This window comes from Elgaria multicarinata, chromosome 9, assembly GCF_023053635.1.
Source record: "Elgaria multicarinata webbii isolate HBS135686 ecotype San Diego chromosome 9, rElgMul1.1.pri, whole genome shotgun sequence".
NCBI lineage: Eukaryota > Metazoa > Chordata > Lepidosauria > Squamata > Anguidae > Elgaria > Elgaria multicarinata.
The window spans coordinates 38,333,468-38,405,556 of record NC_086179.1 but is presented as its reverse complement, the minus strand read 5'-3'; the positions used below and the strand labels follow the sequence as shown (position 1 = coordinate 38,405,556).

At 43.7% G+C, this 72,089-nt stretch overlaps 1 protein-coding gene across 1 annotated transcript; it reads right to left on the bottom strand.

Annotated features, from left to right (window-relative positions):
- Window positions 1-19,030: 19,030 nt before the first annotated feature.
- On the bottom strand, window positions 19,031-69,588 carry LOC134403449 (cytochrome P450 2D14-like). The gene is made up of 9 exons (XM_063133632.1): window positions 69,244-69,588; window positions 38,013-38,184; window positions 36,722-36,874; window positions 34,656-34,816; window positions 31,429-31,602; window positions 30,618-30,759; window positions 24,222-24,409; window positions 20,106-20,247; window positions 19,031-19,541 (listed from the first exon to the last, which is right to left on the bottom strand). Exons 1-9 carry the CDS (start codon window positions 69,472-69,474, stop codon window positions 19,363-19,365), a joined length of 1,542 nt encoding a protein of 513 aa, XP_062989702.1. The 5' UTR covers window positions 69,475-69,588; the 3' UTR covers window positions 19,031-19,362.
- Between the last annotated feature and the right edge of the window lie 2,501 nt (window positions 69,589-72,089).

Here is a 72,089-nt window from a genome sequence, read left to right as displayed (position 1 = left end):
CCTATTCTGTCTTCCAAGGTATTAGCTATCCCACCCAATTTGGTGTCATCTGCAAATTTGATAAGCATTTCCTGCACCTCCTCATCCAAATCATTAATAAAAATGTTGAAGAGCACTGGGCCCAGGACTGAGCCCTGTAGTACCCCACTCATTACCTCCCCCCAGTTTGAGACAGTACCATTGATAAGCACTCTTTTAGTCCAATTCTGTAGCCAACTGTGAATCCACCTAATAGTTGTTCCATCTAGCCCACTTTTAGCTAGTTTGTTAATCAGAATATCCTAGTGCACTTTGTCAAAAGTTTTGCTGAAGTCAAGATATATTATGGCCACAGCATTCCCACAGTCCACAAAGGAGGTTAGCCGATCAAAAAATTAGATCAAATTAGTCTGACAGGATTTGTTCCTGACAAATCCATGTTGGCTTCTAGTAATCACTGTATTTTCAAGGTGCTTATAGATTGACTTCTTTATAATCTGCTCCAGAATTTTCCCAGGGATGGAAGTCAGACTGACTGGTCTGTAGTTCCCAGGTTCTTCCTTTTTGCCCTTTTTGAAGATAGGGACAACGTTAGCCCTCCTCCAGTCGTCCAGCACACCACCCTTCTTCCATGATTTTGCAAAGATAATAGACAAAGGTTCTGAGAGTTCTTCCGCTAGCTCCTTCATTACTCTAGGATGCAGTTCATCGGGCCCTGGAGATTTGAACTCATTCAAAGAAATTAGATGTTCCTTGACCATTTGTTTATCAATCTCAAACTGCAATCCTGCCCCCTCAACATCTGCTTCACTTTTTCCTGGGGGCTCATAGACCTGCTTTTGGGAGAAGACTGAGGCAAAGTAGGAATTGAGCACTTCAGCCTTTTCTTTGTCATCTGCTATCAATTTGCCATCCTCATTAAGCAGTTGAATCACCATTTCTTTCCTCTGTCTTTTACTACTCACATATCTGAAGAAAGCCTTTTTATTGATTTAGCATCCCTCGCTAATCTCAGCTCATTCTGAGCTTTAGCCTTCCTGACGCCATTTCGGTACTTCTGTGCCACCTGTCTGTACTCTTCTTTTGTAGCCTGGCCTTCCTTCCACTTCCTATATGTATCCCTTTTTGTTTTCAGGTGATCTCTAAGCTTTTTGTGGAGCCACATTGGTTTTGTCAGTTGTCTTCTATCTTTTTTCCTTGTTGGAATTGTTTGTAACTGTGCCTTTAAAAATTCCTTTTTTAAATACTTCCACCCATCCTGCACTCCTTTTCTCATTAGGCTCACTTGCCATGGGACCTTACTTATCATAGTTCTGAGTTTATTAAAATCAGCTTTCCTAAAATCCAGAGTACATGTATGTCTACACTCAGATTTTGCTTCTTTTATAATCAAGAATTCAAGTATGATGTGGTCCCCTCAGCCGCTCTATACTTCGGGCTCTATTATTTCTGCTTGTTAACTACATAGATGTGCCAGACAACACTTTTAGCCATGGTTAGTGCTGCTAATCATGTTGCAGAATGTGGTTTGGAAGCCTAACCACAATGTGGTTAATGGAGCAAAATGTTAGGGATAACGTGTGTCAGGCAACACTGTAAACCATGGGTAAGGATTCCATTAACCACTTTGTGGTTAAGGAGCATGGTTTAGCATGTCGTCTGAACTGGGACTCTCTGTCTCTCTTTCTTTCTCCTTTCAGTCCATTGAAATGAGCATGACAGCAACTAGAGCAATGTTAGAAGAAAAGTCTGAGCAAATCCAGCCAAACACAGACTACAGCACATTTGAAAGGCTATTCCAGAGAGGACAATTGGTAGACTTCCAGATGTTTTGAACTTTAACTGGGCTGGCTAGGGACGATGGGAGTTGTAGGCCAAAACATCTGGAAGGCCACAAGTTGCCCATCCCTGGCCTATTCCATGTTAGTGGTAGTACCAAAGAAATTGTTGTTCTCTGCCACCATTCTAAAGAGTAACCCAGTGAAGCTCTTTCAAGTGGTTAAATGTCTATAACATTCTGGCACATAAGAAAATATGGACCACTCAATAGCCTGTTGCAACCACTTTGCTCATATCCATGATGACTCAGATGCCACAGTTGATATAGGCCTAGTGGCTGTTAAAATTAAAATTATAGGCCAGTTAAAATTACATTTTCTCATTTATACAGCCCAAGCATATCAACAGGGTCCTTGGAGAGGTGAGAACTATCAGCTGTATGCCAGACCTTCACACTTATAAAAGTGGTCAGAGTGGGGGACTGTCTGAGTGGATAAGGTGAATGTTTCTTTATGACATCTTGCCTAAAGGAAGTAGTGGTGAGAACTTTAGTTGAAAAACACCACCACCACTATATGTAGCCCACCGTATTTGATCATTTTTGGCCAGTCTCCAGTCTCCCATTCTTGACCAAGGTGATGGAGCATGTGATGGCATTGCAACTGCAGAGGTTTCCCAATGAGCTGGATTACCTAGATCTTTTTCAATCTACCTTCAGGCCACCCTCATTGTGAGACAGAGACTGCTTTGGTCACCTTGGAAGATGAACTATGCTGGGAACTGGACAGAAGGAGTTCCTGTGATTTCTGCTGGACCTCTCACTGGTTTTCAGTACTATATATAGTATCCTTCTGAGACAGCCATCTGGGAATGGGACTTGGAAGCATTATCCTAAGGTGGCTCCAATCCAAGAGCAATCTGTGCAGGTCTGTACTGATGTGTGGGTGGCAAAAATAATTAATGGAATTGCATGGTTACTCTGTCCCCAATAAAGGCCACATTTATTTCATATAGTTTTTATTTCATATTGCTTTTATCTTCCACAAGGGAGAGGTTAAACTAGGTATCCTTTCCATTCAAGGAATTCTAAGTTGTATGTGGCCAGTGAACAATAGAGGTGAGTAAAGTATAGCACTAAAACGAAAGAGACAAACCTATAATCCTGTCTCGCACTTGGAATTCCATGTTAAGGACATTTATTTATTTATTTATTTATTTATTACATTTTTATACCGCCCAATAGCCGAAGGGTCATGCTGAATCAGATCACATGCCTATTTAGTCCAGTATTCTGTTCACACAGTAGCCAACTAGATACCTATGGGAAGCCTGCAAGCAGAACAGCAGTGCAATAGTACCATGCCGTTCATGTTCTCCAGCAACCAATATACATAGCTATATTGCCTCTGAAACTAGAGATAATAGTAAACTATTATGACTGGTGCTAGCTACCCAAAAGACCTGGGCCTCAGGTCGATAGGGCAAAAGAAAAAGAGCACTAATTTGCATATAGAAATTTACTTATGCAAATATATGTAAATAGTTAAATAATTACTATAATTTAAATTTTATAGAAGGCAAGCTAATTAACTCCTTACTTGCTTTCAGATCTGTGCAATGTCCCAAATTGTGCTTGCTTAAAACCTATCCTCCATGCATCCACACTTTTCCTTCATTTTTCAGACCCGAATCCGGATGGGGAGGATGTAGTGCTTAAGTTCAGCACTGCACGGCACCTTTGACGTTTACCAATTAATTGCAAACTGAACATGGCACCCTGACAAGGGAGCGTGTGGGAATGTATTATACACACTAAAACAATGCATGTTCTTAAGCTGCAAAAAGTTCACAACTACTAGTAAGTGACCCCATTAAACATGAATAAATCTTCCAGTGCTCTCCCCACTCCACCCCATCACCAATGAGCCCAACAGCACTGAACAGAGACCTCGGTTTCTCTCTAGATCCAGATTTTGGAAGTATTTTCAGGGTGTATAAGGCAGGTTGCAGCTCTGAGCACATTGACTAAGGCATAAGACTCCTACATATACTTACATGGGAAAAATCCCATTAAGCTCAGTTCAACTTCCTTCTCAGTAAACATATGCAGGATTACAAAGTAAGCTTGATATAATCCTGCACATGTTTCCTCATCCACAAATTTCTCTGTACTCCCAGCTATTTCCCTACTCCACCTAATTTCCTGTATTATCTCATCTACCTTTTCTCATCCCACAGGTCTCTCTAGCCAAGTCCAGGGCTGGATCCAAGACATTTTGCTTCCTGAGGCAGAGCGGCAAATGTTGTCTCCACCACCACCCACACCCCCAGTCTAGGGCAGGAGCTGCACTACAGGTTTATAATGGTTTAAAATTCCCTCCCTCTCTACCCACCCGTGGATCAAGTTGCAAAATGAGAGAATACAAAATCCCTTTGGAGGCATATTCAACTTCCAAAAATCAACAATATCAAAACATTTATAACAACCATAATGATTTATAACATATAGGTACCATCCAACCATGTTCTCCCATATTAGTATATTCAATGAATGATAACCATACAACCACAAAGGAATCACGCTTCCGTTGACCTCTCATGACCTGTAATTTATATGACAATTTTTCCATTATTGCTTCCACACCACTTTGTACCACTCATTCAAGTCTATAAATTTGAGATCCTTCCAATGCAACACTATTACTTTCCTAGCAGCAAACAAAAGAAATGAAATTAACTCCTTATATTTCAAATTGATATTTGCTTCAATAAATAAGTTCAATAAAGCTAGTTTCGGATCCATGTGTACTTCAGTTTTTACAATCTAGGTAATCTCAGAAAACACTGCGGTCCAGAATTTTTGAATCTCAACACATTCCCACCACATGTGCTGGTATGTGCCAACCGCTTGGCATCCCCTCCAGCACATGGGAGAGGAACCGGATTTAATGTATGCCAATTTTCTGGGAGTCAGATACCAACCATGTAATAGCTTCAGAGAGGTTTCTCTTGTGTTAGCAGATATAGATTTAAACTGTGGTCTCATTCACATGTTAGTCCAAACTGTGTCATCAATAGAGATACCTAGGTTCACTTCCCACCAGCACTTAAGACCATCTCTGTTGCTTTCATCAGAGACCAATAATATTTTATATATGGTGGACACCATCCCTTTAATGTTAAGTATATGAAAAGAAATACTTGCTTAGTCATTAAAATTGTGTGTGTATGGCTATCTCAGGGTTAAACAGAGAAAGTCTATCTGTGGGCAATTACCTTGAGATAGAGGCTGTTCTGGGAACCTTGCCAAGATTCTAAGTTAGCCTCATCACAGCTGTATGTAATGTAGATAAGAATTGTGTAGATCTGTATATAGTTTCTCACTTGTGTAAAATGGAACTGATCACTGCTCTATGATCACTGCTCTCTGTGTATGCCTCAGTGTGCTGATCTGAACTGATCTGAATTGAACTGCACAGAAGCCTGAAGGAAATAAACCAGCTCTGCTGTGTAAGACCTGCGTGATGTGTGTTTGTTTCTGAGCACAAACAGAGTTCCAGAGAGAGAAAAGTTCTGGCACAATAACCCAACAAAGGTTATGGGCCCAGTCCAGTCCAGGCAGCCTACGCCAGCCTAGACCAGTCTACGCCAGCCTAACCCAGGCAGAAGAACCAGAACTTGGTGGGAACGGTGCAGTATCAGAACCAGGAGTCTGCTAAAACAGAAAACTGTTGATGGAGGAAGACATCAAGCTAAAGCCAGTGCTGCAAAGTGAGGAATAATCTCAGTCGGCTGACTCTGAGGAGGACTCTGAGCAGAAGGACGGTGAGATACCAATTCCTAAAGCAGAGGAAATGGCAGGAGCTAATATGTCTGGTTTGCATCAATTGTTAGAAAAGCTGAATGACTCTAACTATGCATTATGGTCTTACAAAATGCAAATGTATCTGATTCAGGCTGAACTGTGGTATGTAGTCACAGAGGATCCACCAGATAGAGCAGATCCACAGAATGCTAAATGGTTTAAGGACGATGCAAAAGCAATGGCAGTTATTGCATTAGCTGTAGAAGACTCTCAAATTTCCTTCATTCAGTTTTTGAATACATCAAAAGAGTGCTGGAATGCGCTACAAGCTGTATATCAAAGAGAAACAGCGGGCAGTAAAGTAATTCTAACCCGGAAGCTGTATGGAATGAAGCTGAAACCAGGGGAGTCTATGTCAAACCATTTGAAAAGCATGAGAGAAATCTTCAATCAACTCAGGGCACGAGGGATGGAGTTTACAACTATACACCAAGTCTATGTGATTTTGTCAAGTCTTGATTCATCGTACGACGCGGTTGTCACCATGATGGAAAGTCAAGAGGAGAAAAATTTAACCCTTGAGTATGTAGCTGGAAAACTACTGGAAACCTATGGAAGAAGACAAGCTTCAAAACAACAGAGCCTTAAACATCCTGTGGCTGAATTTCAACAAAGCCATAAATCTTCTGATGTGGTGGCTGCATTAAAGGCAAGGAAATGCTTTAATTGTGGTTCCGCAGGACACTTAAGGCGGGATTGCAACAAGAAGAAGAAAAAGCAGTCGACAGCAAAGTGGAGAGAAGAAAACAACATGAATGAAGCTGAATCAACAAAGAAGTGTCTTCTAGCAAGAGTCAAAGAAACAATGAATCCTTGGTTTTTGGACTCTGGGGCTTCAATAAGTATGGCAAAAGACAAACTTTCATTTGTAACCTTGGAAACTTCTACTTCAAAGCAAAAGTGTGTTACCCTTGCAAATGGAACAAAAATCCAGATTTGTGGTGTGGGTAATGTATATTTTGATTGTCTGGGAGTTGAACTACAAAGTGTTTTATATGTACCAGAATTAGAAACAAACCTTCTAAGTGTGTTTCAGTTAACAGAAATGGGGTATGAGGTTTGTTTTACTGAAGAAAATTGTACTATAAAACAGGGAAACAAGGTGTGTGTGCAGGGAATAATGAAAGAATCTTTGTATGTGATTAATACTTGTACAGAAAATGAAGTTGTAGCCAGCAAAGTCACAACAAAAACAATAGCCAATTGCAAACCACACCAAGAGTGTATCCATTTAACTCATAAAAGGTTTGGTCATGCTAACTATAAAACAATTTCTAAGATTCCAGAATTGTGTGAAGGGGTGAAAATCAAACCATGTTCTAACTATGTAGAATGTAATGTATGCAGTGAAACCAAGTGTCATAAGTCAAACATTCCAAAACATAGTGAGAGAACAACAAAAAGAATTTTTGAATTAATTCATGCAGATCTTGCAGGTCCTTTTGAGACAAGTCAAGGAGGAAACAGATTTTTCTTGTCTATTGTTGATGATTACAGTAGATTTGGATTTGTGTATGTGTTAAAACAGAAGAGTGAAACTTTTGGAAAGTTCAAAGCCTTTGTTAAGTGGAGTAAAAATAGATTTAAAGAACCTATAGCTAATCTAAGAACGGACCGGGGAGGTGAATTTCTTAGCAACCAATTTAAAAAATTCCTCAGTGATGAGGGTATACAACATGACCTTACTGCTCCATATTCACCATTTCAAAATGGAGTTGCAGAAAGGAAAAACAGAACCTTGCAGAACATGTTAAGAGCTCTATTGAAAGAGTCAGGATTGTCTAACCTGTTCTGGGCAGAAGCTTTGTCCACCTCAAATTATTTGTTAAACAGGCTTTACCACTCTGTACATGAAAAAACTCCATATGAAATGATTTACAAAAGAAAACCTAGAGTGTCACATATAAGGGTTTTTGGAAGTAAATGTTTTGCTCATGTTCAGAAAGAAAACAGACCAGGAAAACTAGCTCAAAGAGGTTTGGAATGTAAACTGTTGGGATATGATACACAAACAAAAGGCTATCGTTTGTGGTCTCCATATCACAAAAGTGTAATTGTGAACAGAGATGTAGTTTTTCATGAACAAATGCAGGAAACAAAACAGTATGTAAGTTTGCCTGTAGAACAGAAAGCTGTAGAAACAGAAGAAATTCCTGAACAATCTCAGCAAGAGAGGGAGGGGGAAGAAACTGTAGAGGAGGAAACTATGCCTGTAACTATGCCAAGACGATCAGAAAGGGAACGCAAAGCTCCAATTCGTTACTCAGATGAATACCAAAGCAAACAGGTTTCTCATAGAGCTTTACTAATAGCCTATGAACCTACTTCATTTGAGGAAATTCAGGAAATGGAACCTACAGAAGCTCAGGGCTGGCATGAAGCAATGTCAGAAGAAATCAGAGCAATGGAAAAAAATGAAACGTGGGAGCTAGTACCTTTACCTGAAGGTCGAAAAGCCATTACCTGTAAATGGGTATTCAAAGTAAAACAAAATGAGAAAGGACAGGTGGAACGTTACAGAGCAAGATTGGTAGCAAGAGGATTTGCTCAAAAATATCTAATAGATTTTGAAGAAGTTTATGCACCTACAACAAAATACTCAAGTGTAAAACTTTTGTTAAAAATTGCAGCAGAAAAACAATTGAATGTATTTCATTTTGACATCAAAACAGCTTTCTTATATGGAGATTTAACAGAGGAAATTTACATGACTCAACCAAAAGGTTTTGTTAAAAATCCAGGGTTAGTTTGTAAATTGAAAAAATCCATATATGGTTTGAGGCAAGCAGCAAGGTGTTGGAATAAGAAACTGGACAATGTATTGATCAAAATGGGTTTTAAACAAAGCAAAGCTGATCATTGTTTGTACACAAAACAGGATGGTTCAAATGTAGTGTATTTGCTGATTTATGTAGATGATTTGTTACTGGTTTTTAATGAAGAAGAACAGAAAAACACATTTGTAAACCAGCTGCAAAGACATTTTGAGTTAAAAGACCTTGGTTCAGTGAAAAGTTATTTAGGAATGCAAATTTCAAAAGATTCTAACACAGGGTCATTTCTGATTGAACAAAGTGGCAAAATTAAAAAATTGCTGGAAGAACACAGCATGGAGAATTGTAAAATTGTTGCCACTCCTATGGTCACTGATTTTCAAAATCAGACAGACAGTACTGAAATGGAAGACATACAGAAATATCAGAGTGTGATTGGAAGTTTACTTTATCTAGCAAACCTAAGTAGACCAGATATTACATTTGCTGTAAATCTTTTAAGCAGAAAAATGACAAAACCTTCTGTAACTGATTGGACAGCTGTAAAACGTGTATTGAGATATCTAAAAGGTACAATCAATCACAAATTGGAAATATCTACACACAAAGATGGAAATTTCTGTGTTTATGCAGATGCTGACTGGGCTAACGCAATTGATAGAAAGTCTACCAGTGGAGCAGCATTCTTTTACAATCAATCCTTGATTGATTGGTATACAAGAAAACAAAATTGTGTAGCAACCTCTAGTGCAGAAGCAGAATATATCAGCTTATCTCTGGCTTGTAATGAGATTGAGTGGTATAAACAATTATTTGCTGATCTAAGGTTGGAAATTGAGACACCAGTAACCATATTTGAGGATAATCAGGCATGTATTAGTATGGCTACATCTGAAAAGTGTAAACCAAGAACTAAACATGTGGATGTTCGTTATTCTCATGTGAAAGATATAATTCAGAAGGGCTGGATTAAGCTTGAATATTGTCCATCTGAAATGATGTTGGCTGATTTATTCACAAAACCAGTATCAATGGTAAAACACAAAGAGATGCTTTTAAAGCTGGGTCTCAGATTGTAACACAATTTAAACAACATGCGCAAGAGGAGGACTGTTAAGTATATGAAAAGAAATACTTGCTTAGTCATTAAAATTGTGTGTGTATGGCTATCTCAGGGTTAAACAGAGAAAGTCTATCTGTGGGCAATTACCTTGAGATAGAGGCTGTTCTGGGAACCTTGCCAAGATTCTAAGTTAGCCTCATCACAGCTGTATGTAATGTAGATAAGAATTGTGTAGATCTGTATATAGTTTCTCACTTGTGTAAAATGGAACTGATCACTGCTCTATGATCACTGCTCTCTGTGTATGCCTCAGTGTGCTGATCTGAACTGATCTGAATTGAACTGCACAGAAGCCTGAAGGAAATAAACCAGCTCTGCTGTGTAAGACCTGCGTGATGTGTGTTTGTTTCTGAGCACAAACAGAGTTCCAGAGAGAGAAAAGTTCTGGCACAATAACCCAACATTTAACACAGCCCATAGTGTTATCTATTCATTTCTCAAAACTCGTTAAACACTGAACAGTCTGGTCCCTAACACCCTTGTTGGAAAGGAAGGACTGCAGTTGATACCCCAGGAACCATGAAATTCCAGGATTAACTACTTGTTGTTTGATTTCGGATAGTGAAAGAGGGATCTTATTATGATAAAAATCTTTCAATTTATACAGCACTTTATCCCGCCATCCTTTAAAACCTCCTTTATCTACATTTTTCAGAAAAACTGGATGATAGCAAAGAGGCAACAATAAGTAATCTATCCTTCACTGTGTTTTATGTCTTGCAGATTGATGGGTGAAACTTTTATCCCTTAAATTCAATTCTCCCCATATGTCCTTCACCCCCCAGTTCTCAAATCCTTTAATGAGTTTCAACTGATCCCTAAAATACCATATATTGCCCTGCGAACGGTCTTCTTGTTTTCATTTTTTATAATACAGATCTTTAGAACTCAAACTCCATATGTTCCAGTTTAAATCACCCCCTAAGATCAGATCCCCTTCCATTGTTGTTTATTCGTTCAGTCGCTTCCGACTCTTCGTGACTTCATGGACCAGCCCATGCCAGAGCTTTCTGTCGGCCGTCGCCACCCCTAGCTCTCCCAAGGTCAAGTCTATCACCTCCAGAATATCATCCATCCATCTTGCCCTTGGTCGGCCCCTCTTCCTTTTGCCTTCCACTTTCCCTAGCATCAGCCTCTTCTCCAGGGTATCCTGTCTTCTCATTATGTGGCCATTATGTGGCCCTTCCATAAAGTATCTCAATTTTTTAAATGCTCTGTCAAGGAACTTCATCTGTCCAGTATTTGGTGTATATATTGATCCCAATGTAAGACATCTTGTACCTTCGAACACCCCTTTAACAAAAATAAACCTACTTTCCTTGTCTTTTAACCATTTTCCCACTATTAAGATAAAATTGGTATGTAGTAAACTACTCCCTTTGATTTAGCAGTACCAGATATATAAAATTGTTTATTAAACATGGGGTGCTTCAAAACCTTCTCCCCCTTCTTTATCTTATGTATTTCTTGCAAAAATAGAATTTGAGGGTTCATTTTCCTAAGATAATCTATAACTCTTGTTCTTTTTACCGCACTCCCCAAGCCATTTACATTTAATGTAACTGTCCTTATGGCCGTCATATCTCAACTATGTATATAACACAAACAAAATTACATCCTGCCTTGGGACAATAACACAAACCTTTCTCAATCTTTCCCCTCCCCTCCCCTTTACCTCCCCTTGAAACCCACCTTGCTGATCCCGTGCGCACAGGAGTAACAGACACACTTCCAAGCCATACAGGCTGTTGGAAATGCAGCGCCCCAGGACATGAATGCTTGGGCGGGATCTACACTACTGCTTTATAACAGTTTATAATGGTTTTGACAACTGTCCAGGCCCAGGACACATTCCATATACTTTTTTCAAACCATTTTCAAAGTGTAATATCCTGCTTGGTGTAGATCTGGCCTTGGTCTGGAGCACCTATGTCCTATTGTGGGGTATAAAAAGGAAAAAAGAGAGTCTTATAAAACCCTCTAACATACAAATTGCTCCACCTCTGCCAATTTGGAGCTTTTGACTATTTAATATATATACGACCAAAATGGAAAGGAGAGAAAACAAAAATCATATTAGATTTCCATACATTGTTAAACTATATTAGTTCTCAAATATTATGAAGTCCAACAGAATATCTCCTGTTTTGAACAGCAAGAGATCAAAAGTCTGTTTCTTCATTTGGAGACATTAAGGGTTACCCATAACCAAAAGCAACCAGTCAGCGATTTCAATTAGCCAGCGAATGTAGATTCCTATCATGTTTGGGAAATGGGTTGGTTTTTCTGAAACCCCCTCCTTTTCCTCGCCTGCAGTTTCTCCTTCACTGTTACCCAGCCTGATTCTGATACATTATCTCCTTCTGTCTTGTTGCCATTCTGGTGCTCCATATTTTGTGGGCTCTCAATCTCCAATTCAATTAATAACTCCTCAGCTTCCTTTTTATTTATAGCTGAATATGTTGTAGTTCCACGGACTACCATCAATCAAAAAGGAAAGCCCCATCGATACTTAACCCCTGCTTCTTGCAATTTACTGGTATAGGGGCGTAAATTTCTTCTCTTATGTAATGTCTCGGGTGAAAGTTCCTGCAATATCATAATTGGTTGGTTCTCATACTTGACCATATCCAAGCAGTGAAGCCCTTGAACAACCTCTTCCTTTTTCTTAAGCTGAGCAAAACAGAGAATACTGTCCCTTGGAGGGGCTGATTCCCAGTGCTTCTTTGTCAGAACCCGATATGCATGTTCAATATCTTCTTCTGCAATCTCTAAATCAGGCAATAAGGACTTCAACCATTCAGTTTTGAATGCATAAATATCTTCACCTTCAGTGCCCTCTTTCACCCCACGTATACGCAGATTAATATGGTGAATTCTTTTGTCCATTTGTTCCATCTTATTTTTGATTTCAATATTCTCCCTTCTGAGTTGCATTATTGGTTTTATCATGACCAATGCCCATATCCGTAGCTTTAAAAGCAGTCTCTGAGACTTCATCTAATTTTGTTTCAAGGGTAGTCACCTTAGCTTCTAAGGGACCCATCAACTCTTTCAGAGTCTCGACTACTGTTGTTTTTATCAACACCAATTGTGCCTCAAACTGTTCTTGTAACTGCAACCGCTCTTTCGCTATACACTCTGTTTGAGTAGAAGCCGCAGAAGCCATACCTGACTCAGCGTTTTCATTGTATTGCAGGCAAGTCTCTAGTATCCGGCGTTCTTTCCATTTGAAAAATGTAGTTATGTCTCTGGACATTGATTTAGAGGCTGCAGCAGGCATTCCACTCCCTAAACAGAGAGTGAAAAAACTCCACACATGCTAGAAGGTCATATTATGAAAATAAACTCCCAAGTTGGAGAGCAGAGCTCTGGTTTCAAGCAACCATTACCAGGCTCTTAGCCCCCCCCCCCCCGGCAAATACCATTTTTAAATCACTTCCAAAGTGTTATATCCTGCTTGGTCTAGATCTGGCCTAGGAATGGGGAAAGTATGACTGCTACCAGCTCTGATACTTGTTCTTCTTCCTAGCTGTGCTACTGCTTCCCAATCTCAGCCATTCATCCATCCTAGATGATACTGAGATGGACAACTACTATTCATTACATAAGTATTCACACCAAATCCATAACGAGTGCATGTCTGAAACAGCAACCAGGGACAGATCTACACCAAGAAGGATCTAACATTTTGAAAGTGGTTTGAAAACTGTATGTGGAATGTGACATGGACCCCAATGGTTGTCAATACTGTTATAAACCATTATAAAGCAGTAGTGTTGATCCTGCCTAGGTGCATAGTATACTCAAAGCCAGTCAAGGTGCTTTGGCCCCAATGGAGAAAATCCTATAAGTACCCCTCTCCCTTTCCCTGGCAGTGAAAATACAATAATAATAATTAAAATAATGAACAATTTGTTGCTTTTTCATGACTTCCCAAATCAGCTGTCTGAGTCAGCTGCCTCAGGCTCTAAAGTGTGTGTGTGTGTGTGTGTTTAAAGGATCCTGTCTCCTAAGGACACTCCTATTTGTAAAGAGGGATGTATGGACTGGGGAGAAGAGAGCATTTTATTTCAGGAAAAGAAAAACCTCAAGCAAAAAATTAAAGGGACACTGCAGGAGGGGAGGCACATGTGGGCAAAAAGCCAGCTAATCCAGGAGGATCAAATATAACAGAGATCAGCAGGCCCCTTGCGCCTTTATTTCACAAATGGCGTTTTTCCTCCCATTACATGAAAAGCCACATCTTTCAAAATAACTTTCTGTACAGTAGATTCCAATCCATGAAAGCTTATTATGCCACCATACATTTGTCAGTCTTTAAGGTGCCACAAAGCTTTGTGGCTTTTGAACACAAAAGAGCAAGAAGCCCCTACCCTCCTCTCGCATCTATTCACCTTCTATTCAAACTCTGGATGCCAAAGAGGACCATGCACCACCCAGAACCTGCCCACCTGATCAAGCAAAATGCAGGTGCAATTCAGAAAGATGACTGTAGAGCCAAGGAGCTCCAAACACACTCAAGCGAGCCAGGGCAAGCCATACACTCATGCATTACCTTGCCCCGAATTCAGACATGGCTGCTCATTCAAAGCATTTATTCAAGCAAACCCACTTCTATTTCCCCCCAAGGTAAGGGGTCTGGATCAGCTTGGAGGAAGCAACAGATGAGTAAGGCTTCTGGCACTCCATATGATAGGTGAGCAGCCAATGTGCCTGCTCTTCCTCTTGTCAGGGCCTCATTGCCTACAAGCAATAACGTTGCCTATACTGTTTTTCTCTCTTCAAGAGGCTGTGGATTGAACAACCATTCCTTACCACAAAGCAAACTGTATTGGTGTACAGTGAAAGGAATTAATAATCAAAAAGAGAAAGGATGGGAAGAAAGGAGGGAACAAGCCCATGAAGGCTCAAGCCAAGCCGGTCATGGCTGCACCGCAACTCGGCCGGGAGGGAGGAAGGGAACAAGCCCGGGCAAGGCAGGCTGCTGGTGCAAGAGGGCCACACCACGGCCATAGCTATATGCCCTGCCGGGAGTGAAGAAGGGAGGAAGAAGGCCTGGGGAGGCCCAAGCTGGTGCCGGCTGCGCTGTGCTGCGCTGCAATTCGGGAGGAAGGGAGCAAGAGAGCCCACTGCCTGGCCGCCACCACGTACCTTCTATTTCGTGCCTGATGGCCTCCTCCTCTTCCAGTGCTCCTGCTGCCTCCACTGCCAGCTCTTCAAAGCTGCCTCATCCGTTGCCACATCCTCCTCCTATGTGATGCCACCTCTTCTCTCCAAAGTTGTGGCCTACTCCTCATCTGCCCCTGCATATTCAAAGCCACCTCGTTCACTGCTGCGACCTCCCCCTCATCTACCACTGCAGCTTCAAAGCCACCTTGTTTGCCGCCTCTGCCGCCTCTGCAAAGCTGCAGCCTCCTTCTCTGATGCTGCCTCCTCCTCTTCCGCCACCACTGCCTCTCTAAAGCCATGGCCTCCTCATCGTCGTTGTCATCCACCACTGCTCTCACTGAAGCCTTCTCCTCTTCTGCGACAAACGCTGGACTGGCACGAAAGTGTGCACCACCTGCCTTGTAGTTTCAAATTGCACAAGACTTCCTGGATGCAGAAGTCTCACAAGAGTTGGGACTTCCTGGGGAAAACAAGCTGGAACAACACTTCTGAGCTGGAATGATGCTTCCGAGCTGGAGCAATGCTTGCACTTGAGCTGCAGGGTCATCCATTCCCTGGTAAATGGACACTGCTCTCTGGTTGCTCCAGACTCACATAATTTTAGAGGAGGTCTCTAGATTTCCCCGGGTGGTCTGGTCACCCTAAATATACATAGGGCGACTGTAGACTTACATAACGTTCTATAATAATCAGTTTCAAAATGCCTAGACATTTGTGTGTGTGTGTGTGTGTGTGTGTGTGTGTGTGTGTGTGTGTGTGTGTGCTCTTTCGAAAAACTATCTTGGATTATTTCCATGCCCATCCTCCCACCCACAGCAACTTCCCCTTACAACTGGCCTGGATTTCTGAATAGCCTTAGGAATACCCTAGAATTATACAAGAAGCCCCACAGGAAACATAGGGCACCCCCCAAACTCCTCACAGGTAATGGAAGTACTATCCCCAAATATTCTTATACTCCTGAACTGATGAATGTTCCAAGGGAATTTCCCCTCTATTTGCATGGCCAAAGGATTCAAGCATCCTTTGGAATGACCATAAGGATGCATGGGACTGAGATGAGCAGCCCACAGGTAACAGAGGAGTCCCCAAACTGCTCACGGGTGATGGAGCATGCTTGAAGCATGCTCCATGGGAACTGCCCCTCCTTTGGCATGGCTGTAGGATTCAGGTGTTCTTCCGAATGGCCATAGGAATGCATTGGAAGGAGACAAGGAGCCCCATAAGAAACAGCACGAGCCCCCAAACTGCTCAGGGGTGAAAGAGTTAACAGCCAGAGCATCCCTAAGGGCCAAATTCAATTTCTCAGAGTATCTCAGGGACTTCATTCCAATGGTGGGTGTGGCCAAAAGCAAAAGGGGTGGGTCCAGCACATATAAAATACCAGCATCCTTAACCCTATTCCTGCCAGTAACTAAATCCGAAAAGACACATTTCAAGCTTTTAGAATGGGAGGGAAACACAAAGGCTGGGGAGCCGCCAAACATTTGCCCGTCAAAGGAAAGGGGGCGTGGCCATCTGAGAAACCTGGAGGGCCAGACTGGGACCCCTGGTGTGATAGATTTGCACCCTTGTACATGTGCTAATGTGGCTTGGAGGAACAAGGCAGGCTTTGTTGGGCATGGGTGAGAGGCTTCAGTGATGGCTTGGAAGAGCTGTAGCACAGTGACAGAGCACCCAGATGGTCTCAGGCAGGGCAGGAAAAACTCCTGCCTGAAACCCTGGAGAGCTGCTGCCAGTCAGTGGTTGGCAATACTGGTCAAGATGGACCAGTGGTCTGACTCAGTATTGTTGGGGTGTTCGTAGAAACAAATTCCTCTCCAATCAGAGAGATTAGCAGAGTAATGCAGCGTTCCAGGCAGGATTCAGAGAAAGTGAATAAAGCCACAAAGATAAACGATAGCAACAGTAATTTCTTCAGCAATGCTTTACTGAGGCATAGACAGAGATCTTATTTACAATATCATACAGTTATACTCACACAACGTCATGGTCACACAGGAGAGAACAGATATGCTTCTACACAAGACTTATATACACAGCATTATCTGTCTCCATCACTTTACAACTTGATTGACAATCAATCACTCCTGTGAGGTAGTTAAACCAATAAACCAATTATCTCTTTGACCTTTAGAGTGACTGATGCAACTCCTTGTAATTCTTGCATCTTCCTGGGTTGGACTGAAACTATGGATATCTAAAAATAAAAACCCGGACAAGTATATGGCAGCTTCACCTGTTATTATGCTGTGGCAGTCTATGAAATGAATCTAGTATAATGGCAGTTACTGAAAGCCAAGTCCTTTTCCAAGGATGCCTGCATTTCAGAGGTCCGCTAATAATGCTGAAAGCAATCTGAAACATTTAGCAGAACACACAGGGCTTTTATGGATTGATTTATTACGTATAAGTGATATGCTATATTTTTTGCATAATTTTTCATTACTAGATTGAATTTTATATAGTATATTTCATCTTTTCTTTAGTTAAGTGAGAAGTATGGGGACATTTATATCTTGCAGAACTTCTGGAAGAATGTGGTACTGAATGGCTTCAAGATCGTGCAAGAAGTTTTAGTTGATAAATCTAAGGATTTTGTTGACTGTCCCAGTTTTGTTGTCTACAGGAGAAAACAGTCAAGGTATGTCTGGAGTTCCAAGTTACTAGGAAAGATAAAAAGGAGACTGCCAGTAGGGTGTGTCAAGGCCATTTGTCAGGCTAGCCTGCCAGTTTGCTCAGAGCTCAGTAGGCATGGCTAGAACAGCATGGGGTGGGGGCAGTATGGAGGCTGTTGGCCAGGATGCTCATAAACTCTGTATCACAGCAGCAAAGGGGCAGAGGACAGGGAGAGAGAAACACACACACAGAGAAATAGGGAGAAAATCGAAGGTAGAGGGTCGCAGCACAAGCAGATGGCAGAAGAAAGAGAGATGATCAATAGGAAAGACAGGTGAAGCCACAGACTGGAAAAAGAGAGAGGCAAAGGCTGGAGAAACCCTGCTCCAGAGAGGAGGTGTTGAGACAATTGTGAAGAAGTCATCCCCCAAAAGACAATGGGAAGGGGAGAGAAAGAGACCTGGTATTAGGGATGCTGTAGAAATCTGTCATGGACCCAAATGAGGTTGGATTTGTGAGAAAGTGCAGAGTCCACAGTGGACCGCTTCTCCTTACTTGTGCAACTTCCAGTTCATGTGCCAGTTCCTCTCCCCCCACCCTCAAATATGGCAATTCGTGTATCTTGGGCAAATTATGGCCGTAATTAGTTTATTTTATCCCCTCTGCGGCAGTAAAGTGCTTAGTTATACATAAACTGCTGCCTGGGAATTGTAGCTTGGTTTCATTCTCCCACCTCACAGCGTCAACTGTGGCAGAACGTTGCTTGGAAATTCAACAGCCCTCCCCACCCTTACCTCCCAACAAATATAGTAAGAGAAATTTTTAGATCTAGATGGGAGATGGCCACCACATAAAATAGTGGTATGACATAAAGAAAATCGGCCAGTTAAAGAAGGGATACCCACCAGATAAAATGCTGGATTATTGAGTGAGTGGTCTTGTCATGTTGTTTGCAAGAATTAATCAGAGTTTTATTAAGAGTAAGGAGCTGATATTCTGTAACTTTCAACTGTCTTTGTACACTTGGTCTGAATACTGACTGGTTTTGGAGACTCACATGAAACATTGAGTGTGTCTACATTAAGAAAAAAAAACCCCACACCCTGTACAGGTCTTGGATGTTTTCATGACCACATGATTTTAAATTAAAGATGGAATGCTATTGCAGTCCATTCTTCTGGGTGACCACACTATTAAAAGTCAGTTTGATACCCGGATGCCTGTGGGAAACCCTCAACTGGGACCCGTGTCTAATAGCCCTATATCTGACTTTTTAAAAAACTAAATAGTCCCAGATTTCACTGATTTGATTTGATTTGATTTATTACAGTTATATACCGCCCCATAGCTGAAGCTCTCTGGGTGGTTTACATTGGTGATCCAACCTATACACCCCTTAATAGTGAAAATTATAGTCTTTGCTAATCAGATGTAGCATCAAACAAGTGGAGTAGAACCACAATTCTCTTTTCTCTAAACCACAGGCAGGTAATTTCCAAGGGTCTGAGGGTCAATTTCTGCTCCTTGGAACCCACCCAGGGTGCACTGCTATGCCACAGTTGGCACTGCTGAATTCACCAACACATTGTCCCTTTGACACAAGGCATATGGGTGAACACATGCCTTGTTTTAAGGCAAAATTGCACTCCTGGAAACTCTGGGAGAGCATGAATTTACATTAAAATAGATGTGTGCTCCCTGGTTTCCTTCTTTTGAAGGGAAAATGCACTTTTTCTTGCTGCTGTGTACTGCTGGAATTCAGTGGTGTAGCATCAATTTGGGTGGGGAGACAAAGGGAACCATGCATGGCTCACAGCCGTCATGTTGACAACTTCTACTCTAAATGATTACCCAGATACAGTCTGTGTATTGCGGTCATGGAAAACCTGATTGACATCACATGTCTGGAGTTTGTTTTTCTTACTGCATTTTATTCATAGGGCACCTTGTTTCCATGTTAAGGCAATGCAAGGATACATTTTCTCACTCAAACCTTTTCCACAAAATGTATCAGGTCACCTCACATTGAGGAATTAGTTATCCTGGAGCCTTTATCTAGGAATGGTGCAGATCTGGAAAGCAGATGGACTGACTGTTAATGCATATACTCTCTCCTCCTTAGGCCTGGGACAATTCTCAGGAATGCAAAAGGAGAAATGCTGAAGGAGGCTGGTTATGAAGATGAAGAGCTCCATTTTAGCCAACTGTTCTCCAGGGCAGGCATGGCGACCTAAAGGAAAAGGAAGCGGAATATTTTGTGCATGGGAACATGAGGAAAGACAACACAGAAACCATCTCTCCCTCTCTCTGCATCCCTCCATTCTTACTCATGGACCACAACCATTTTTTTTTCCAAGTCCAAGGCAGCCACAAAGTTCAAGTCAGATCATGTTGATTTCCACCCTCTCCACTGTCTTGTCAATCCAGTCTCATGACTGTGTCACCCTGGGGTGCAAATCAGCCCAGATTTTGTTTTTGGCACATCACCACAAAGCAACATTTAAGGTGACTCTTGGAGGTGTCCCCAAAGCTGAATTCAGCCCTATCACATGATCACAGGCTGCAATGGTATAAATATACACATACAAAAGAATTCTGTGACAAAGAATCAACTTGTTTGTGTACTCAGTGAAATTGGACTTCGATGTTTGTTTGCTTTAAAACAACAACAACTCCTGAATGTTGAGTTCTTCCTTTTCTCCATAGAACTGACAATGGAAAATGTTACCTTCCATTGGGAAATCACTATTACCCTTTTCTCCATATGTCCCAACCATCTTTCTCTTGGATTTACCTGCAGAGAAAGGCAGGAAGGCCTCTCGTTTGACAAACTGCCCATTTGCATCCAGGAAGTGCTCTGGGTAAAATTCATGTGGCTTCTCCCACATGGTTTCATCCTTCAACGCTGCAGACAAATGATTGAAGACTGTCGTGTCCTTTCATGACATAGAAACAAAGTGATTAGAATCCCCATTTTTTATCTCCATGTAATGCAATCAAAAACTGATATAAATAAAAAATATGTGGCACTTTTCAGTTCCTGTATGCAAGAGACTATTGGGAAGAAATATTAAGAACCTAAGAAGAGCCATGCTGGATCAGATCAAGAGTCCGTCTAGACTAGCATTTTGTTCACACAGTGGCCAACCAGCTGTTGATGGGAATCAGCATCTGGTGTTTCCCAGCAACTGGTGTACATAGGCTTCCCGATTTCTGGTCATCCTGGACAACAGCCAGTGAAGAGAACGGAGGGACATCCTCTTGATAGCAGATCTATTAGAGAGTTGTATGGAGCAGGGCCCTCAACCTCTTTTGACATGTGGGCACATTTGTGAATTTGAGAAACTGCTGTGGGCACCAGTGTGGAGGATGTGATTGCTGTTGGGGCCTGGCTAGTCGAAAGAGGTGGTGGGGAGAGAAATAGCAAAGCTAGAGGCTGGGAGACAGGGGAAAATAGCAAGGCCAGGGGTAGAGAGGAGAGATAAGAGGATGGCTACAGCTAGGAGGGAGGAACAGCAAGGTAAGGGCAGGCTATCGAAGGACTGATAACACAAATTTGCAAATGTAAAAAGGATAAAAAGACTGAGGTGACAAAAGGAAGGAAGCTAGGGGGAAAAGGACAGGTTGCTTACCTGTAACTGTAGTTCTTCGAGTGGTCATCTGTGCAGTCATACACATGGGTCTGCGCCCGCGCTGAGCCCTCATTCGGAACTTTTCTATAATAGCTAAAGAGTTTTGGGCGGGAACCCATCCCCCACTGCAACGCCCGTCAATCAAGGATTCCCGCCCTTCCCTCAGTTCTGAAAGACCGACACTGTGATCTTAATACCAAGGGAAGACAGAGTAGCTCTAAAGGAGCATGAAGCAAACAAACGAACAAGACACCAGAGGGGAAGGAGGGAGGGTTGTGTGACTGCACAGATGACCACTCAAAGAACTACGGTTACAGGTAAGCAACCTGTCCTTCTTCTTCGTGGTCTCTGTGCATCACACATATGGGTGATTAACAAGCTGCCACTTACCGGAGGTGGGGAGCTGTCTCACGCCAGTATAGATGAAAGGACTGCTCTGCCGAAGGTGTAATCCTTTCGGGCTCTGATGTCCAGTCTATAACGACGCACAAAAGTCGATGGCTGTGACCAAGTCGCAGCTCGGCAGACTTCATGGAGGGGAACCCCTTTTTCAAATGCCACTGACGATGCCATTGCTCTAGCAGAGTGAGCGTGCACACGTCCAGGTGGCTGTAAGCCTTGTAGCTCGTAAGCCAGCGTAATTGTTTTCACTATCCAGACCGCGAGGCACTGGGGGGAAACTGGGTAGCCTTTCCTTGGCTTGCCATAGGAAAGAAACAATCTCTGAGTCTGTCTGAAAGTTTGAGTCCTTTCTTTGTAAAAAGCAAGTGCCCGACGTACGTCCAGTCAATGCATTGTGGTTTCCAACGGAGTTGTCGGAGATGGAAAAAATGCTGGGAGGATTATTTCCTCATTAACATGGAATGACGATACCACCTTTGGCAAAAAAGCAGGGTCTGGTCAGAGGACAACCTTATCCATATGAAAAGACATATATGGAGGGTCAACCCTTAGCGCAGTGAGTTCGCCTGCCCTTCTGGCTGACATAACGGCCACCAGAAAAACCACTTTCATAGTCAGGAAACTCAAGTCTATTGTAGCTAGGGGTTCGAAAGGCTTAGTTGTCAAAGCCTTCAGCACTACTGATAGACTCCAATTTGGCACTAAGTTCCGTATTGGAGGAGCAATATTTTTTATCCCTCTAAGGAATAGCTTGGTCAAGGGGTGGGAGAACACAGTACATGCCCCCAAAGGACGATGTTTTTCTGAGATTGCTGCTAGGTAGACCTTTATTGAAGAAAATGTAAGGCCTTTGTCAAGTAAAGCCCTTAGGAACAGCAAAACTGTTTGAATGGGGCAACTGGTGGGCTCATCATTCCTGTCTCTTGCAAACTCAACAAATTTAGACCATTTACTCTCATAAGATTTACAAGATGATGGCCTTTTGGCTGCAAGGATAACCTCCTTAATACTTTGAGGAAGAGCAGATGTATCAAACATTAAAGAATCCTCCATGCTGTAAGACTCAGGCTGCGAATCTCGGGATGGATTGTCTGCCCGTCGTTCTGTGACATCAGGTCCAGAATGCATGGGAGTTTGATGTGTTGAGTCGCTATGCGGAATATGGTCGCGAACCATGGTTGCCGAGGCCACCATGGGGTTATCAGAATGCAATCTGTGCGTTCCTGAATAATTTTCGCGATGACTCTCGTAATGAGTGGGAAGGGGGAGAAAACGTAATAAGAGGAGACCTTGAACGGTACTGACAGTACTCATAGTCACCATGGAATCCCCTGTACGTTTGAGAGGGGCAAACATAATCTGACGATCGGACTTGGTATCGACGATTTGGCTATCGGCTTTGGTGTCTAGGACCTGAATCCGGCGATTGTGCTCGGCTTCTAGGGTCTGGCGAATGGCCTCGGTATGGAGGATCCAGCGATGGGGCTTGGTGCCGCCCTTCACAGCAGGGGCGGGGCTGAGGCTGGTGCTCCAAAGGACGTGGGGAACCCTGCATCGGGATCGACCCAGCGTCTCTTGGTACGGGCTGGATGGGAGGAGACTCTCTAATCTGCCCGTCTGGAGCCAGTGAAGCTGGCAGCGGTACCGAGGTTGGAGGCATGGTTGGTACCGAGGCTTGTGCCAACGGGATCGCAGCTATAGCCGGGCTCCCGGATTTGGCCACCGTCTTTGCTTGTTTCTTTTTTTTTTCTTCTTATCCAGAGCACTCTGATTTGCCTTAGAGAGTTTAGCCTTTTTAGATAAGCGTTTTGCAGACGCCACTGCCGTAGATCCCCCTGAAGCCGGGGAATCAGAACGGACCGCTTGGCTAGGTTTGTTGGGCAAAACTGCCATTATTAGCGTCCCTGTAGCTACAGGGGGTGATTGAGATCGATCCATAGAGACGGGATTATCAACCGATTGGAGGGCCCTCTTCCAAAGTTCAGCTCTCAATCTGCCTGCTCGGTTTTTCCGCGCCTGTCTCGTAAGGGATTGACAGTGAGGGTAGGTTTGAGTATTGTGTCCTTCACCCAGGCAGAATAAGCATAAATCGTGGCCGGAAGAGTAAGGGAACTTAGCTCCGCATTTGCGGCATTTGCGAAAAGGAGCTTTTGAGGCCATACAGTCTTGGAGGAATATTTAACAACTATATATATATATATATATATATATATATATATATATTTTATTTCAACTCTAACAAGGAATAAAGAGGGGGAAAATACTGAAGAAAAGAAAACAAAATAAAGGAAAACTCTTAGCTATAGTTCTAGAGAAGCTGAAAACTCACGGACAAAGTTCTTCACGAGGCTCGCACAGTGGCGGTTAGAAAAGAACTGAGGGAAGGGCGGGAATCCTTGATTGACGGGTGTTGCAGTAGGGGATGGGTTCCTGCCCAAAACTCTTTAGCTATTATAGAAAAGTTCCGAATGAGGGCTCAGCGCGGGCACAGACCCATATGTGTGATGCACAGAGACCACGAAGAAGAACAAATGTTTTGAATGTTTTTTTTTCTAGCCTAGAACAAGAGAAATGAGCAGGAAGTATACAGCTTGAGTGTGCAAGCAGAGGACAGGATCTAGATTCCTGCCAAAACTCATGTTCACACTTTAGACAACTAGGAAAAGTGTGCACTTTTGAAAGATATGCCCACAAATGCTCACTTTTCCCATTAAAATGTTCTGAATAACATATTTGAAAATGGGAGGAAGCTGAAATGAGTTTAGAACTGAGATCTCATCCTGCTAGTGCTAACTATAGTTCTGTGGTCCTTCATGTCTTTAACCAGGTCGTGATTCAGCAATTGTGATTTTATTTTTTAAAACAAATGTTTGTACCTTAGGGATGACAAAGTTGCCAACCTCAGTATCTTTCGTTGTGTAGTAAGGAAACACAACAGGCGCAATATCAGCACAACGTTGAATTTCATGGATCACAGCACTAGTGTAAGTCATGTTTGGCTGGTCCTCCATCGTGGGTGACTTTACCTTGCCAATCACTGTATCGATTTCTTCCTGAACTCTTTCTGAAAATATCAATCAGTTTTGAGTTATTAGTCTCTATTCCTATAGTCACTTACTTGGGAGTAAATGCATTTGAACCCAGTAGGGCTTACTGCTGAGCAGAGATTTGTCAGATTACATTGTTAATGTATTACAGATTTATTTATTTATTACATTTATATACCACCCCACAGCCGAAGCTCTCTGGGCGGTTTACAACAATTAAAAATAGTAAACATTAAAAATATACAAAAATTAAAAAAACATAAAAACAGTATAAAAACAACAGTATCCATTTAAAAACAACAATTCTGGGGTCCATTAAAAACAAACTTAACGTTGTTAAATGCTAAAATGCCTGGGAGAAGAGAAAAGTCTTGACCTGGCGCCGAAAAGATAACAATGTTGGCACCAGGCGAGCCTCATCGGGAAGGCTCGTATGTATCCCAGAGTTGTGTTTTAATCTTGTAGTGATCCTGGCCACTGTGAGTTTTATGCCTGAGCAGTATGGGAGTGCAGAGCGGGCCTTCTCTGCCTCAAAATTCAGGGTGATGCTCCATTGAGGCGATTCTCTGACCCGATTTCAGAGCAGCTCCCCTTACTCTGCCCCATTGGAATACCTTTTGGAGAACCGCTCATTTTTGGATAATTGCTTTAGTCAATGGAAATTAATCAAATGCTTACAGCTCCCTCATGTTTAAAGATAAAGAGATGAAATGTGGTATGGTGGTATGGTGATAGCTCTTATTTAGGCCTCTAGGTGTGCCAAAATTGTAGCAGATTCATGCCTTGATTTTTAAAGTTTTTTTATGTTTTCCCATCAAACCATTTACACACACACACACACACACACACACACACCACATTAATCCACCCCTGCACATTTATGGAGGAAGATTTTATGCTTTACTATGCTGATGCAGAGCACCACTGCTACTTTCAAAGTTTCTACTCCAGCCTTCTCCAGATCTATTGGGCAGAGCATTCCCCCTGCACTGGAAGCCCAGCCAGCCAATACAATTAATAGTTTAACTGAAATAAAGAACCTGCCTGACTCAGGTGTAGAAACTTATTTACTCCCAATGCCAGTCAGCCCAGCAGCACTTTCACACTGTGGATGATTAACTTCTATGAGTCCAAGCAGAAATGTGCTCCATCCCCCACCCCGGCCAGAACCAGTAGCCAGTTAGTGTTTACCACTCCTCCAAAAATGGTCATGGAGAGTGCTGTGGCAATTCCTAATTGGTTAGCCACAGATGTCAATATCAGAGCTACCCCTCACCACACTTGGCATCTTTAAATTTTGCATATTGATTTTTAATGTTCAGTCTTTTAAAATTTTGTAACCTGCCCAGAGAGCTTCAGCTATGGGGTGGTTTATTATTATTATTATTATTATTATTATTATTATTATTATTATTATTATTATTATTATTATAATAAAAGTAACAGACTATGCCCCAATTGAAGCACATGTAGAGATAGACCAAAAAGTAGGGGGGGGGGAATGCTTATATATGAATATTGAATCCCATACTGTTAACTAAAGATGATGTTAAAGAAAGAATAAAAAGGAGTATATGAAGATATTTTGAAGAAAACAAGAGAGGGGAAACAACAGAAACAATAAGATGGGAAGGAAGCAAAGCAACAATAAAAGGAGTATGTTTAAAACGATTAATCATAATAAAGAAAAAGGATAGAGAGATTAGTGTCAGAATTTTAGCCTTGTGTATGAAAGAGGCATCTAAAAATAAAATCAAAAGGAAATGGGAGAAATTTTACAAAAATATTTCAAAGCTCTTTATGAAGCAAAAGAGACAGAAATAAAACAGAACAAAGAAAAATACCACCATTAAAAGAACAGAAACAGTATTTAGAAACTGAGGCCGTTCATAGACCAGGGTTTAGCCCGGGGATCCCAGGCTCAGGCAGGGGTCAACCCTCCCTTGGCCCGGGGTAAACGGAACCACTTGTGGCCCGGTATGTCCCGTGGTCTCGGGCTGAGCCCGAGACTGCAGGCATGTAGACCGGTCCGCCACTTTCCCCAGCTAACGCAATTACGAGTAGCCAGGAAAAGTGGCGGATGGGGCACAGCGCTCCACAGGAGTGCTGGGCCCATTGGGGCAGGGTGAGAGATCGGGGGGTGGGGAGATCGCGGGGGGAAGCGAAGATTGCGGCGTGTGAAAAGTGGAGATCGTGTGGGGAAAAGTAGAGATTGCAGGGGGGGGGACCGCAGATTGGGGGGAATTGTGTCCAGGATGGGGAAATCGGGGCAGGGGGAGTGGGAAACCCTTTTTTTAAAACAACAACACTTACCTTTGTCACTGGTGCACTCCTGCGCACTTGGCCCTTTAAGACAAAAAAAATGGCGGACGCGACGGAGCTTTCTTGTAGCCCATTGCATCTAACGTGTAGACTGGGGCGATGGCCCGCGCTACTTGTAGCGCAGGCTCACCCCTCGTCCCACACGGATCACCAGTTAGGTCTAGCAATGGCCTGAGATAGCAGCTGAGATAAAAGAGGCTATGAAAGTGTTAAAAAATAACAAATTGTCATGTCAAGATGGGTTTAAAGTATATAATAACACTGATACTCAAGTCAAATAAAGATACTTTTTATTTAGTTTTATTTATTATTGCATTTATATCCTGCATTTTCTCCTCCAAGGAACCCAAGGTGGCATACATAATCTCCTGCTTTCCATTTTAGCCTCACGAAAACAACCTTGTGAGATGGGTTAGGCTGACTGACTGGCCCAAAATCACCCAGTGAGTTTCCACGGCTGAGTGGGGATTAGAACCCGGATCTCCCGACTCCCATCCCGACACTTTAGCCACTACACCACATCCTCCCTAAGGAGGCGGAAAGTACAAATGAAATTCTCATTCTCCCAAAGCAGATGAACCATGGGGACTTGGTTGTGAACTGTGGGCAGGGCTGGTGCCAGACTATTTTGCGCCCTAGGCAGGTGAGCTGCTTTCACCCACCCACCCCCACCCCCGCGTACCTGCGCGTGGGGTGCCATCTTGCCCGCCCAGCCGAAGTGAAGCCAGGATGCTGGGGTGGGGGGGCTTCAGAACAGCGCACCCGGCTGGAAGCCTCTCTGGGAGAGTGACTTCCGGGTGCGCCGTTCCAAAGTCCCCACCCCAGTGTTCTGGCTTCGTTTCAGCTAGGCGCCCACGCAGCTGAAGCAAAGCCAGGACACTGGGGTGGGGGGCTGGCGTGGCTTCACTTTGGCTGGGTGGGCGCCCAGCCGAAGCAAAACCAGGACGCCGGGGTGGGGTGGGGTGGGGCGGCAGGCAGGTGGCTTCGGAACGCTGCACCCGGCCGGAAGCTGCTCTGGGAGTGTGACTTCTGGGTGCGCTGTTCAGAAGCTGCCTGCCCACCCCAGCATCCTGGCTTCGCTTCAGCTGGGCACCCACCCAGCTGAAACAAAGCCATGTCACTGAAGTAGGGGGGCGGGCGTGGCTTCGCTTCGGCTGGGTGGGCACCCAGCAGAAGTGAAGCTGGGATGCTGGGGCAGAAGGGCAGCTTCGGAATGGCATGCCTAGAAGCCGCCCTCTCAGAGCCGCTGTGGGATAGCGGCTTCTGGGTGCAGCGTTTGGTGCACCCTTTACCTTGGCACTCTAGGCGGCCGCCTGAGTGGCCTCTATGGTAGTGCCGGCCCTGACTGTGGGGTTGTGAAAACTGATGATGAACAACTTAGGGCCACCTACTTCTCTCTCTTTTTTAGAGCAGCCCTTCCCCAATCTTGTGCCCTCTAAAGATGTTGAACTACAACATGCATCATTACAAGTCAGTATGTCCTATGGTCAGTAATGCTGCGACTTGTAATCTCAAACATCTGGAGGGTAGCAGGTTGGGGAGTGCTGTTCTATATTCTTAAAGTTGGTGTGCTAACACTAATTCAGAAGTGGTATTTGACATAAGATATATGGAATGACTACAACCATGACATTCCCACACAAAATGTGGGAATGTCATGGTTAGTATGGATGCAAATTAGTAAATTTATAAGAACTCGATAGATAATAAGGCAAAGTACAAGAGATTTAACAGAATGGGAAAAATCCATAGATAATTATGAATTAAAGGATAAGGGTACAATAACACAAATATATAGAATCTTAATAAAGCGGGAGATAAGAGGGAATGTAACAAAAAAACAGACATGGGAAGAGGAGATATGGGAAGAGTTGTTGAAGAGGAGATAGAGGAAGGAGAATGGGGAATTTGTTTTATAGATTCCCCTTTCAAACAATATCCACAAGAATAAAAGAAGGTTCAGTAACAATAATTCAGAAGTGGTATCTGACACCTGTGAAGTTGGCAAAAATGAATAAGAATCAATCACCTTTGTGTTGGAGAGGATGTGAAACTAATGGAAGGTTTGGGGATAAGATTTTTCAAGAAATAGGAAAAATAATACCCATCAAAAGATTTTCAAAAGACCAGAGTTAGCTTTACTGAATATGTTTTTTAAAGAAAATAGAGAGATAAAAGAAAAATATATTAATTGGATTTTTGTTTATAGCTGCAAGGTAATTAATAGCAAGTAACTGGAAGACAGCTCGGTTGTTGACAATATCTATGAAGAAGAAGAAAATTCAGGACATAGCAATAAATAAAAAGCTCATGCAGAAGTTAAGAGTACATAGAGGAATAAAAAAGGGAGATACCTTTAAGAAGGACTGGCAAAAATACATAGACTATATGAAAAAAGAATCAAAAAGAATAAATTTGGCAGAAGCTTATGGAAATTTGTGGAACTCGTGAAAAGAAGGTTAAATATAAATAAACAAAATAGAAAAATGAATATACCACCGTGGAATAGAAAAAGAAAATGAAAGATGGAAGATTTTTTTTAAAAAAATTGACCAAGCATAATTCAGCATAAATTAGCATAATTAAGTAGCATGAAGTAAAATTGCAAACATATGGTTATCTACCAAAAGTGCAAAAACAAGGACATGATGTTCTAGTCATTTACAGAAAAAGTAAAAAGAAAAGGGATCAGAATGCAACCTTGTTTATTAATATAAATTGATTCTGTCAAGCCTCTGAACAAAGCAAAACTTAATTTTATTGTATTACCTTGATGTGGCTTATTCAGTTGTTACAATCTTCTATTTATATAAGTTGCAGCCAGTTTATGCCATAGCTGATCCCATTTAGGAAATCAAAAGCTGATGAGAGGTTCATAAACGCTATAAAAATCTGCTTATTCGGCACTTTTGTATGCTTTGAAATAATATAATTTAAAACAAAAGCTCCATCACTTGCACTCCTGATTTTCTTAGACCTAGCCTGTTGTTTATGTATAATAGAATGCTTGCAATTTAAAGAAGAACTATGATGTTAAAATGGTTGAACTGACTGGAAACAGGGACTACAGAGCTATTCGTGGTATATGCAAGTGGGCAATTGCCAAGTCAGTCCAACACAGTCACATTGTCTTTGAAAGAAGAAACTTTTGAAAAGTTCAGGGACAGGTAAAATCTCAAAAACAAACAATGCCCAAAAAGCACACAACTGCATACAAAATAAATTAATTCAGGGACAGGTAAAAACTCTTCAGCGTACTTAAGGGCTACTCAAAACCACTATAATAGCTCAGCTAGAATGAATACCACATTCTAGAAAGGTGGCACCGTGTCCAAAAGATCATCAGTGTGCTTTATAAACAGTATCAAGGAAACTATTAAGAGAAAATAAAGTTTCCTCCATAAATTGACTGAACGAAAACAAAAGGGAACACAAAGTTACAAAAATAAATTCAAGCCAACATTTTTGGAGCAATATGCAAAGAAGCTTGCGTGGCTTCCAATTCCACTCAGAGTTCTCCAAGCTGCTGTCCAGCTTCCCCTCCTGCCTTTCTAGGAAACCTGCCTCATCCACACCCTTGGTATTCACCCAAGACACAGATTAGGTAAGAGCTCCAATTATATTCATTGTTTATTAATGAATATAATTGAATTTATCAATGAATATAATCATATAAACCTATGATTCTATAGGTATGCTTTAAGGTGGATTCCTGCATCGAGCAGGGGGTTGGACTCGATGGCCTTACAGGCCCCTTTCAACTCTACTATTCTACGATTCTATGATTCTAATTTATATTTATTCACTTATTATAATTTTAATCAATCCAATAGCAAATGTTTTCTAGGCAGATTATATGTATATAAAAACACCTCTCCATCTCCCCCAATGCTTATCACTTACTCTGAACCTCAGGATGAAGGACCAGATATAGAAGACCCCAGAGTATGGTGGAAGCAGTTGTTTCAGTGCCAGCTACAAACAGGTCAAAAATAATACAACGAACGTTTGGCTCACGAAAACAGCTCTCTGGATTCCCTTGATCCTGAAAGAAATTGAATGAGTTGGTAATTCACATGGAAATGGCATAATATTGCTTCATGTTTTTGACATTGCTCATTAGCAGTAATCTGTAAACCATACACAAGCAAAGTCAAGGGAAAGGAAAAAGACAATGGGGTCCTGAGAATGAGCACATTCCTTCCACCCCACCTCGGCTTCGTTAAACCCTGTAGGCCTGACATAGACCAATAACATGGGGCTTTGTCTCTAGCCTATCAGAAAGAATTGTGACTATGGGATCTGGCACAATCAGTCATAGCTCCCAAAGAAATGTAGTAAGTCCCCTTGAAAATGTGGCTGGAATCCTGCAAGGATGAATCCTCAGTTGTATCCTGAATTCCACCTTGGGTCATGCTTGATAGCAACCAGAGCCAATGCTAGGCTTGAAGGGCCATGGGTAAGGGTTCTTCTAGTACTCCTCCTGCCCCATCTTGGCAGGCCCTATTGGCAGGTTTGCTGAACTATGGGCACAGGAAGCACTGGGGACATATAACAGTGCTAAAAGGTGCAGCAACCTCAGCAACCCAGTATTCTTCTCAGTACTGCAGTTTGACTGGCTTGGTGTATGTGACAAAAGTTCTTCCATTGCTAAGCAGTTGAAAAACAAAAGCTGTAAAAAGAAAGAAAGAAAGAAAGAAAGAAAGAGTCCCACCTTTTCTATTTTGTCCAGGAACGCATCTATAAAATCTCTCGGACCAGTGGGGTCTCTGGTTTTCTTATGTTTATTCACAAAATCTTGCATCATAATAGAAAATTTATCAAAGTCTTTCTGAACTTTACGATGAGGTCCAGGCAAATAGGACAACCAGGATACTCCGGACAGAATCTGGTATTGCAGTGACCAAAGAAGAAAGGCACGTGGGGATTTTTTTAGACACAACGATAACATCTATGAGATATTTCACTTCAAAAGAAATTACATTCTGATAGAAAGTTTCTAATGAGTTCCTTTTCACTCTGCTGGGGAGAAAGATCTTTCCCAACTTCATCCCCAGTCTCTTCCCTCCTGTGATTCCACCCAACATGTAATTGAGGTGCAATGCACCACAAATGCATCAGTACAACTGTGGGCAAAGATTTGTAAACAATATCTACAAAACTGAAGATTACATTGCAAAGAACAGGTTAATTATTTTCAAGAGGTGCTTACTATTTTGTGTTTTATTTATTGATATTTCTCTGTGTGCATTAATTTAGTGAGGAAGCTTAGAAATAATGATACAGAATTCCAAGCACCTACTCAAAAAGTCAATGGCTGGTATTCCATCTTTTTAAGAGGCCCCGTTTAAATTCTTAGAGCTCCATCAAGTGAGTATTTTATTGCATGCTAGTTACTGGGCACTCATGGATTTTTGCAGGTCCGTCTCATGACATCGTCTGCCTCCTGCGTGCCTCCTGCCCCTTCTACCTTCTTCACACCACAAAAAATCCCCATAAGTCCAACATTTTAAAAGATGGACATTGATGCTATCTCCTGCCATGTGCAGAAGCAGCGCAATCAAAATGGCCCACTGAAATGGCCACAAACATGATGTTTACTTCCTCTGTAAGGAAGTAATGAGGGACAAACATGCGTGCGGAGAAGCAATGGTAGGCAAACATGATTTTCCCCTATGTGATGACACTCATAGTTCGTCTGAAGAGGGCTTCAGGGAAAGAAAAATACTGGCTATGAAGGTGGTGATGACGTGAATGATTCGGATTCTTGGACCACGGGGTATGCTACTTGGAAGATGGACTGCTTGCAAGGGATGGGTTGCACCTCACAAGGGCTGGAAAGAAAGTGTTTGGCCATAGCATGAAGAACTTCATCAGCAGGACTCTCCGACCCGGGTCGCTCTTACCCCGGCAGCAGGAGGCCGGCGGGGAGGCAGCGCCGGCAGTGGCGGCGGTAAGGACGCGGCCGGATTCCCCAGCCGCCTCCTCCTCTGTCTCTTCTGGGCTGCAGGTAGGCAGGAATGCACCATCGTTTTGGGGGTGTACTGGGGGCGCATGGAAGCGCCTTCAGTACGACGTGTAGATTCCCTCTAGTTCAAAATATGGCAGCCAGGCTGGTCACTGGTACACTTAGGGGTGACCACATTACACCAGTTTTAAAATCTCTTCACTGGCTGCCGATTAGTTTCTGGGCGAAGTATAAAGTTGATAATCACCTTTAAAGCCCTACATGGTTTGGGTGCAGGCTACCTGCGGGATCGCCTTCTCCCATACAATCCTCTCCGCACACTCAGGTCCTCTCGGAAGAACTTCCTTCAGCCAGCCAAAACTAGGCTGACAGGTATTACCCAGAGGACGTTTTCCTCTGCTGCTCCCAGACTGTGGAATGGCCTGCTGGAGGAGATTCGTCAACTTAACAGTCTTTTAGCATTTAAGAAAGCTATAAAGACTGATCTCTTCTGGCAGGCCTATCCAGTGGAATTTTAGGATGCTTTTAGTATGTTTTTAGTATGTTTTAAGGAAGTTTTAACTAGCGATGTGCTTGTTTCTCCTTGGACCGGAGAAGCAGGAGCGGATCGGTGGGCTTCGCCTCCCCTTAAGGCGGAGGCGAAGAGGATCGGGGGAGCAGCGGAGTGCTGTGGCGCGGATCGTGGTGAAGGCGGATCCTTTGCCTCGATCCAGAGTGCTGCAAAAAAGGTAAGGGGGGGTTATTTGGCCCTGCCGCTGTCATTGCCTCCCATCTTCCTGGTTGAGGCCTCAGGCTCAGTTAAAGCAGCCGCGGGTCTGCAGACGAATGCAGGTAAGGGAGAGGAGGGAGGGGGGTTACCTGGCAGAGCCAGGTAAGGGGGCAAGAGGGAGGGGGGTCTTACCTGCATCCGTCCGCAGTTCTGTGGCTGCTTCAACTGAGCCTGAGGACTCAAACAGGAAGACTAGGCCGCAACTGCGGCCTGGTCTTCCTGGTTGAGGCCTTGGCTCAGTTGAAGCAGCCGCAGGTCTGCAGATGGATGCAGGTAAGGGAGAGGAGGGAGGGGGGTTACACGTACGGTGATGGCGGCAGAGCCAGGTAAGGAGGCAAGGGGGAGGGGGGTCTTACCTGCATCCGTCTACGGTCCTGTGGCTGCTTCAACTGAGCCCGATGACTCAAACAGGAAGACTAGGCCGCAACTGCAGCCTGATCTTCTTGGTTGAGTCCTCGGGCTCAGTTGAAGCAGCCACGGGTCTGCAGACAGACGCAGGTAAGGTGGAGGAGGGAGGGGGTTACCTGGCCCTGCAGCCGCTGCTGCCCATGCATTGACGGTGGCAGAACCAGGTAAGGGGGAGGGGGGTCTTACCTGCATCTGTCGTGGCCTGTTGCCACCTTCACTAGAGCCCGCGGCTCAACCAGGAAGTGTAGGCCGCAATTGAGGCCTACCGTTCCTGGTTGAGCCGCGGGCTCTAGTGAAGCTGGGATGGTCCGGGACAGACACAGGTAAGGGGGAGGAGGGAGGGGGGCCTTACCTGGCACCACTCCCGGCTGCTGCGGAGCTCCGATTCGGAGCTGGAGCTCCGCAGCGGACCCTAGGCAGATCGAGGCAGGGCGGAGCGGGCCCGATCCACAATTTGCGGATTGGGCGCAAAGAGGATCGAGGGGGGGTCCGTGCACACCCCTAGTTTTAACAAAGTATATTGTGTTTTGATTAATATTTTATGTATTTTATACCTGTTGTTGTTCCCCGCCTCGATCAACATGGAGAGGCGGGTTAGAAATAAATTGTATTATTATTATTATTATTATTATTATTATTATTATTATTATTGAACTTCTTTATATGCAGGTTTTGAAAAGTGGCCAAACAATGATCAAGATAGGCTGATTTGGTGACCTAAGAAACCCTATCTTATGTGTTCATCCACCAAAGTTTTATTGGCTGTTTTAATGCTCAATCAAACACATGAAAGTACCTGGGGCATGATTATGGTTAATCCTTTCATGATCGCCTCAACCAAATGCATTAACCTCAGGAAGGTCTCATCGGTGTATTCAAAACGATCACCAAATGTTAGGCTGCAGATTATATTACCTACAGCCCTGAAGATGATGTCATGTGGGTCAATGGGAGAACCTGTATGAGAAATACAAGAACAGAAAAGAAATTAGAGGTCTGCTTATGCAATGCAGAAGAAGAACAGAGTGAAGAACACTGTGAGCCAGTTTATGGGCTAGTCCTGAGGGATCATCCTGAAGGTGAAGCTGGGATGCAAAGGAAACCCCTGCAACTGTCTCAGGGAAGGGGCATTGGGCAAGGCTCCTAGGTGCCACTTGCTGCCTTTGAAGACAGTTCAGAAGCTGCAGCTTATGCAAAATACAGCAGCCAGATTGATAATTGGAACCAGAAGATTTGAGCATATCAGACCGACTCTGGCCCGCTCGCATTGGCTGCATGTATGTTTCCGAGCCCAATTCAAGGTGCTGGTTTTAACCTATAAAGCCTTACACGGCTTGGGACCACAATACCTGATGGAATGCCTCTCCCAACATGAACCTACCCGTACACTATGCTCAACATCTAAGGTCCTCCTCTGGGTGCCTACCCCAAGGGAAGCTTGGAGAATGGCAACAAGGGAGAGGGCCTTTTCAGTTGTGGCCCCTCAATTGTGGAATAATCTCCCCAACGAGTCTCGCCTGGCGCCAACATTGTTATCTTTTCGGCACCTGGTCAAGACTTTTCTCTTCTCCAAGGCATTTAACAGCATTTAACAGCATATGCTGATTTTTTTTAACTAACACCAGAATAGTTGTTTTTAAATGGATATTGTCTGTTTTTGTTTGTATTTTATGCTTTTTATGGTTTAAAATTTTGTATATTCCTTTTTAATGTTCACTGTTTTTAACTTTCGTAAACCGCCCAGAGAGCTTCGGCTATGGGACGGTATATAAATGTAAATAATAATAATAATAATAATAATAATAATAATAATAATAATAATAATTTCTTTGCACATTTCAAAGCATGACAAAGTGCCCATGCTTGCCCTTTTCAAGGCAACATCAGCCAATAGCAAATCTCAGTCTCAAGCAGTGAATCACAGCATCAGCTCAGAAGAGGAGGCAGAAAGGAATTGGAGGAGGGTTGTTGTTCAGCAGTCAGATCTGTGGTGGAACTGGTAGTTAGGACCCTGCATGCGGGCTGCTGGGACCACCTGTTCTAGAACTTTCCAAAACAGAACAACTGGCTTCCTTTTGGAAGTAACAGAACAGCAACTTCAGGCAATGAGGCGGCTTCATTAAAGACCTCTCGTCCTTGGTGAGGGAGAAGAACCCTGGCAAATGTAGTAGGCAAATGGGGACAGCATTCTGCTCCCTTTGTGGACAACCAGATGCCTATAGGAAGTCCCCAAACAGGATGTAAATGCAATAGCACCCTACTGCTTGTGATCCTTAGCAACTAGTAACATACTAGCGGTGATATATAGCCATTGGGATTGGAAGCCATTGATAGCCTTATCCCCATGAATTTGTCTAATCCCCTTGTAAATCCCTTCATGTTGGTGGCCATCACTACTTTTTGTGATAGAAAATTGAATAATTTAACAATGCCCTGTTTGAAATATTTCCTTTTATCTTCCCTGAATCTCACCAGTTCATCATTGTTGTACATGACTCCAGGTTGTAGTATTAAGAGAGAAGGAGAAAAACATCTTTGTCTCCACTTTCTACACACAATGAATATTTCATATACTTCTATCATATACCCCCATATTCACCTTCCCCCCTTAAGCTAAAACGCTGCAAATGGTTATCTTTCCTTATAGGGGAGTAGCTCCAGCCCCTAAGCATCTCCATTGCCCTTTTTCTAATTTTACAATACCCCCATGATAGGTATGGTGAACAGACGTATATATTGTAAGCCAAGTGTGTCTGCATCAATAATAGAATTATGTTCACCTATTACCAAAATAGCCATCATGAGCATTTTTCTTCCTCATATCCACCCCAAGCTTCTCCATGTCCCAAGAACAAGATATACCTTCAGTGGATTTAAATTCAGAGCACAAATATCCAGCTTCCTCAGATGTTCTCTTCTCAAGTGATTTCTTCCCCATCCCAAAGTTTTTCAGGGTGGAGACACAGAATCGCCTCATCTCCTTCCAGCCATCCTTGTATTTTGCCATCACTACTCCTGAAGGACATAAAAATTTCTGTGAGTTCATTATTTCTCTCTTGATTTACCCAAGAACCATTCCAAAGTTTAGTTATGGTTTAGTTATTTTTTCTTCTGATATTTTAGAAGGACAGGTTGGGATAGTCTCCTTGGAAAGTCCGGGTTTTCCTCCTAAGGCCTATCTAATCCAGGGGTGGGGTGGGGGGAATCTACACTACTGCTTTTAAAGCGCTTTAAAGCACTTTGAAAACATTTTGAAAACTGTATCTGCAGTGTGTCCTGGGCCCCAACAGTTGTCAAAACTGTTATAAAGTGCTTTAAAGCAGTAGTGTACATCCCCCTCACAGTGGCAAATCAGATGCTTCCCTGTGGGAATTCCCAAGCAAAGCCACCCTTGGCTAGGAGGTGGCTAGGAAGGGCTGTCGTAGCCAGCTGGGGGCACGGAAGCCACAAGGAAGAAACTGGGGAGCAGGGAGGGAGAGCAGCAGTAATCCAGTGGGACAGGGGAAGCCAGCTGGGATCATCTTGGTGCAGGAGGGGGGACACAGCAGGTTGGTGAGGGTTGTATGTTGGCATGTCTGACTGGATGGGTGTTGCCCATGCATGAGATGGAGGAAGAAAGAAAGGGTTGAATGAAGGAGAACCCACCAACACCTTGTGTCTAGTGGACCATCACCATTTCACCTATATCCCTAGTGATCAGGATTGGCATGGACATCTGTCATTTCATGCCACTGTACGTCCCCCACCCCCAAGACCTCTATGGCCTGCAGTGGGAAGCTTGAGAGTGAGGCGTAGACTCTTGCTCTCTTTCCTGTCCTGCTGCCAGATTTCTCTCCTGGCAGGACAGAGCTGTCTTGCCTGTGCAAGTGCTGGAGCAAAGTCAAGGGCTGTAATGCGCTGCTGTCTTGCCTCTACTTACCTCCTGCACTGTACGTGGATAGTATAGCTGGTATCCACTGCTCACTCAAAGTGATCCCAGACTATACTTGCTTAATTCTGCAGTGATCCAGACTGTAAGCCCTTTCCAATGAATGGGGTTACAAGAGGAAGAGATGGACTGCAACATGTATACTTGCTGACTGTGCTGTCATGGCCATAGGACTACACAATCATATTTGTTTACATGCTTCATCACCACATGCGCAACACTTGCCTTGACAATTCTTTCCATGGCCGACTACTTTCAACAGTGAACATGGAGGTCTGTCAATGAAGTTCTCAGCATTTTGTCCCAGGGCCTCCTTTGTCATCTTGAATCCATTCAGTATGATGATATTCCTCCACCCAGCCTGGAGTAAGACGGCTGGTCCAAACTTTGCCCCCCACTATGATGCATAACATGAAAATAGGACAAATTAATCTGATACCCAGTGGAAAATACAACAAAAACAGAGATGGCTCCGACTGTAGACCAGTTGAAATCTGGGAAAATCTGGACACATTTAAAATGAAATAAGAGTGATGCTATTGTGGAGAACATAGCCATAACCCTGCATTAACTCCCAATTAACTCTTTTCAAATCATAACGCCACATAGTATAACATTACTTTACATTGTACATTTTTCTTTATACTTTTATAAACCAATGCTTAAAATGAGGGCTATACAAATACTTTTTAGAGACTTTTTTGCTTTTTCACTGCATAACCTCTAGGTGGCCCTGTGGTATAGCTGAATAGCACAAATACACAAGTAGGAATAGCATTTTCTTTAGCTTTCTTTAAATAATACTGCATTTTCCTTGCTCTAAAACAACTCATGAAAATGCTTGTTAGTCATAGAGGTGAAACTGTAGGATTTCAACATTGTCTAAAGAACCCGTAAACAACCATGAGTAGGGAATGATGAGGACACAATAAGTGCCTCATGCAGAAAAGCTCTAAGCCTCATTTTTAAATAAAGCTTTAGTTGTGAGCATAGCTGTTGCTGCATCTTCTTATTTACAACTTAAATATGGCAGCGGATGAACTGTAACTTCTCCAAAATACAGCACTTAGAAGCCTGAAGCCACTGAACTATGTCTGAAGCCACCTGTACCTCTAGAGCTCACAGAAAACAAACCTACCTCAGCAGTGGAAGAAACAGTTTGATCTATGTATAGGTTTGACAGTGCAAGAAAATGACATCAGCAGCAAAGCAAAGCTTCTTCTTTTTTACATTTCTTAGCGGAAAGGAGCAGAGAGGTGTGGAACACTCTAAAGCTGAGCACAGATTCTTTCCTGACTGCAGTTCTGGGAGCCCTAGGCACCTGTTGTTCTCTCAAACAAAGAGAAAAAGTTGAGAGGGACAGATTTTTCACCAGAGAACAAGCAAATGGGGAAAATAGTGACTCCTGTGTCACTTCCTTGCGTACACTAGCTGGAGGTTCTGTGGTGCCTGGCTTGGACCACTCTCTGAGACAGCAGCTCCTCAGGGAAGAAGGCGGTCTTCACACAAGGTAGAAGTGATCACATCATGGCCCTCTCCCTCTTGGAGTGAAAATAAGAGCAGATGAAATCCTGATGGCAGGTGAAGGATGTGATTATACAGAAGCAGAGCAGGACCATGGTAGCAAAGCAGAGAAGGACCATGACCCTTGGAAGAGGTTAGCTTGCAGATTATTTGTTGTCGATTTTGGCTAAAACCATTTGTAAATGGGGGGGGAGTGAAATATTTTCATTGGAATTGAAAAGGAGAGCAGGGAACAAATTGCTTTTTTCCAGTTTAAATGTTATATTATTTTCTAAAACACACACAAAACAAAGAAATAAACATTACAAAAATCAAAATCAAACATCAACATACAAAACATACAAAACGTACACAATTAACATGGACCTGATTCCCTCCACAGCAAAAAATATGTAACAATATTTTCTCTTACTCTATAATTAAAAGAGAGCAGGGGACAAACTGCTTTCAAGATAACACCTCCCAAACTCATGCTGACTTCAGTTTTCATTTTCAAAAAAGCTTTGTTTGTAGGCCTATCTTAGAGTGACCATATGACAGGAAAACCCCAGATTTGTTAGGATTTTTGGTAACAAATCCGAGAACGGGGAGATTATGAATTTTGGGGGGGAAATCCGGATTTTTCCTATCCTCCCCGATTAACAAAAATGCTTACAGATCCATCATTTTTAATGATAAATAGATGAAACTTGGTACTGTGGTAAGCCATACTGATGTCAAATTTGAAGCAGATCCAATCATCCATTGAGTTTTAGCAAATTTTTTTAAAATTTGAGGTTTTAACATTATTTTTTAAATATTCATTTTTAAAGATAAAAAGATGAAACTCAGCACCATGATAGCTCGCAAGGAGGGCTTTAGCCATGCCAAGTTTGAAGCAGTTCTGTTGATCCATTGATTTTTAGGAATTTATTTAAATTTCAGGTTTTAAAATTATTATATTTTAAAACTTATTTTTAAAGATAAAGAGATGAAACTTGGCACCAAGGAGGGCTTTAGCCATGCCAAGTTTCATATATATGAAAATACTTGCAGACAATATGGAAAAGAACTTGCAATAAAGTTTAGATTTTTAGCATGCAGTATTTTCAATATACAAAGATCAATATACACTTTTTCTAATTCTTTCTTGCAGGGCATAAATGAGTTGGCAACATCTTCCTACCAATTACCAAATATTTGGCTTTCCAAATATATTTCTTTCTGGTCTGTAGTAGGGCTGTGCAGGGACCCCTGATCCACCTTGGAGGCTGATCTGGAGCCTCCAAAGCAGCCCTGATCCACCTTGGCGCTGAAGCCAAGGTGAAATTTGGACCCTCCGAGGCAATTCAGTGCTTCCTGGGTGCTGGCTGCACAGCCAGCACCCAGAAAACTCTCCCCACTTATCTGGTCCCTCCACCATCCACTGCTGTGGATAGCGGAGGCACCAGATAAGCCCCCCTCCTCCTTCCCCACTTACCTGCATCCGCTGTCCACCACCGGCGGCTTGCGTTCGGCGGCTTCCACTTGAGGGTGCTGAAGGCTGGAACCAGGCCACAGCCTGCTTCTGGCCTTCAGCATCTTTGAGTGGAAGTCGCTGGACGCAAGCTGGTGGCAGTGGCAAACGCAGGTAAGTGGGGAAGGTGGGAGGGGGGGCTTACCAGGGTCTGCCGCCACTGCTGGCTTGTGTCCGGCGACTTCGACTCAAGGACACTGTCAAGGACAGCATCCTCAAATGGAAGACGCCAGATGCAGGTAAGTGGGGAAGGGGAGCTTACCTGGGTCCGCCGCCGCCACCACCACCGCTGGCTTGCACATGGTGGTGGCAGCAGACATAGGTAAGTGGTGAAGTGGGGAGGGGGGCTTACCTGCTGCCTCTGTTGCCGCTGCCATCTTTCTTCTGGTGGCTTCCAGTGCCGCTGGAAATGAAAGGGAGTAGGCCTCGCGATAACTTAAAAGATGGCAATGGAGGCAGCAGGTAAGGAGACTAGTGTGTGTGGGGGGGTCCCCGCTCTGAAGCGCTGAGGCAGCCCGAAGCTTCAGAGCCAATTGGCTTTGGCTCTGGACCGCCTCGGTCTTTGCCCGAACTGCCTCGGATCCAGTGTGGAAGGGCCCGAACCACCCCAATCCACTTCAGATTTGGGATTTCGATCTGAGGTGGTGCACAACCCTAGTCTCTAGCACTCCAACACAGAAAAAAGAGTGCAGAAGCCTTGTGCTTAAACAATATTGTGTTATTTGATGCAAGAACAGTATTTACTATACCATGCCAGTTCATTAGCCTTGCAGCTAAAATAGTTTGATAGCGCTTTTCAAAAACCTAGTTGTGCATACACATTATAGTTTGTGATAGGGCAAATCAAACATACATAAAGAAAAAAATCTAAACTTTTGATAATCTTGAATCATACACAAATCCAGTGCAGATTTAACAATATATGGCCATGGTTGGTAATCATGGTTAGGAGGTCTTTCTACAGATAACGAAGGTGTCGACACTACAGCACAAGAGAGAAGATTTTAAGAGCCTTTATCTTGCCTTTTACTTGAAAATAGATGGAAGTAATCTCCACACACAGCTCCTGAGGAAGGACCACTTCGGGTCTGAGACGTTGTGCTCCTAATACACAATTTTTACTATTGTTTTAATCATTGGGTTATTTTTGAAAGAAAAAAATTAAAACCATTCATTTACTTCATCAAACACCAGAGTTTTACTCTCTTTTCAGTACTAATGCATACTTCGCACGTCTAAACTTTGAACTCCTGTCTACTTCCTGCACAAACATGTGACTCTGAGACCATCTTTCTAATGCCCTGTGTTGCATGCCAGCAGTGTGGAGCTTAGCTACAACAGATGTCTCTGGATTGTCTTGTGCTGCCTCTGTTGTCTCCCTAAGTCTTTGCAGCCAAACCAAAGCCTCCAGCCTCAAACAATCTCCCCTCCCCTCTCTCTTTCTTTCTCTGCCAAAGTCTCCTGATGGTCCAGCCAAGCTATGCACTTGTGGCCAGGGATATTGCTTATTGCAGCTTATTGCTTGGTCATGTCTGGTGACTCTTATTTTAAAAACCTCCACCACCAGCTGCATCCATCTCTTCTCTTCCTGCACAACTGCTCGACTCTGAAGCACTCTTAAAACACTCTGGGTGGCAAGCCATCTTCTCAGGGCCAATCTACAGGTGCATCTGGGTTGCTTTCTGCCTTGTGTCAGCAAGCCGACATCTCCAGCCTGAAACAATCCCCACCCCTCTCTCTGTCAAAATCTCTCAACTGTCCAGCCAGGCTGTGCACTTGTACCCTTTGGCTGGGGGTGGTGGTGGTTATGGTGTCAGCTTATAGCTTGGTCGCATCTGGTGACTCTTGTTTTAAAAATACTCCACTGCCAGCTGCCTCTACCTGCACAAACAGTGGACTGTGAGATGCTCTTAAAATGCTCTGTGTGACACGCCAGCCTCTCGGGGCTAAGCTACAGCCATCTCTGAGTTGTGTCTTCAGTCTAACTCTGTCTCCAAGAGATATGCCAGTCAGCCAAAGCCTCAAATTTATCTATTTTTCTCTGACGTGCACTTCAAATGCTCTGCATTGCATGCCAGCAGTGCAAACAGAGCCTAGCTCACAAGTGAACAAAGTGAAGTGGAAGGGAAGGGGTAGTGAAGCAAAGCAATGGCATGCCGGGTTCCAACATCTTCAGCAACAGGACATCCACAAAGATGAGAGCCTCTCTCTCAACTGGCACCTCACTGTTGGTCATGAGAGTTTTTCTCTAAGGATGACCTTTAATTGCCCCTGATGTGGAACTCTGAAAAAAGGCCTCTGGGCTATTCTTTTTTTTACCTGTGTGCTGCTTTGACTGATCTCTCCTTTCCCACATTTTGATCTGTGGACTGTTCATCTCTGCTGAGCTCCAGGTGCCTGATCACCTACCAAATCTGCAACAGGAAAGGTGTCCTGCTTGCCCAGCACTTCTTAGTTAACAACTGGAGATCCCCTTGATACCATGGGCTGAAACTTTTCAAGGTGCAAGACCCCAAAGAGGAGGTTTGACAACTTGAGTTTGGAGGTTATGGCTCCAGCGGTTTTTAAAAATAATAATTTTAAAAACTCCAACTTTAAAAAAATCAATAGATGAATGGAACTGTTTCAAATTTGGCATGGCTAAAGCCCTCCTTAGGAGCTATCATGGTGCCAAGTTGTATCTCTTTATCTTTAAAACAGAGGCTGCATAGACAACCCACAGACAATCCAATAGATCAAAGACTTGGTTACCAGACAACCTGTGTTGAAGTGCTATGACATGAATGAAGATCCCACTAACCAGTGTGATGCCAGTGAGACAGGCCTGGGTGCTGTACTCTTGCAAAATGGACAGCCTGTTGTCTTTGCATCAAGGTCTTTATCACAGATTGAATGGCATGATGCCCAATTGAAAAAGAATGTCTGGCAATAGTATTTGCTTGTGAAAAGTTTGACCAGTCTATACGAGGTTAGAAATCCATCAGAGTTGACAGTGATCATAAGCCTCTGGAAGTTATTTTTAAGAAGTCATTATTATCAGCTCCAAAACACCTTAAACATATGCTTCTTAGAATACAATGCTATCCCCTGGATGTACAATATAAAAAAGGCACTGAGGTACATAGCAGATCTCCTGTCCAGTGCACCCTTGCCACAAGAAAGATAAAGAAGAGAGATACTCAATTCCCTTGAAGCACCAACAGCTCAAGAGGAATTAGAAAGCATTAATCAAGCTGCCTATTATTATTATTATTATTATTATTATTATTATTATTATTATTATTACTATTATTTATATAGCACCTACAATGTACTTGGTGCTGTACAAAATATACAAATAAAACAGTGATACCCTTATTTGATACAAATAAAACAGCGATAGATGGTCCTACATGCCCATCTCACGGCAAGGACTTCAAAGAGTTTGGGAGAACGCTTTACAGGACAACGATCTGCAGGAATTGATCTCTATTGTTTTAGCGGGTTGGCCAGATACCCAAAAGAAAGTTCCAGTTTCCACTTGAGACTACTGGAACTACCATGATGAACTAAGTGTCCAAGATGGCATCATATTTAAAGGCCATTGGATACTCATTCCAAAGACCATGAGAAAAGACATATTATCAAAAATACATTGCAGTCATTCTGGAATAGAGTGCTGTTTGAGGAAAGCTAGAGATGTGATCTTCTGGCCGAATATTGCTAATGACATCAGAGACCTTGTAAGCAACTGTAATGCATGTGCTGAATTCCAAGCAAATCAACAGAAAGAACCACTGGTGATACACAGCATTCCGAACAGATCATGGAGCAAGGTGGGAATGGACCTGTTCACTGAAAATGGCAGCAATTATCTCATTTTAGTAGACTACTATTCAGATTTCTGGGAAATGGACAAACTGCGAGATACCACATCAGCAACTGTAACAGAAAGAATCATGAACCATTTCAGCTGACTAGGAATCCCTGACTGTGTGATTTCAGATGGTGGACTACAGTTCACCTGCAAAGAATTTGCCAGATTTTCAAAAGATTGGGAATTTCACCACATAACATCATCTCCCTACAACAGTCAATCTAAGGCAAAACTGAATCAGCCGTCAAAATTGCCAAAACTCTCCTAAAGAAAACGGCAAGAAATAAAGAAATCTTTGGCAAGCTATTTTGGAGTGGAGAAATGCTCCAACTGCTGGTATGACTAGCAGCCCAGTGCAAAGACTTATGTCCAGATGCACAATCCTTGATACCTACATCTCTTGCGTTATTGAAGCCTAAAGTTACAACAAAAGTTACAGAAGAATTGCAGCACAAACGCACTAAAGCTAAAACCTACTGTGACAGGGATGCAAAAGTGTTACCACCACTGCACGTTGGAGATTCTGTATGTGTCCAGTTATTTCCTCGTGGCAAGTCATGTCCCTGGACAAAATGAATTTGCATTGGACAAATAAATCCCCACACTTATATTACTGAAGTTAATGGGTGCTCATATCAACAGAAGCGCAAGCTCATTCGTCTAATGAGGCCTCAAGGACTCAAAGATACCCCAGATATGGTGGATACAGGACTACTCTGTAATTCCACACTCTCGTGAAAATGCATGCCATATTCCTGACCCTGAACCACAAAACCAAGAGACATATGCAAATGCATCACCAACACAGAACAGCAAAGTACACAAAGTACACATTCCTGCAGCCATATCAAACCACCTAAGCGATACACAAATTTTATATTAAATGACTCATAGGCAATTCGATTATCAGTAATTCAGGACTAGTATAATTTTCAAGTTAATTGTTATACATGTTTAGTTTGGGAAGTTAGCCTTAAGTTATATAAATATATTCAATAAACAAAAAACCTATGGTTTATAAAACAACGTTAAGGATGAACACTTTCCTACCAAGCACCAAAAAGCGGGGAAATTGGGAGTTAAGGCTCACCAGCCTTAACGCCACATCTTCCCTAAGGAGGCAGAAAGTACCAGTGAAATTCTCATTTTCCCAAAGCAGATAAACTATGAGGACAGGATGGAGAATAGGATATGCAGAGGTGACTGTGGGGTTGTGGAAAACTGATGACGAACAACTTAGAGCCACCTACTTCTTTTTTTGTTTAGAGCAGCCCTTCTCCAACCTGGTGCCCTCCAAAGGTGTTTTTGGAAGCCCAACCCCCGCACCCAACGTCACTTACCTCCTCCTCTGATGGCAGGCTCGGGTGTAAATGGAGCCCCTGGCTTCACCGGAAGCTAGGCCAAGGCCTAACTTCCGGTGAAGCCGGGGGCTCCATTTACACCCGGGCCTGCTGACGGACGAGGAGGTAAGTCGCTCCTCTCCCCCCCGGCATGCAAGCCACCCCACTCCCCGCTCCCGCCCCTCCCACTCGCTCGCTACCGCCCCCCACCCCCGCCACCCCACTCCTGCCCTCCACTCTCTCTCTCTCTCTATTAAGCTACTGAGCTGAGTACTTCCTAGTAGATTTGGTGAATCCAAACACTTTTTAACAAATGGATCAGTTGCATTTAGATGACCATGAGGTGATATTTGATATTACTCTGGCCCCACCAGTTATCCAACAGGTACGGAGGAGTATCCCAATGAATATTACCCCAATTTCTGCACGAAAAAAGAAGGAATGTCAAGTACAGAGAACTACAAGTTCAACCGCAGCTTTTAAAGCTCAGCTAAAAACTTTTCTTTTTCCTAAAGCTTTTAAAACTTGATTTTGTTCTGACTTTATACTGTTAGTTTTATCCTACCCAGTGCCTGTTTACCCTACCCTGTGCCTGTTTGCTTTCTCTTCCCCTCCTTATTGTTATTATGGTTTTATTAGAATGTAAGCCTATGCGGCAGGGTCTCGCTATTTACTGTTTTACTCTGTACAGCACCATGTACATTGATTGAATAAATAATAATAATAATAATACAGAATGTTATTTCCCCTATACCTCCTGTAGAAGACACTAGCATTCCTTTGCCTATCCTGCCTATGATGCGGGGAAGATATCAAATGGAACTAAAGTGTTATGGAAAGGCAGAGTGAAGGATGTTGCAGACTAAGATCACAGATTTCATACATGGGTATGGAAGTCTGGGCTGGTTATAGATCACTGCCTCTCAACACCTCCCAAATTACAGACCACATCTCACATTGATTTGTCAATTACTTCTACTACTAATGAACAACTCTTGGGCAGTTGCTGCTTAAATGATAAAGTGAGTGTGGATTTTGGGAAAATGAGAATGAGAGATTTTCTATCAACCCCTCAGAAATCCCCGGGAAAAGTAGACCAAACTATAGGGAATAAAGCGGGAAAGAAGGCCTTGGAGACCCTCTTAGTTGAAGAGTCATTCTTACTCAGGTGGTTGAATAAGGAGACGGTTGGAACAAATTCACCAAGCCAGCACACGAATAAACCTAAGGTGAAACATAGGTGTAACTGTCACATAAGTGACATGATTTAATGTTTACTATTTTTAAATGTTGTAAACCGCCCAGAGAGTTTCGGCTGTGGGGCGGTATATAAATGTAATTAAATAAATAAATAAATAAATGATTTTGGAAATCAAAGATGTAGTTGTTGGGATAAAGGAAATACTTGGCCTTATAGCAGGATCACTGAACAAGAAGCCTGGGGCCCCTCTAGTAGACCCAATTACCCCAAAGAAGAAAGAGCCCCCGCTGTTTTTGGCTGACAGAAAAGAGGAATTTAATCTTCCTTCTGATATTGTTAACAGAATTGATAGTCTCTCCATTGAGGAATTGCTGCTATGTAAGGGTCAGAACCCCTCTGAAATAGTTCAAGTCCCAGGTTTGAGCTTAGATAAGGAGGAAGGATCTGCTGTACCTCAGATACCTATGGTACAAGCTGTTCCTACAGTGAATAATGTACATCAGAAAGAGGTGAAAAGGCAATCCCAAGACATTGGGAAAGGGATAGCACCTGTTAAGAAAATATCCTTGAAAGTAAGTACAACTGAGCATGGCAGCAATAAACATAAGGGTAAAGCCCATAAGCATCAAGGTAAGAAGGTTAGAAGTATGAATTTTAACCCACTTTTTAAGATCTTAGACAAAAGTTATGCTGTAAGTAAGATCAAATAGGGCAAAGTTAAACAGGGTAAACTGAGGAATGGAACAAGTAAGGAATCAGCTGCAGTGAAAGATGGATCTGAGGATGGTATGGAAGCAGTGAATGAACCCTCTCGATTAAATAATATTCAGGTGTCAGAGAGAGGTAAGGGCATTGGTTGTGAACCATACATGGCAAAAATAGAGATGCAATCAGTCGATACAGTGGGGCTGAGACAGCCCATGGTAAAACGGCCAAGAACAAACTCAAACTTGAATACAGATACTAACCAAGGTGACTCCTTAAATAATCCTATCCCTGTCCTAATTCAGACTAGAGATACGTCACTAAGACCCATAAAGATGAGATATAGAAGGAACAATAGTCCATGGTGGAATAATTATGCAAATCCTAATATGATTCCTATCCCCCCCACAACAATGGCAAGTTAGGAGTCAGACTCAATCATGGAATAGGAGAGGAGATAGAATGTGGGGAGATAGACATGAGTTTCGAAATAGACTTTGGTCACAGAGTGGTAGCTGAAATGTACTGAGTTCAACAGATTTAGGGCATAAGCCTATTAAATTTATTTCTTGGAATATCGTAGGATGGTTTAATAAGATAATGGATTGTAGTTTTATCGAGTATCTCAAACAGTTCCATATAATTTGCTTTCAAGAAACTTGGACAAAAGAAATTTCCATACAAGGGTTTGCTTCTTACTCCCAACCAGCTACAAGAGTTAATACGAAAGGAAGGAGTAAAGGAGGCTTGGCATTCTGTGTTTCAACAAGCCTAAAACTGGAAGTAGAGGAAATGGTATCCCACTCACCTCATTTTCAGGTAGTTCGCTTATCTAGTGGTACTGTGTTTACCTTAATCTGTATCAATGTTTACATACCACCAAAAGGCTCTGTGAACTCTGAGGATAATATATGGGCTTTGTTAGACTTGCAGCTAGAAAAAATAATGGAAGAACATCCACTGATACCAATTATTGTGATGGGTGACTTTAATGCTAGATTAAGTGGTAATAGCATACATATAACAGGAAGAATTGGCTTATTGAATGAGGACCTGGAGAACCTACTTCCTAGAACTTCAAAAGATAAGACCATCAATGAAGCTGGCATTAAGTTGTTTACCATTATTTACAAATATCAGCTAGCCATTTGCAATAGCACAGGAGTGGGTGACACTGCAGGCCAGTTTACTTTCTCCTCTGGCAGAGGGGGAAGTGTGATTGATTATATCTTGCTAACATTTAGGGCAGTCCCCCTCTTTAAGAACTTCTGTGTGGGAGAACAACCAGAAAGTGACCATCAACCTCTGTTGATAGACTTCGTTAATACATCTATTGATTTAGAAGTAAGGCAAACCCCTTCATTTTTCCAGTGTGGCCAGTGAAGGCTTAAATGGGACCCAAATGTTAAAAGCAGGGTTGAAAATACACTCTTGAGTCCTGATATGATAGTATGGAGGAAGGACTTCTTGAAGGAGGAGACTATAGCCATAGCTAGACCTAAGGTTTATCCCAGGTTTATCCTGGGGTCAAACCTGTTCATCTAAGTGCCACACAGGGCATCCAACACTCAGGCAGGGATGAACCCAGGATGATCCTGGGATAAACCTTAGGTCTAGCTACGGCCTGAGGTATTGGATAACTATGATGACCTCATTCAGAAGTTAAAACCTATGTTAAGTAAGCCTAGTTATGCTGGGGGAAAGTACAAGTTCAATGCAGAATGGTTTGATGAGGAATGTAGGAGAAGGAAGCAAGAACTGAGTAATTTAGCAAGAGCTGTAAAACAAAAGGGTAGTGATGCTGTAATGCATGAAATGGTGCAACAAAGAAGAAAATATAAACAATTGTTAAAGAAAAAAAATGCAACACACCAAACAACTTTGGTATGAGCTAGAACAAGCTGCGATTGGGAATGACTCTGTTAAATTTTGGTCTCTAGTAGCACAAAAATCAAAGCAATTAAAAGTTGGGGTTGATGCTCACATCTTAGTAGATACATGGGAAGCCTTTTTTATTCAGGCGTTCAATTCATCATTCTGTAACTGTGACGTTTATCGCTTTGTGAGATTTCCAGAATTGAATGAAACTGACCCATGGCCAGTGGTGACATCTTCAAAGGTTAAAACATTGATGAACTTACTGAAGCGTAACAAAGCTCTTAGGGAAGACATGTTACAACCAGAACTGTTTCTTGATAACATTAACTGGTGGCTCCCTGTGCTTGCTAAGCTGTTCTCATATATAAATACAAATGGTAAGCTTCCTAAAGGTTGGGAGACAAGCATAAAAGTACCAATTTATAAGAAAGGGGGGGAAAGTGACCCGAGCAATTATAGACCAATAAGTCTCTTGGATGTGATATCTAAATTGTATGCACGGTACTTATTGTTTAAATTGGAGGACTGGGTGGAATCCAATAATATTATTGCAGAGGAGCAGGCAGGCTTTAGGCAAGGAAGGAGTACGATTGATCAATGTTATGTCTTAAATCATCTTATTAATCAGTATGCAAAGGGCCCCCAAAATTATCTATATGCAGCATTTGTTGATCTCACAGCAGCTTTTGATGGAATAAACCGTGATAGGCTGTGGATAAAACTCTGAAACTCAAATATCGACCAACGACTATTTACACTCATCAGAATACTATATTCCGATATACACATGAGAGTGAGGGTAGGATTGAATGGCCAATTATCAGGCTTAATTTCAACCTCAAAGGGAATGCGCCAGGGCTGTTTATTAGCCCCTCTCTTGTTTAATTTATATTTCAATGATGTAACACTGAAGCTTAAACTAACAGATTACCATCCAGTTACAGCTCTGTCCCATAAATTATCCATCCTGCTATATGCAGATGATATGGTTTTGCTGTCATATACTCAGATTGGCATGAGGCATTTACTAAAAGATTTTGGGGCAATTTGTCATAATGAGCATCTTAGTGTAAATTATAACAAGACAAAAGTTGTAGTGTTTGGGGGGCACCCTCCAAAGCATAAATGGTACCTTGATGGACAAATAATAGAGCAAGTGAGGCATTTTAATTACCTGGGGGTTTGGTTTACTGACAGGGGTAATTGGTCCCATCACATGATGTCCTCTGTTTTGAAGGCATCAAGATCCTCGCAAGCAGTTTTGGGCTCTGTTAACTTGGAACCCCCCCAACCTAGAATTTTTCCAAACATATGCCAAAGTTTTGTGTTAGTTTTGTGCCGTTTTATGCAGCAAACCACAAGTTTTGTGCCGCCACCAACAGCTGTGTATTGATACTTCAAGCAGGGGTTCGTAGTTAACACACCAAAAAATGAACTTTGTCATAGAACCTCCAAACTGGTGCCAAAGTTTTGTGCTAGTTTTGTGCCATTTTGTGCTGCAAACCCTGATTTTTGTGCTGCCCCAGGAAGCCAGGAAACGACATGTCCTTAGATGTGGTCTGGTGAATGAGGGTTTGTAGCACAAAACTAGTATGAATTTTTGGCACCGGTTTGGAGTTTGTCTGAGAATGTGAAATTTTTCTCATTCACCAGACCACACCTAAGGGCATGTCGTTTCCCGGATTCCTGGGGTGGCAGAAAACTCAGGGTTTGTGGCACAAAACAGCACAAAACTAACACTAATTTTTGGCACCAGTTTGGAGTTTGTCTGAGAATGTGAAATTTTTCTCATCCACCAAACCACATCTAAGGGCATGTTGTTTTCACACTTTAGGATGCAGCACAAAACTTTGGGTTTGCGGCACAAAACAGCACAAAACTAGCACTAATTTTTGGCACTGGTTTGGAGTTTGTCTGAGAATGTGAATTTTTTCTCATCCACCAGACCACATCTAAGGGCATGTTGTTTTCACACTTTTGGATGCGGCACAAAACTCGGGGTTTGCAGCACAAACCTAGCACAAAACTTTGGCACCAGTTTGGAGGTTCTATAACAAAGTTCATTTTTTGGTGTGTTAACTACGAACCCCAGCTTGAAGTACACAGCTGTTGGTGGCGGCATAAAACTCGGGGTTTGCGGCACAAAATGGCACAAAACTAGCACAAAACTTTGGCATTTGTTTGGAAAAGATTCTAGGTTGGGGGGTTCCAAGTTAACAGAGCCGCAGTTTTGTGCTTTACCAGAACTAAAGGGGGTAACATGATTGTCCCTGCTTTGAGAGTTTTAGAAGCAAAGTGCTCCCACAGCTGACCTATGGGGGAGGGATTTGGGGTTTGACAAAAATAACCCATTTGGAAATCACCCAAATAAATTTCTTAAAACATTGCTTGGCTTACCCTCTTCTACACCAGCAGGCAATATTAGAGCTGAAACTGGGACTATGCCAGTACAGTTTTATGTTTTTGTAGCTTTGTTTATGTTCTATTTTAAACTCCTTAATATGGATGATTTTAGGATACCTAAAAAATGTTTTTTAGAACAGTTAAAATCTTACCGACAGACCACTTGGGTAGCGAACTGTGAACAGCAAATGTTAGCTTTTGACTTAATACCCCAGGTTCTCAAAGGATGGCCCCAGGATCAGATTCAGATACACATAAAAAATAAACTGGGTGAGTTTTACTCCCAATGTGATCTAGAAGTAATTAAAATCACCATTTTCTCCACACCTGCATCTTTTAAAATTAACTCATGGCTTTGAGCACTATCTACATGAGTTACCAGTAGCATCCTTTAGAAAGGCATTTTTGGCATTGCGTTTCCAAATCATGCCTTCACAATACTTAGAGGGCCGTTACTGTAAAATACCTGTAGAACAGAGGTACTGTATATGTGGTGCTCAAGTAGTAGAGGATCTCAACCACTACTTATTATATTGCTCTCTGTATTCTGAACCGAGGACAAAATTTATTTTGAATCTGTTACGGGATATATCTAACAGTAATGACCAAGTTAAAGTTATATATTTGCTCTCTGACGCTGACAAATTTATGACAGAGTTGTGAGATTCGCAGTGGCTGCCCAAAAATTGAGTAGAAGATTCATAGAGGTCAATATAGTGAAGTAGTATTAACTTTTATACATTTACGCCCCTTTTAATGTACAGTCGTGTGAAAAAGAAAGTACACCCTCTTGGAATTGTATGATTTTACATATCAGGACATAATAACAATCATCTGTTCCTTAGCAGGTCTAAAAATTAGGTAAATACAACCTCAGATGAACAACAACACATGACATATTACACCATGTCATGATTTATTTAACAGAAATAAAGCCAAAATGGAGAAGCCATGTGTGAAAAAGTAAGTACACCCTTACTGCTTCCATAGCTTGTAGAACCACCTTTAGCAGCAATAACTTGAAGTAATCATTTTCTGTATGACTTTATCAGTCTCTCACATCGTTGTGGAGGAATTTTGGCCCACTCTTCTTTACAACGTTGCTTCAGTTCATTGAGGTTTGAGGGCATTTGTTTACGCACAGCTCTCTTAAGGTCTCGCCACAGCATTTCAATCGGGTTGAGGTCTGGACTTTGACTGGGCCATTGCAACACCTTGATTCTTTTCTTTTTCAGCCATTCTGTTGCAGATTTGCTGGTGTGCTTGGGATCATTGTTCTGTTGCATGACCCAATTTCGGCCAAGCTTTAGCTGTCAGACAGATGGCCTCACATTTGACTCTAGAATACTTTGGTATACAGAGGAGTTCATGGTCGACTCAATGACTGCAAGGTTCCCAGGTCCTGTGGCTGCAAAACAAGCCCAAATCATCATCCCTCCACCACCGTGCTTGACAGTTGGTATGAGGAGTTTGTGCTGATATGCTATGTTTAGTTTTTGCCAAATATGGCGCTGTGCATTATGGCCAAACATCTCCACTTTGGTCTCGTCTGTCCAAAGGACATTGTTCCAGAAGTCTTGTGGTTTGTTCAGATGCAACTTTGCAAACCTAAGCTGTGCTGCCACGTTCTTTTTAGAGAGAAGAGGCTTTCTCCTGGCAACCCTTCCAAACCAACCATACTTGTTCAGTCTTTTTCTAATTGTACTGTCATGAACTTTAACATTTAACATGCTGACTGAAGCCTGTAGATTCTGAGATGTAACTCTTGGGTTTTTTGCAATTTCTCTGAGCATTGCACGGTCTGACCTTGGGGTGATTTTGCTGGGACGTCCTCTCCTGGGAAGATTAGCAACAGTCTTGAATGTTTTCCACTTTTGAATCATCTTTCTCATTGTAGAATGACGGACTTTAAATTGTTTGGAAATGGCCTTATAACCCTTCCCAGATTGATGGGCAGCAGCAATTGCTTCTCTAAGGGCCTTCCTAGACGAGGCCTTAGCGCGCCTTCTGTCCCGGCTTCCCTGCTGTGCGTCCAGATGACGCACAGGGGAATCCGGAGACAGGCCGCGCTGAGGCCTTCTCCAACGCGCCATAAGCGAATTCGCTTATGGCGCGCCTTTTCCCCAGCTCCGGCCTGAGGCCGGAGCTGGGGAAGGTCTAGGGACTTCCGTGGCTTTTTGCGGCTAATCGCTTACTCACGAGTAGCCACAAAAAGCCGCGGACTGGCCACAGCGCTGAGCGCTGTGCCCATCGGCCGGGGAGATCCCGGGAGGGAAAAGGAGGGGAGACGACACAGGACACACACACACACACACACACACGGAGGGAAAAGGAGGGGAGATGACACAGGACACACACACACACACACACACACACACACGGAGGGAAAAGGAGGGGAGATGACACAGGACACGCACACACACACACGGAGGGAAAAGGAGGGGAGATGACACAGGACACGCACACACACACACGGAGGGAAAAGGAGGGGAGATGACACAGGACACACACACACACACACACACGGAGGGAAAAGGAGGGGAGATGACACAGGACACACACACACACACACACATGGAGGGAAAAGGAGGGGAGATGACACAGGACACACACACACACACACACGGAGGGAAAAGGAGGGGAGACGACACACGGGACATGGAGGGAGAGAAAGATCAGGAAGGGATCAGGAGCGGATGGGGGGGGTTAACTAATAAAAACCCCTTACCTTCTCCGCAGTCTTCGGGCGCACGTGGCCCCTTTAAACTTTTTAAAAAATGGCCGGCGCTGCAGGGCTTCCGTCGTCCCTGCGCGTTGTGCGTCTAGGAGGCTGGGCGGCGCGCGTTAAAGTTTGCACGCCGTCGCCCCGCCTCCCTGCCGGCTTATCCCGGCAGGTCTAGCAAGGCCCCAAGATCATTACTGATGTCTTTCCTCCTTTGCATTGTGTTAACACACACCTGAATGCTCCAGACCAGCAAACTGAAAAAACTTTGGCTTTTATAGAGGTCGTCATACTTACTGATGATCAATTAATCATGGGCATTTGATTAGCAGCACCTGTCTGCTACTTAGCATCTTAATTCCTATGGAAGCAGTAAGGGTGTACTTACTTTTTCACACATGGCTTCTCTGTTTTGGCTTTATTTCTGTTAAATAAATCATGACCCGGTGTAATATGTCATGTGTTGTTGTTCATCTGAGGTTGTATTTACTAGGGGTGTGCACGGACCCCCCGCTCCGCTTCACTTAGAGATCTGCCATTTTTGGAGCGGCCCGCTTCGCCCCGCCCCCGCTCCGCCCACTTCCGCTCCTCTCCGCTCGGAGCTCCGGATCCAAATCCGGAGCTCCGTTTTTCCCCCCCATAGGGTTGCATTGAAAGCTAAAAAAGTATACAACTTTTTTTCTGTTCAAGTTAGAAACCTCACGTTTGGCACCATGACACCTCATGGATGTATACACACGCACGCCAAGTTTCAAGCAAATCCCATCATCCCCTGATTTTTGGGGAATTTTTGAAAATCGGGCACCCCATTCACACCCCTTGAGATAGCTCCGTCAATTTGCATGTTAGAAACCTCAAACTCGGCACCATGATAGTTTATCCATGTGTCCACATGGATGCCAAGTTTCAAGGCAATCCCATCATCCCCTGATTTATGGCGAATTTTTGAAAATCGGGCACCCCATTCACACCCCTTGGGATAGCTCCGTCAATTTGCATGTTAGAAACCTCAAACTTGGCACCAGGACAGCTTATCCATGTGTCCACATGGACGCCCAGACTCAAGGCAGTCCCATCATCCCCTGATTTTTGGCGCGGCTCTAACCTCTAACGCACCACCCATAACCCTAATTCACACCCCTTTCGATAGCTCCGTCAATTTGCATGTTAGAAACCTCAAACTCAGCACCATGATAGCTTATCCACGTGTCCACATGGACGCCAAGTTTCAAGCAAATCCCATCATCCCCTGATTTTTGGCGAATTTTTGAAAATCGGGCACCCCATTCAGACCCCTTGGGATAGCTCCGTCAATTTGCATGTTAGAAACCTCAAACTCGGCACCAGGACAGCTTATCTATGTGTCCACATGGACGCCCAGACTCAAGGCAATCCCATCATCCCCTGATTTTTGGCACCCCAAATCAAGTCCCATTCTACAACTACGTCAATTTGCATGTTAGAAACCTCAAACTCGGCACCAGGATAGCTTACCCATGTGTCCACATGGATGCCAAGTTTCAAGGCAATCCCATCATCCCCTGATGTTAGGGGAAGTTTTGAAAATCGGGCACTCCAGTATGTCAGGCAATGCAGACAGCTCAATGGGGCCAATAGCTGAAGCTCTCTGGGCGGTTCACAAAAATTAAAACCATAATAAAATAACCAACATGTTAAAAGCACAATTACAAAATACAGTATGAAAAGCATAACCAAGATAAAACCACGCAGGAAAATTGATATAAGATTAAAATACAGAGTTAGAACAGTAAAACATAAATTTAAGTTAAAATTAAGTGTTAAAATACTGTGAGAATAAAAAAGTCTTCAGCTGGCGACGAAAGCAGTACAGTGTAGGCGCCAGGCGGACCTCTCCAGGGAGCTCATTCCACAACCGGGGTGCCACAGTGGAGAAAGCCCTCCTTCTAGTAGCCACCTGCCTCACTTCCTTTGGCAGGGGCTCACAGGGAAGGGCCCCTATAGATGATCTTAAGGTCCAGGCAGGTACATATGGGAGGAGGCGTTCCTTCAAATAACCTGGCCCCAAACCGTTTAGGGCTTTAAATGTCAATACCATTTGTAAAAGGACTGGCGTAATGTGAACTCGACCTGTTAGTAAACGGGCTGCCCTGTTTTGTACCAGCTGAAACTTCTGGACCGTTTTCAAAGGCAGCCCCACGTATAACACATTGCAGTAATCCAAACGAGAGGTTATCAGAGCATGGATAACTGTAGCTAGGCTATCTCTGTCCAGATAAGGGCGGAGTTGGTATATCAACCTAAGCTGATAAAAGGTGCTCTTTGCCATTGAGTTCACCTGTGCCTCAAGTGACAGTTCTGGATCCAAGAGCACCCCCAAACTATGGACCCAGTCCTTTAGGGAGAGTGCAACCCCGTCCAGGACAGGGCAAACATCACCCCGCTGGACAGATGAACCACCCGCTAACAGTACCTCCGTCTTGTCTGGATTGTGTCTCAGTTTGTTAGCCCTCATCCAATCCATTACCGTGTCCAGGCACTGGTTCAGAACAGTCACTGCCTCACCTGGGTTTGATGAAAAGGAAAGGTAGAGCTGGGTATCATCCGCATATTGATGACACCTCAGTCCACATCTCCGGATAACCTCCCCCAGCAGCTTCATGTATATGTTAAACAGCATAGGGGATAAGATAGAGCCCTGTGGAACCCCATGGCTTAGGAGCCCCATGGTACAGAGCAATAATCTCCCAGCACCACCTTCTGGAATCGGCCATCCAAGTAGGAGCAGAACCACTGCAATGCAGTACCTCCCACTCCCATCTCAGACAACCTATCCAGAAGGATACCATGGTTGATGGTATCGAAAGCTGCTGAGAGGTCCAGGAGAACCAACAGGGTCACACTCCGCCTGTCTCTCTCCCGGCAGAGGTCATCCCACAGGGCGATCAAGGCAGTTTCCATTCCAAAACCAGGCCTGAAACACGATAATGTAATTCCATAACAGGCAGTGTGCTCAAAGCTGATGAGGCAGTACTTACATTTTGGACACATGCAAGTGGATTCTTTCTATCAAACTCTAGCAAATTCCCAATGAAAGGGAGAGGGGTAGGTCCCGGTGGACAGCGACTCCATTTCTTCCTCTTCCAATAATCAAGCAACAGAGCAAGGATTACAAGAGAAATGCTCAGTGTTGTGAAGTTATTCCAGGAAGATGAGACCTGGGTCCACAGCCAAGAGATGGAAGCTGGGATCGCAGCTATTAGAGTCATCATCTTCCTGTCACTTCGTTTCTCCCTTACCGATTGTAGTTGTACCAGCTTGTTACTCTTTCCAATTCTTCTTCTCCTTTCTTGTCTGTTTTATATCACTGCAGGAATGTAATTAGGTGTGTTTGCGCTTTGTCAGTTGAGCATTAGCTGTACAAAGTTTTATTGCACAATGTATTACATTAAGATAAATGACAACGTTTATAAAATACTTGTGCAATAAACCAATTGTATTTTTCATGATTTAAATTTAATTACCACTACTCCACCTGTTTGCATCTGGTGACGAAGACAAAAACAAGGTCTAAAGTTGAATGTAAACAAGACATTTTTGCAGCCACTAGGGAATTCTGTTGAGGAAATTAATATGCCTCAAACAGATGGATGGGTGGTTTCTGTTTCAGGAGTGGGATCTAAGGATGTTCCAAGATGTTGTTTCTTTCCTGGGTAAATTGTATTGGTGGTAACTAGTAGGGCTGTGCTCCGCTTCGCTTCGGATGGGAGAAGCAATAGCAAGTCGGCCTGATTTGCCTCCAACAAAGACAGAGACAGATCGGGTCGGGGGAGCTGTGGATCGAAACGAAGCGGATCGAGATGAAGCAAATCCTTTGCCTCAATCCAGAGCTCTGAATAAAAGGTAAGTGGGGTCTTACCTGGCACTGCCACAGTCCATGCGGCGGCAGTGAAGCCAGCTAAGGGGCAGGGGGGATGGCGGCTTACCTGGCTTCGTTGCAGTCCTGCAGCGGCTTCAACTGAGGCTGAGGATTCAAACTGGAGGACCAGGTCATGCTGCAGCCTGGTCTTCCTGTTTGAGTCCTCGGCCTCAGATGAAGCTACCGCCAGACCACAACGGAGGCAGGTAAGTTGTGAGGGGGTAGGAGGGCCTTACCTGAATCCGCAGCGGAGCAGAGCGGACCATAGGTGGATTGACGCGGGGCAGAGCGGACCCGATCCTGAAGTTGCGGATCAAGAACTGAAGCAGATCGGGGGTCCGTGCACAGCCCTACTAACTAGGGGTGCCATAGATAATTTGCACTTATTTATTATTGATTTAGGATATTTGTATGCCACCCCAAACAGTGTCCTCTGGGTGGCTTATGGTAATGAAATATGAACATACAATAACAATTCAAGAATCAGTATAAGAACTGAAAGCAACATTTTTGTCTTAGCAGCAGTGAGTAAAACAGTGTAGTATGGGCATCATCTAAGAGAGCTATAGTACATAGCAGATATAAAACACAGTGGATTAAAAATGAACAGATAGAAAAGCCATGGGGAAATTAAAAGGTCTTCATCTGGCATTGGAAAGGGCATAAGGAAGGTGCGAGCTGAGCCTCTCTGGGGAGGACATTCCAGCATTAGGTTCGTCACTCAAATAGTCCATTCTCCAGTAGCTATCTTTTGCACCTCACGTGGCAGGGGCACCCAGAGAAAGGCCTCTGGATATAGGGTCTTTGGGGAGATACAATTGGAGGTGGCTGTCCTTCAAATAATCTAGTCCCAAGTTGTTAAGGCCTTCAAGGTTCAAAGCCAGCACATAGAAAGGGGCTCAGTGTCGTATTTCTCAGAACGCTCTTCCTTTCGATGGGAGGCAATGACGAGGCTTGCTAAGTAATCCACAAAGCTTTTATTTAGCAATAAACATCTCTTCTACCCGAATAGAGTCTAGCCTCTTGGAAGCGTCCCCCTAGGCAAAACTACGCAAACTAAGCAAGACAATTGTCCGTTCAAGAAGAATAAGAAGCTACTTCTCAAACGCCCATACCTTCAGAGTGCCTGATGCAGTGGCAGGTTCTGGCATAAACTCTCGGACCTTCTCACGCCTTCCTTTTGTGCCATGCATTTCAGCTTCCGGCAGACCCTAGCATCAGCTAGGTTCTTGGAACGCTCACCTCCAAAAGAAAACTCACTTCCCACTGAGTGTGTAAGATTTGGCCTTGAGGAGATAAGCTCTGGAGAGGGCTGACTGCCAGCTGAGGAGTCGCCCGTGAGAGCTTCCTCCCCCACTGGTACAGGCTGGTTGGTGTCTGGTGCTTCATCTTCTGGTTCTGAATCTGATTCTGATTGATTACCTGAAACATCTTCTCCCAAAACAGGGGCAGTAGGGTTAGACATGACACTCAGAAATATGTTTGAATTGTCCATATTCTGGACTAGCTGAAATTCATGGACCATTTTCAAAGGCAACTCCTTGGTTATGCATAGATTCCACCTCTTCTTGGAGATGCGGATGTGGCTGCATTGATCTATGCTTTTGTAACTTCAAGGGTCAACGACTTCGAGGCTGTCTTTGAAGATACTTTGTAGGCTGCACCTGATGCAGAATGTCATGCCTCACTTTCTGATGAATAATTGGAAGTGTAAACATTGTCAGCCCATATTTTGGCAACTGCACTGGTTGCTAGTTGGTGTCCAAGCCCAGTGCAATGGATTGGTGCTTACCCTTTATGCCCTGGGCACATCTGTGGTGTCACCCCACAATTGCGTATCTTGTGTATGTCTAGATTAGTATTTCTGGTAAGTATGGAATGTCGGAATTGAGTGGGTGTGGTTTATGATGTAATAGGTGGGGGAGAAGGAGTATGTAAGGAGAGTGTTGAGGGTTTGAGAGATATGTGAGTTTGGAGTGTTTGAAGTGTGTGTGAGGAGAGTTGTTTATTGAAGAGTTTGGATTCTAGGGACTTAGGATTGGTGTGAATAGAGTGAGGTGGTAGGTATGTGGAGAGTTTAGATCAGGCAGGATTGAAAGTATTATATTTTTATTTAAAGCTTTTAATCAACAATAAACTTATTTTTATTTTGTTAGCTACCAAATACCATGTGTCAGCTTGGCATTATTTACCTGCCTTACAGTTATTAAACACCCACACCAGAGTATTCCCACAGTATATTTTGAGAGATCCTATATTAAACCTGTTTCCCTCATAGCTAGGGGAAAGGCTTTATTTAATCTTCCCTCAGATTTTCAAGTGGTGGCGCTTGGCCTGAGAAGGGTTTATGTAACGGGCCTAGTGAAAGGGTCTGTCATGTCGCATGTTTGGTGGCAGCTTTAGTGGGATCCGTAGTAGATTTCTGGTCATTTGTTGTGATAGAAGTAAAAAAGGATCTCTATTTTCAAAAGGGCTCTGTGTGATACACCCTGTCACAGGTACTGTGGAGAGTTGCTGAGTTCCTAGCTGTTGAAGCTACATAATATCTAGGTCAGAGGTTGATTTGCTATAACTGTCTGACAATATATATATATATATATATATATATATATATATATATGTATTAGGGGTGTGCATGGACCCCCCGCTCCGCCCCACCCATACTCCGCTCCTCTTCACCGCGGAGCTCCGGCTCCGAATCGGAGCTCCGCAGTGGAGGGGAGTGGTGCCAGGTAAGGCCAGGAGAGGAGGGCGGGGGGGTTTACCGGGCCCTGCCGCCATCGCCGCCCGTGCGGCGACGGCGGCAGAGCCCAGTAAGGGACCAAGGGGGACGGGGGCCTTACCTGCCTCTGTCGGCGGTCCGTTGGCTTCTTCAATTGAGCCCACAGTTCAACCAGGAAGTCTGGGCCGCCTAGACTTCCTGGTTGAACCGTGGGCTCAATTGAAGAAGCCGAGGGACTGCGGACGGAGGCATGTAAGGGAGAGGAGGGGGGGTTACCGGGCCCTGCCACTGTCGCCGCATGGGCGACAGCGACAGCGGCAGGGTCCAGTAAACCCCACTTACCTTTCTGGCGGAGCTCTGGATCGAGGCAAAGGATCCGCCTTCACCTCGATCCTCTTTGCCACGCTCCGCCGGCCCCGCAATCCTCTTCGCTTCCGCCTTAAGGGGAGGCGAAGCACCCCGCTCCGCTTCTAATTCGCCGGTCCGATTAGAAGCAGAGCATATCCCTAATATATATATATATATATATATATATATATATATATATATGAAATATTGGGGTATATCACACAAACTGGACTTCCTTCTACAATCAGAAAATCAATTCATTGTTCAAAGGGTTGTAGCGTTTGCAACTAAAGCTGTGGTGCAGAGAAAAGTTCCTTTATTCACCTGATTCTCTTTCTGTAAGGGGCCATAGTAACTCAAAGATCTGAACATTTTAAAATTGCACCTTGACAATATTTTAACTCTTCTTTTAGCCTTTTAATTGCAATGTTTTATGGTTGTATAAGCTGCATTTTGTTTAATTTTATCCATCTTCTTAATGTTTATGTGATGATTTTAAATTGTGATCTTTATGCAAAATATGTAAGCCTTTCACTGTTTTACTGATTGATATTGTATCATCTCGCAATGGTCCTTGGACCCAAGCAATAAAGTACTAATGAAGTGCCAGTACAAGATATCTGGTGCAGTCACTTCTCAGGGCTTGGCTGATATATGCCATAACATGCATATGCTCAAAACTGGTGAGGCAGTACTTACATGTTGGATACATCCATGTGGATTCTTTCTATCAAACAGTAGCACATTCCCAATGGAAGGGAAAGCGGCAGGTCCCGGTGGACAACAACTCCATCTCTTCCTCTTCCAGTAATTAAGCAACAGAGCAAGGATTACAAGAGAAATGCTCAGTGTTGTGAAGTTATTCCAGGAAGGTGTGACCTGGGTCCACAGCCAAGAGATGGAAGCTGGGATCGCAGCTATTAGAGTCATCATCTTCCTGTCACTTCGTTTCTCCCTTTCCGATTGTAGTTGTACCAGCTTGTTACTCTTTCCAATTCTTCTTCTCCTTTCTTGTCTGTTTTAAATCACTGCAGGAATGTAATTAGGTGTGTTTGCGCTTTATCAGTTGAGCATTAGCTGTACAAATTTTTATTGCACAATGTATTACATTAAGATAAATGACAACGTTTATAAAATACTTGTGCAATAAACCCATTGTATTTTTCATGATTTAAATTTAATTACCTCTACTCCACCTGTTTGCATCTGGTGACGAAGACAAAAACAAGGTCTAAAGTTGAATGTAAACAAGACATTGTTGCAGCCACTAGGGAATTCTGTTGAGGAAATTAATATGCCTCAAACAGATGGATGGGTGGTTTCTGTTTCAAGAGTGGGATCTAAGGATGTTCCAAGATGTTGCTTCTTTCCTGGGTAAATTGTATTGGTGGTAACTAGTAGGGCTGTGCTCCGCTTCGGCCTGATTTGCCTCTGACAAAGACAGAGACAGATCGGGTCGGGGGAGCTGTGGATTGAAACGAAGCGGATCGAGATGAAGCAGATCCTTTGCCTCGATCCAGAGCTCTGAATAAAAGTTAAGTGGGGTCTTCCCTGGCGCTGCCACAGTCCATGCGGCAGCAGTGAAGCCAGCTTAGGGGCAGGGGGGGATGGTGGCTTACCTGGCTTCGTTGCGGTCTGGCAGCGGCTTCAACTGAGGCTGAGGATTCAAACTGGAGGACCAGGTCATGCTGCAGCCTGGTTTTCCTGTTTGAGTCCTCGGCCTCAGATGAAGCCACAGCCGGACCACGACGGAGGCAGGTAAGTTGTGAGGGGGGGGGCTTACCTGGATCTGCAGTGGAGCAGACAATAGGTGGATTGACGTGGGGTGGAGCGGACCCGATCCTGAAGTTGCGAATCATGAACCGAAGCGGATCGGGGGTCCGTGCACAGCTCTACTAACTAGGGGTGCCATGGATAATTTGCACTTATTTATTATTGATTTAGGATATTTGTATGCCACCCAAAACAGTGTCCTCTGGATGGCTTATAGTAATGAAATATGAACATACAATAACAATTCAAGAATCAGTATAAGAACTGAAAGCAACATTTTTGTCTTAGCAGCAGTGAGTAAAACAGTGTAATATGGGCATCATCTAAGAGAGCTATAGTACATAGCAGATATAAAACACAGTGGATTAAAAATGAACAGATAGAAAAGCCATGGGGAAATTAAAAGGTCTTTATCTGGCATTGGAAAGGGCATAAGGAAGGTGCGAGCTGAGCCTCTCTGGGGAGGACATTCCAGCATTAGGTTCCGTCACTCAAATAGTCCATTCTCCAGTAGCTATCTTTTGCACCTCATGTGGCAGGGGCACCCAGAGAAAGGCCTCTGGATATAGGATCTTTAGGGAGATACCATTGGAGGTGGCTGTCCTTCAAATAATCTAGTCCCAAGTAGTTAAGGCCTTCAAGGTTGAAAACCAGCACATAGAAAGGGGCTCAGTGTCGTGTTTCCCAGAACGCTCTTACTTTCGATGGGAGGCAATGACGAAGCTTGCTAAGTAATCCACAAAGCTTTTATTTAGCAATAAACATCTCTTCTACCCGAATAGAGTCTAGCCTCTTGGAAGCGTCCCCCTAGGCAAAACTATGCAAACTAAGCAAGACAATTGTCCGTTCAAGAAGAATAAGAAGCTACTTCTCAAACACCCGTAACTTCAGAGTGCCTGATGCAGTGGCAGGTTCTGGCATAAACTCTCGGACCTTCTCACGCCTTCCTTTTGTGCCATGCATTTCAGCTTCCGGCAGACCCTAGCATCAGCTAGGTTCTTGGAACGCTCACCTCCAAAAGAAAACTCACTTCCCACTGAGTGTGTAAGATTTGGCCTTGAGGAGATAAGCTCTGGAGAGGGCTGACTCCCAGCTGGGGAGTCACCTGTTAGAGCTTCCTCCTCCACTGGTACAGGCTGGTTGGTGTCTGGTGCTTCATCTTCTAGTTCTGAATCTGATTCTGATTGATTACCTGAAACATCTTCTCCCAAAACAGGGGCAGTAGGGTTAGACATGACACTCTGAAATATGTTTGAATTGTCCATATTCTGGACTAGCTGAAATTCATGGACCCTTTTTCAAAGGCAACTCCTTGGTTATGCATAGATTCCACCTCTTCTTGGAGTTGCGGATGTGGCTGCATTGATCTATGCTTTTGTAACTTCAAGGGTCAACGACTTCGAGGCTGTCTTTGAAGATACTTTGTAGGCTGCACCTGATGCAGAATGTCATGCCTCACTTTCTGATGAATAATTGGAGGTGTAAACATTGTCAGCCCATATTTTGGCAACTGCACTGGTTACTAGTTGGTGTCCAAGCCCAGAGCAATGGATTGGTGCTTACCCTTTATGCCCTGGGCACATCTGTGGTGTTACCCCACAATTGCGTATCTTGTATATGTCTAGATTAGTATTTCTGGTAAGTATGGAATGTCAGAATTGAGTGGGTGTGGTTTATGATGTAATAGGTGGGGGAGAAGGAGTATGTAAGGAGAGTGTTGAGGGTTTGTGAGATATGTGAGTTTGGAGTGTTTGGAGTGTGTGTGAGGAGAGTTGTTTATTGAAGAGTTTGGATTCTAGGTGTAAGGAAGGGGTAAATTCATACTGGAATGGCTGTTTTTAAAATGTTAAAATTATTCTATTGTTATGGTTTTAGGAGTGGAACAGATAAGCGGCCAACTGCATGTGGGCGTTCGGGTACATCCTGGAACCGCTTGGGGCAAAGCCGACCGGCCTTGAGCGAAATTAACATCTCTGGGGAAGGTGTGAACGATCTTCGCAGGGAGAGCAGAAGGGAGGGGGGAAGGAGCAAGAAAAGTATCTATAAAGGGCATTCTTTGAAAAGGGGTTTTGTTCTGAGCTGGATGACATCAGAGCTGGGTGATGTATGCTTGCAACTTAGTTTTTTAGTTTGCTTGGCCTGGGTTTCTTATATATCTGCATGCTGGTTATTTTAGAATGCTAATCCTGTATTTCCTACCCTTATCCTGAAATAAATTTGGGCTTAAACCTCCAAACTGCGAGCTGTGTGTGTTTGTTCCAGGGATCTGTGCAAAATCCAGTGGGAAGGCCAGCTTTGCTGGGTCCAGCTTCCTTTACACTAGGAAAGAGAGTGAGGTGGTAGGTATGTGGAGAGTTTAGATCATGCAGGATTGAAAGTATTATATTTTTATTTAAAGCTTTTAATCAACAATAAACTTATTTTTATTTTGTTAGCTACCAAATACTAGGGGTGTGCACGGACCCCCTGCTCCGCTTCTCTTCCAGATCCGCGATTTGCGGATCGGGCCGCTCTGCTCCGCCCCCGCTCCACCTATGTCTGCTCCGCTCCACTGCGGAGCTCTGGATCTGGATCGGAGCTCTGTTTCCCCCCCATAGGCTTGCATTGAAAGCTAAAAAAGTATACAACTTTTTTTCTGTTAAAGTTAGAAACCTCAAGTTTGGCACCATGACACCTTATAGAGGTATACACAAGCACGCCAAGTTTCAAGCCAATCCCATCATCCCCTGATTTTTGAGGAATTTTTGAAAATCGGGCACCCCATTCACACCCCTTTTTATTGCTCTGTCAATTTGCACGTTAGAAACCTCAAACTTGGCACCATGATAGCTTATCCAGGGATACACATGCATGCCTAGACTCAAGGTAATCCCATTATCCCCTGATTTTTGGTGGGGCGCTAACCTCTAACGCACCACCCATAACCCCAATTCACACCCCTTTCAATAGCTCCGTCAATTTTCATGTTAGAAACCTCAAAATCGCTACCATGATAGCTTATCCATGTGTCCACATGGATGACAAGTTTCAAGCCAATCCCATTATCCCCTGATTTTTGGGGAATTTTTGAAAATCAGGCACGCCATTCACACCCCTTTCGATAGCTCTGTCAATTTGCACGTTAGAAACCTCAAACCTGGCACCATGATAGCTTATCCAGGGATACACATGCATCCCATCATCCCCTGATTTTTGGCGGAGCTCTAACCTTTTAACTCACCCCAAATCAAGTCCCATGTTACAACTACGTCAATTTGCATGTCAGAAACCTCACCTTCGGTCCCATGACAGCTTACCCATGTGTCCACATGGATGCCAAGTTTCAAGCCAATCCCATCATCCCCTGATTTTGGGGGAATTTATGAAAGTCGGACACCCCAGTATCTCAGGGATTTAAAGCTGCAGACAGCTCAATGGGCCCATTTTAAAGGAAATCCCAACATGCCATGAATTGGAGAGTAGAGATAAACCTAAATATGAATCTTCTTCCACACTTGAAAAATTGATTTCGAACTTGAGCACAGGAAGGACTTCTCCCCTGAGTCAAAGCAAGACACACAAAAACCATCCTTGCAAGGTGGGCAGGGGAGGAGGGAGGGAAGGCAGGCAGGCAGCAGACATTTCTGAGGGCACAAGGAAGTGAGCCAAGGATAGTTTCAAAGCCAGTAATGCATATAAAATGGAATAAATAAATAATTAAACAAACAAAGGAGGGGTGGAATTAAAAGCAGCAGTGTTGCTGAATAAACAACAAGAAGAATTTTTTTTAAAAGGCTATATCTGTCTTTTACCAGTAAGAGGGGAGTGGATGTGCCCAAGGGGAGGGGGAATCATCTGCCAATTTTACTGGTCCTGTCTAGGTACTAGTCTTTAAGAAGGAAACGATCACTTCAACTCATGATAGGCATTCTCTCCAGTGATCTACCTTTGGAGGGCTCTGATGGGCCTCCAACGACAGGAGAGTGCACAGGGCACGTCCATGCCCTAGGGGAGCTCATCCCCTTGCACCACATCTATTCAGTTGTTCCCCAAAGTTAGGGTGGGGAGCAGTGCTGTGTTTTCTATCTCTTATTATTGGCTTAGTATATGATTTCAGGTTGTGTTTGTGCATTTGGTGGGGCTACTGTTTTAAAAAACACTGGGAAAAGTCCGTTCAGACTAAGAAAGAGAAGTTCCCAGAATCCCAAGTTACCCATTTTGCCTATCCCCTCCTCCAACTTTGGGATCATGTGATCATGACCGGGAGTTGACTCTGCCCCTCAGGCCTTCGGAAAAGGTATTTTCCTGCTGTTTTACCCGATTTTTCCAAAAATTCTAGCAAGCGAACCACAGCACACAGAGAGCTGAGAGTAGGCTCAAAATGACCCCCAGCCACAACTCTCCAAACACAAGAAGTTTCAGAAAGATAGTTTAAAAAACAACACAGTTATCCCCTTTTCTTTTCCGCAATGCAATCCTATGGGCGAAATTTTTCAAAATGGCGATCGGATCAGTCCGCGAAAAGAGAAGCACTCCGTGTATGGGCGCTTCTCTTCACCGTGCTTCTACGGGTCCCCAGTCCGCTTCTACTCCACCTCTGGGCAAGTCGGAGCAGGCCAATTCGCTTCTGATTCTCCGCTTCTAATCGGAGCGGAGCACATCCCTATCAAATACCATGTGTCAGCTTGGCATTATTTACCTGCCTTACAGTTATTAAACACCCACACCAGAGTATTCCCACAGTATATTTTGAGAGATCCTATATTAAACCTGTTTCCCTCATAGCTAGGGGAAAGGCTTTATTTAATCCTCCCTCAGATTTTCAAGTGGTGGTGCTTGGCCTGAGAAGGGTTTATGTAACGGGCCTAGTGAAAGGGTCTGTCATGTCGCATGTTTGGTGGCAGCTTTAGTGGGATCCGTAGTAGATTTCTGGTCATTTGTTGTGATAGAAGTAAAAAAGGATCTCTATTTTCAAAAGGGCTCTGTGTGATACACCCTGTCACAGGTACTGTGGAGAGTTGCTGAGTTCCTAGCTGTTGAAGCTACATAATATCTAGGTCAGAGGTTGATTTGCTATAACTGTCTGACAAGATATATATATATATATATATATGAAATATTGGGGTATATCACACAAACTGGACTTCCTTCTACAATCAGAAAATCAATTCATTGTTCAAAGGGTTGTAGCGTTTGCAACTAAAGCTGTGGTGCAGAGAAAAGTTCCTTTATTCACCTGATTCTCTTTCTGTAAGGGGCCATAGTAACTCAAAAATCTGAACATTTTAAAATTGCACCGTGACAATATTTTAACTCTTCTTTTAGCCTTTTAATTGCAATGTTTTATTGTTGTATAAGCTGCATTTTGTTTAATTTTATCCATCATCTTCATGTTTTATGTGATGATTTTAAATTGTGATCTTTATGCAAAATATGTAAGCCTTTCACTGTTTTACTGATTGATATTGTATCATCTCGCAATGGTCCTTGGACCCAAGCAATATAGTACTGATGAAGTGCCAGTACGAGATATCTGGTGCAGTCACTTCTCAGGGCTTGGCTGATATATGCCATAACATGCATGTGCTCAAAACTGGTGAGGCAGTACTTACATGTTGGATACATCCATGTGGATTCTTTCTATCAAACAGTAGCACATTCCCAATGAATGGGAAAGGGGCAGGTCCCGGTGGACAACGACTCCATCTCTTCCTCTTCCAACAATGAAGCAGCAGGGCAAAAACTATAAGAAAAATAGCCAGTGTTGGAAGGCTGTTCCAGCAGAGTGAGACCTGGGTCCACAGCCAAGGGATGGAAGCTGTGATCACAGCTATTAGACTCATTATCTTCCCTTTCTTTTGTTTCCTCACCAATTCTTGTTCTGCAGCTTGAAGTTGTATCAGCTTTTGTTGTTCTTTCCAATTCTTGTCTGTTTCAAATCACTGCAGGAATGGAACACTGTGTTAATATAGTTGCCGCAATATGTGTGTTAGTGCTTCATTCACTGAGTAAATGCACAACACGTAATACTACAAAGACATAGATTAAAATAAATTACTTGTGTAATATGGCCAGATGTATTTCACTTGAATTTCGGGGTTCTTGCACCATCAAGATACTGAGCACATTGAACATTGGTGGAGCAGTTGCTGGACTGACTTTGAGATCCACCACCACGCCTTGATCCAGTGCCGCCCGGTAACCTGGCAAACAAGAGACTCCAGTGAAGGAGATGAGCAGAGTGCAGTCTTTAAAACACCAGGGATTCGTTTTGGCCTCCTCTCAAGGTATGTCCACTCCCTTTTCCATTTGGCCAGGGGCAAGAGTGCGGGAGGAAACCAGATCAAGATGCCCTGAGCCTGGAACAAGGATAACTCCTGTGACTGCCAGTGTCTTAAAAGCCACTGAGTCTAGAAGAATCTTGCTACTCCATTTGTAGGCCTCTTGTGTTTTGTTGGGAAACTTGGCTTGAGCTAGAGAACCCACATTCAGAAGGGGGAGAGGGGAGGAATCATCTTCTTAGCTTCCCATTTGCCAAGCTCTCTTTGAACCTTGGGTTTGGTTGGGGATTTTGGCTTAAGCTGGGGAACCCACATTTATAGAGAAGAGAGGGGGAGGATTCATCTCCTTAGCTTCCTGTTTGCTGAGCTCTCTTTGAACCTCAGGTTTGGTTGGGGAGCTTCAGCTTAAGCTAAGAGCCCACATTTAGAAGAGAAAATGGGAGGAAGACAGTCAGCAGAGGAGAAGGGGAGTGACTCATTAGCATGCATGCTTCAGAATTTTAGTTTTTTAGAAGCACCGTTTCAGAGATGAAGAAAAATGATTTAACTGAGTTTTGCAACAAAGAATAGGTAACTTTTAGTGTTAGCTGGCCGACTGAGGGAACTTAGATTCTAAAGTGATTTCTTCTGTACATGTAAAAGTGATGTGAGATGAGCATTGAGATCAGTTTCCTTACATTAATGCTTGGCAGTATTTGGTGCAACAACGCCCCCCCCCCCGGTAGATTCAGAATTGTAAAATGAAAACTTGTAAAGTCATGTTGGTAAAACCTGGGCCAGGTAAACCTCACCTACCTGTCCTTCCTGATTCTGGCCCTGATCTTACATGTGATGCTCAGGGGATTCCAGGTTCAATTCGGTCAGTAACAAGGAGCCCACAGGGACCTATGCCATAAAGTCCAACTGCAGAGGGGTGGCACAACCCAGTTCCCTCTTTGCCCCCAGAGTACAATCAGGGGCCAGGGAATCAAACTCCCAGACAACTAAAATTTGAAAAAGCCGTTAAAAACCTTGAAAGTTGAAGCAAGATTTAAGTTCTGAGTTTTCCCCAAGGCACACCTAGGGCCTTGCTAGACCCGGCCGGATAAGCTGGCAGGGAGGCGGGGTGATGGCACGCTAACTTTAGCACGTGCCGCCCCACCTCCTAGATGGTCGACACGCAGGGACTACGGAAGCCCTGCAGCGTCGGCCATTTTTTTTTGTTAAAGGGGCCACGTGCGCCCCAAAGACTCCGGACAAGGTAAGTTTTTTTTTTTACTTAAACCCCCCCATCCGGTCCTGAACCCTTCCCATGCCTCCTGCCCACTCTTTCCCCGCCCTCCCTCCCCGTCCCTGTCCCCCGTGTCGCCCTCCGCCATCCCCATGTCGCCCTCCGCCCTCTCCCTCGCTGTCCCGTGTCAACCTTCGCCCTCTCCTTCGCTGTCCCATGTCGCCCTCCGCCCTCTCCCTCGCTGTCCCATGTTGCCCGTCCTCCATCTCCCTCGCTGTCCTGTGTCGCACATCCTCCCTCTCCCTCACTGTCCTGTTGTTAGGAATGCGCTCTTGGAGGTCTCCTCGGATGAGGACGAGGAGGATAGCATTTCTGCAGGATAGGGAGTGTCGGCTCCCACAGTCGAGCCAGAGATGGGCTCGCAGAGGGAGGAAGATTCCGGAGAAGAAGAGGTGCCAGAGGCACAGGTGGACCAGGACCTAGCCTTACCTGAAGTTCCTGGGGAGGTGGATGGGTCCAGTCCTCGGGAACGCCGACGGCACAAGCAAGCGGCACAATTGCAGTCAGTCAGAAGGAGTGTGCGCGTGCACAATCGGCTGGAGAGGAATGCATTGCTTAAATAGCAGCCTAATGTGATAAGGCACAGCTGGGGGAGAGGGCGGAGGTCTGCTGCCTGAAGTAGAAAAGGAGGAAGTGGGACGCTTTGCACTTCCTGGCAGACACCTGGATTAAATTCTAGCAGCCAGCCAGTTCCCTGCTTGGACCCTGCTGCATCGGACCTTGCTTCCATCGTGTGGATTCCGCCCTCGACCTTGGCCTGGCTGACAACGCTTCTTTGTCTCGCTCCTGCCCTTTGACTCTGGACTGGCTTCTTCATCTCGCTCCTGCCTTTGACTCCGGACTACACTGACAACGCTTCTTCATCTCGCTCCTGCCCCTTTGACTCTGGACTGCACTGACAAAGCTT

Excerpts from the sequence above, each read along its gene's own strand:
- LOC134403449 (XM_063133632.1), bottom strand. The coding sequence starts at position 69,474 with ATGAGTCTAATAGCTGTGATCACAGCTTCCATCCCTTGGCTGTGGACC. Across the intron at positions 38,185-69,243 it reads CACATGGATGTATCCAACAT|TGGGGGGCAAAGTTTGGACC; the intron begins GTAAGTACTGCC and ends TATGCATCATAG. Across the intron at positions 31,603-34,655 it reads TAACCATAATCATGCCCCAG|ATTCTGTCCGGAGTATCCTG; the intron begins GTACTTTCATGT and ends CTGCAATACCAG.